The sequence below is a fragment of the Triplophysa dalaica genome, chromosome 13 (assembly GCF_015846415.1).
Source record: "Triplophysa dalaica isolate WHDGS20190420 chromosome 13, ASM1584641v1, whole genome shotgun sequence".
Classification (NCBI taxonomy): Eukaryota; Metazoa; Chordata; class Actinopteri; order Cypriniformes; family Nemacheilidae; genus Triplophysa; species Triplophysa dalaica.
The window spans coordinates 17124796-17196884 of record NC_079554.1 but is presented as its reverse complement, the minus strand read 5'-3'; the positions used below and the strand labels follow the sequence as shown (position 1 = coordinate 17196884).

At 39.0% G+C, this 72089-nt stretch overlaps 2 protein-coding genes and 1 long non-coding RNA gene across 7 annotated transcripts; 2 read left to right on the top strand and 1 right to left on the bottom strand.

Annotated features, from left to right (window-relative positions):
• The first annotated feature begins 8620 nt into the window (after nt 1-8620).
• LOC130434798 (uncharacterized) lies at nt 8621-9967 on the top strand. The gene is made up of 2 exons (XR_008908719.1): nt 8621-8903; nt 9010-9967. It is a non-coding gene; the product is annotated as an uncharacterized LOC130434798 (long non-coding RNA).
• Nucleotides 9968-28408: 18441 nt separating this feature from the next.
• On the bottom strand, nt 28409-62338 carry cnih3 (cornichon family AMPA receptor auxiliary protein 3). 2 transcript variants are annotated; one of them, XM_056765125.1, is made up of 6 exons: nt 62199-62338; nt 56303-56371; nt 50980-51027; nt 36100-36212; nt 33334-33477; nt 28409-29660 (listed from the first exon to the last, which is right to left on the bottom strand). In XM_056765125.1, the coding sequence occupies exons 1-6, from the start codon at nt 62274-62276 to the stop codon at nt 29633-29635; spliced, it is 480 nt and encodes a 159-aa protein (XP_056621103.1). In that variant the 5' UTR covers nt 62277-62338; the 3' UTR covers nt 28409-29632. The 2 variants fall into 2 exon arrangements, with proteins under 2 accessions (XP_056621103.1, XP_056621102.1); XM_056765124.1 differs by having other exon boundaries at nt 33334-33481; nt 36101-36212.
• A 130-nt stretch (nt 62339-62468) lies between these two features.
• On the top strand, nt 62469-67824 carry LOC130434783 (spermatogenesis-associated serine-rich protein 1). Of its 4 annotated transcripts, none has more exons than XM_056765121.1 (8): nt 62482-62599; nt 62682-62713; nt 64036-64154; nt 64428-64552; nt 64672-64839; nt 64942-65062; nt 65322-65378; nt 65800-67824. In XM_056765121.1, exons 3-8 carry the CDS (start codon nt 64045-64047, stop codon nt 65921-65923), a joined length of 705 nt encoding a protein of 234 aa, XP_056621099.1. In that variant the 5' UTR covers nt 62482-62599; nt 62682-62713; nt 64036-64044; the 3' UTR covers nt 65924-67824. The 4 variants fall into 4 exon arrangements, with proteins under 4 accessions (XP_056621100.1, XP_056621099.1, XP_056621098.1 ...); XM_056765120.1 differs by lacking the exons at nt 62482-62599; nt 62682-62713 and adding exons at nt 62995-63219; nt 63358-63421; XM_056765122.1 differs by lacking the exon at nt 62682-62713 and having other exon boundaries at nt 62469-62599.
• The last annotated feature ends 4265 nt before the right edge of the window (nt 67825-72089 follow it).

The following is a 72089-nucleotide window of genomic DNA, read 5'->3' as shown; positions in this document are numbered from 1 at the left end:
GTACAGGTTTTAAATGACATGAAAATGACTAAATGATGTCAAAATAATTTTCATTTTTTGGTGAACTATCCCTTTAAGAATGCAATGCTATACTTGCTTGCCATTTGCTCCATATGGGCTCAGGAGGATGTTATCATGAAGGTGTCCGCGATCTGTAACCTTGAGGCGGTGCGCTTATTATCATTCACTTATGTTGAGTATCCCCACTACCGAAAGCTGCTATCATGTTAAGCTGCTATGATGTTTCACCATTGGTATGGCATTAACCAGCTGTTACACCATATTAGTCATGCTGCTAGGCATTTCATCAGACCAGAGAATCTGAGCTCAAGATCATGGCCCTTACACGCTGTTTTCCAAACTCTAATGGGCTCTTATAATCCTTTTATAAGGGAGTCACTTCAGCTTCGTACTTCAACACAATGACTTTGAAACCCATGGAGAGATCATTTTCTTTCCAGCGGCTTCTCATCGGTCGGTGGAGAGCTGATGCTCTTCTAAAGTGTCCATTGAGTTTTAGGTCACCTCGTCTAAATCTAAAGCTTCTTGTGGAAATCATGCCCTTTGTCATTTCCAAAAAAGTTTTTGGACCTTATATCATCTACACTTGATACCTCGACGAGAGAGAAGTCCTTCCACTAAGAGATATATTTAAGATAGTGTACAAAGAAAAAGGCTAAGACTTATTTCAGAGAAAAGTGGAGCAGAACAGTGTAAAGGCTTGGGCTAGTTTAGTCTCCAAGCATCCTGTCAACAATATCTGCATGTGTCAGCATTTTCACTTGTAAAACTTTCTGTGTTTTGCACACTGGTGAATTTTTTACTAGTAGACAGAGCAAAGTTTTTATCATCCGGTGAGCGATGATAAGCATATTTCTAACCAGTATGCACCGATATCCCCTCTCAAGTGTTTGACCGTGACTGCTGTAATACCCCCCCCAAGACTTAAATATAACATTATTTGATTGACAACTAATACTAAAATTACATTAAAAGGAAAAATAAACCTAATAGTTGTTTCTAGTTCTCGAATCTGATTGGTTGAGAGCCATGCAATATTGCACAAGTGTCTTTAATTATGCAAGCAGCTTCACCGTTTGTATCACTCCGCTTCTAAACTAAGTTGGACTTCTGAAACTAAAGTAAAATACACATTTGGCCGTGTCTCTAGTAAGGAATTATAGGCGTCAATCATTTCTCTCCGGAGAGCCTTCACTCTTAAAAATAAAGGTGCTTTAAAGGTTCTTCACAGCGATGCCATAGAAGAACCGTTTATGGCACAGAGAACTATTCAGCAAAAGGTTATTTGAAGAACCATGTCTTTCTTACTTTTTATAATCTGAAAAAACGTTTTTCTCCACAAAGATCCTTTTGTGAAACAGAAAGGTTCTTCAGATGCTAAAGGTTCTTTATGGAACCAAAAGGTTCTTCTATGGCAATGAAGAACAGATGGACTTTTTTTAAGAGTGTTGTTTGTATTGCATGAAGGCTCTGTAAAGGTTAAGATGCTACTTCAGAATAAGAACGGCACACAACAATTTATAACAATACAGATACATATTAGGAATATGGTTAGGATCATTTGCTATTTTTTTAATGAATGCAATTTCATAAAGAGCAATATTTACCAAACCTGATGGCTGTTATTTCTTTAAGAGAGAGATTCATGGTTGGGACCAACAAAACCAGCTATATTAATTTGTATATATAATATTTTTTAAGATGAGTTGAGTTGCTCTATGACTCATTGACTCAAACCATAGGTTAGTTTACTATCAGGCGAGCAGTGAAAGGCTTGCCTGCATTGTGTCTTCCCGGCTTGGATCAATTTACGTTTGGCACCTTTTATGTGCTGGAGGAAAGAATACCCATCTGTGTTTCTCTGGAGGTTTCTCTGAGGGGGCTTCCTGCTCTGTTTCATGTGACTGCCTATGAGCCTTTATCAGCTGTTACAAAAGAGATTGTCTTGTTTTCTAGTAATCTTAACATCTGAATAAAAGTTAAACTTAATTAAATATGTTAGGTTTGTTTGTTTTTTGGACAGTGAGCAAACTCAGTTTAATAAACAACTGGTTACACAGTGTTTCTGTTACACATTATATTGCTGTTACATTATATGTGGGGTAGCAGGTGTGTTTACATTTCAGCCATAAGAAGATTTGTGTAAACCTTCCAAATCTTCAAACCCTTTCCCTATCAGGTGTTGTCAAAGCCGTCAGTCACAGCCAATGAAAGCGTGCACATCAACAGAAATTTAATTTCACACAGAGGCATAAACTGATTGGAAAATGTCTCCAGGAATTAATTGTTACGCCATCTTTCGTGCATCATTACCTCTCCTTGTCTTGGGCTGTCCGTCCCTCCGCTATGGGAAATGTTCTAAATGGGGTGCGGTGGGATGCAGGTTTATCTCTTTTATAAATGTATATGATGATTATAGAGCACCGTTCTCTGCAATTTCTATCAGATTAGACAACTTTAATAAACTCAATATTGCACGTCAGCCAACGACACTCATATTTAGGACACATGGCTGTATATAAATTAAAAAAATGGTGATTGTCTATGAATGAATAAAACTAAGTTCAGGTAAATTTAAGCATGACTGTATAATGGGTCAAAGTTAAAATTATATATTACATTTCATATTTTAAAATATTGATATATGTTTTAAGTATTATTTAATCCAACTTTAATTATTATTTTTTATTTTAAATGTTATACGCTTACTATTATTTTCTGGCCATAAGTTGCTGACTATAACCAACCCATATGGTTCCAGTTATACGGATACTTGTGCAGACTGTCTCTCACTCGTCAGCATCCTTTTTGACAGCTGTGCTGGTTATTCTGTCGCATTGGGCGCTGTGGGATTTGCAGTCACCACCAGCCTGATGTGATTAATTGAGGAATCATTGTTTTTTTGGACAGAATGTGCTCTGGTACTCTCTCGCCCTGCAGCCTTCCAACATCATTTCTCAATATCCGTCAAAATCATGTGATAACTATTTGTATTTAGCTCGACACCAATCACTTCATCAACAATCACATCAAACAAATTATATTTCTCAGTCACAAATTGGAAAAATGCACAGTGTACTTTTAAAGTAGGTTAACTTTGAAGCTCAATGTGACTCCTAAAAGTTTGACAGCATTAAAGAATCTGATTTACACATTCTCACGGCGCCCGTCGTCTCACACTGCCTACTGCTGTGTGTCCAGATTGTGAGCTTCAGATTTTATTTGCATAGAAATGCAAACCCGAATCCCATAAGTATGTCAGTAAGACAGATTGTCCACACAATCTTTATCAAACTCACATGAGGAAGACTAAAAGCTGCTCACACCATGCTGACGCCACATTTGGTTGGGTGGAGGAAGCGTACAGTCAACTTGGGGGAGGTGTTTTGGATACACACATTTTCAGGGCATTAATAAGTCACTGTGGACAGGGTGAGGTTGCATCAGAGGCACAACTGTATCCTTGTCTAGCTCGGACACATACCATTACTATCCTACCGGGCCGCAGCGTCTTTTTCTCACTATGCGCACAAAGCCTAATTACAAATGAACAAATCCTTCAACAAGTTTTCTCTTACTCACCCTCTCTAGAAGAGTGAAGTCCTAGAAAATTCCCTTATCATTCTGCCCTTGGATTAGTGTGGGAAGTGTCTTTTTAGGCTGTTTCTCTGCAAAATAATTGATGTGAATCATAAAACTGACGATGCTGTATTTAGATGTATATTCCGGGAGCAGAGGATGTCCCGAGGCAGAATATGTATGGTGTGTTGCGATAAAATGTAGATGTAATCTCTATGGATGCTCCCTCCATTTATCACATTTCCAATATACTGATTTAACTAGTTTTTACTAGCTTTGTAAAGGTTTTGGATTGCTTATGGAATCTTTGCTGTAGAACAATGTAATGAGTGTTATTGGCTCTCTCCTCATACGCTGTTAAAGAGCATGTTTTTCTGTATAAGGCTACGTATAGATGGAGCATAAACAGAATATTGAAAGGATCGCACTCTAAAAAAATGCTGTCATTTTCATGAAATGGGACGGACTCAATTGGAAGCGATCTTCATAAAGGCAGAAATAGAAAGAAAATAAAAACTGCATTCGGAACTGTACTGTAATGTCAGGGTACTAAAAAACAAAGATCAAACTGAATGCGTGTACATAAAAAAAGCGGAAATGACATACCTTTGATGATACGATTTCACAACTTTAGAGCCGTGTTCTCTTAATGCAACTTCAGTGCAAAACCACCAGTTAGCATCACAAAGACGCTTCACTCTGTACATTCATTATCAAAAAGATGTTTGACCTTTCAGTCAACCGAGAAAGGTCATTAAATGTTTGAAGTGGATCTCTGTGAAATCCCATGTGATCTAGTGGTTAAATACATCCGCCGTTGGAACGAGATGTGCTGCATCACTGCTTCTCACTGAGAAGTTTCATTACTTTGCTTTATTATGCACTGTATCATAATTCACTGAAAACTCATTAGTGAGAAGGTAGAGCATATTGGGACCATGTTGGGGAAAATGAAATACTTTAGATTTTTTTTCACGCTGAGGTTGATCAGGTTTCTCTAAATAGTCCTTTTGAGCCAACGCCAAATAAGAGACAATGTGTTAAAATAAAATTGGTAACACTTTCCTTGAAGCATGTATGTAAAATGGATAATAAAGAGTTATTAAAAGGGAAAATGCATTATAATTCTTCATATTGTGTGTTGTAATGCATTACATGTCGAAGAATTATAACCAATTTAAAATGTGTAGCGCAACAATCAATTTCCAAGTTATACTGTATTAACTGAAATAACAATTATTTATAAGACATTACAATGCATTAAAAGGTGCATTACAATGCTTTAAAACTACTTTTATAATGCATTATACTTACATGCTTCAAAGAAAGTGTTACCATATATTCTGTTAAATCTGCTTTCAAAATCCGAGCTTTGTCTGATTTTATATAAGCCATAGCAGGCAGTAAACGTTCCCACATCAGCATTTCCCTTCCATTTTGATTCCAGGTGTGTGTGGTAAAATGCAAGCCATGCACTCTGTTTATTTGCTTCGGATTTAATTCTTCCTGAAGGGATTGAGCCTCAAAATTCTTTTATCATCAAAAGGCAGGACATTGGAGGGATTATCTCACTCTGTCAGTGGTTTTGCATCCCCCGTTGATCTTCCCGTAATTTGAGAAACGTCCTCATTATTTTATTCTTACTGAGAGAACATCATGCCCAGTTTAATTTGAAGGGGGTCATTTTGATCCCAGTAGTATGTGACAAAGAGAACATCCAAAATAAGGATTGGCAAATTCTTGTACTTTTAGACTATGTACTGTTCTCGATATAGAGGTACTATTCAAGCTTAAAGTATGTCCGGTAGGTATTAAGGTTAAATTAATGTATCTACATTAAACATGGCGATGCTATCTCCCCAAAAATATATATTTTATGACCGCTGTGTGACAAACCACTGAGGCATGTACTGTTGTGGTTTCCTCAACATAATATACCGTGACAGACGCAAGGGGATTTGTTTTAATGTAGTCAGACTAGCAAAGACATACATGGACAGGACGATGATGATTTTATAGTAAACATGATCTTCCAAACTGAAAAATATTGATCATTTCTGTACACACATGAAATGATCATTAAAATGTGAAATCCTTGCAGTGTGTGTTCGACATCTTTGGTATGTGAACAAATCTGAAAGTTTTTGGAAAAAAATTGCTGTCATATTAAAGCAACTGAAATGATTAAAGTTTGAATTCTTCATTCATGTGGGCTAAAAAGAAAAAGTTCATTATCCATCACCTCATACTGTTACATTAGCTGCGTCTGAATAGGCTCACTTGTTTACTCTTTCACTATTCCCTATATAGGGAATGCTATATAGTCCACTATATGGGGAAGAAGTGAATGAAAATTAGTGAACAATTGCGGACACTGAGCAAATATATCCTGTGTCTGACAGTACTGTCGCAGACATTGGTGATAATGCTTAAATTCCACCTGTGTGGCTTTATGGATTGTTTTGTAAAATGGTACAGTTCAATTTCACATTATTTTGTCACGATTATTGTATTAGTTTTTAATAAAGAGAAAAAAAAAACTGGTTTGCCACGTTTATTTACTATACATTTATTACATTTGATAAAGTTACTTAATATATTTAAAATAAAACACATTGTATGACAGGCAATGTTGTAAAAGACTTAGGTGGCACTTTTTATTAGGACAATTTCTCCGATTTTAAAAGCAAAAGAAGAAGAGAACAACAGCTGCGAGCAAATGTATTACTCTGGAGTAAAATATTCTATACAGTTTCCATGGCAATAACACAATTCATTAGTTCAAAAATAAAAGATTTCACTTTTCACTAGCTAGAGCTGAGATCCATTAGTCTTTATGAAGTGTGACTCATTCGTGTACTTTATTGGGGAGAAGGGGGCTAGTTGTCACGTGTTATGACACATACTATAGCTTTGACACCTCTACGTTTTCAGTCAAATGTCTAAAGCTTTTGTTCTCTAGTTTGTGTCTAATATTAGTCTAACATTCATTGATGCACTAAAACCAGACCGAGATGCTTTAAGGTTAACTATTAAGGGGAATCTTAAAAAAAACATTCAAATGGAGTATGATGACCAGACCTGGTTTTCACTATATCAACATACCAATTTAAAATAAGTGACAGATGTTTGAGATGATGTTAACAAAAAAAAATCAATTTCTAAAATCAGTTGCTCTATAATAGAGGCTTATTTAGGAAAAATTACTTTGACCTATATTTGAATCCTCAAACATCCATCTGTATTTCAAAGCATTACATCATCCATTGAATTAATTCTGGCTGTCGTGAAGCAATTTGTGCAGTTTATTATGGAGCGCTTCCTGGGATTGAGGGAGAGGCTTCAGCTGTTACAGGGCAGAAAAAAGACCTATTGGCAATAAAGCCAGCAAAGGTACAACTGAAACTGCCCACTACCTCTTTCTGACTTGAAAATAAGGTTAACAGATATATACTGTATGTTACATATATGAATATGCATATGTAAATATGCACATGTGAAGTAGGAAGATTGTAAGTGTGTCTAGCCATAAAGAGGACAAGTGTTTCAGTACCTGGCCTGAAGCGAAGATATGTAGCTTGTTTATTAACCTTTACTGTCATGATGGCAGATACTGTCCTGCTGTTGACCAGAAGTCAGGAAAGCCTACAGGACATGTGCATGACTACAGCCTCAAGACTAAAATAACACATAGAGAGCACATACTGAACTACAGCTGTACCAAAACATTACAATCTCACTTTGTTTTAATCTAGGATTTATTAATGAAAGTTGGAAACTAAAACTCTTGAGTACACATAGACAGTAGATTATCTGATTTAAGATACCCGCTATTAGTTTAATATGTTGTTTTATTATGAACTCATTCTTATCGAGATCTAAACAGCAATTGCTAAAAAGTTATATTGAGAGGCAGGTGGAAAAATATAGATTAAAAAAGTTTGCACATATATTAAGTGTCATAGGACGGCAGAAAAATGTGTCTGTTTGTCAATGCGAGGTATGAATTTGTAAAACAATGTTAGAGTTTTAAATAGAGTGCTTTTTAAGATATCTATAATGTATATTGCCGTTTTTTTAACATTTTCATATAAGCATGCGTATCAATGTGACGTTAGACTAGGTGATATGTTTACATTGAACAGAAATGTTGCATTGGTATTTGGAAAGGTACAGTAAGAAAAAATGTATAATATTATCAAAATGATCATATAAAAGGAACATTTAGCTTAGCTTTACTTTAAGGTCCAGAGTTTGAAATGTAGCAACATCTAGCGGTGAGATTAGGAATTGCAACCAATGGCTCACTCAACCCCTCCCTTTAAAGCACTGTGGAGGCGGACACAGAACTAAGATGTTGTCACGTTTTCACTTCTTTGCCGAAGGACATAAAACACGCTCTGTAGAGCCGTTTGTCTGTTTATGGCTACTGTAGAAACAACATAGCTTGTTCCAAGCTAGAGGACTTGCGATGTATGTACAAGGTAATAAAAAGACAACACTTCATTATGAAAGGTTTTTATACACTTCTGAAGACATAGTTATGTTATATTGCATTTATTGCAAAACGAGAACCCATCTGTGTATGTGCTGTAATTCATTCCCCTTTCGTTAATATATAAAGATATAAGGCATTTCGTTAAATCCTGATATTTGTGAAAGATGATTTAAATCCCCATACAAGTTTCATAAAGTCAACAATATAGACGACAAACAGTAGCAAATCTTTTAACTACACAACAATACAACACACTTAAGCCTAAATGCTTCGCGACTCCATTAAAAGCTGATTAGCACCACGGAAATGATGCCTGCAGCATATGTTTGTCCTTTGTATTCGACCAAACTCCTCACTGCTCCTATTCCACACGTAGTTAATCAGTCTACTAATGTGCTATGACTCCACACTGAGATAGAGAGTCACGGGGGGAGATAATGACAGTCTACTCCTGCTCTCCATTACTGCCGCCCTGCCTCTAGGGACTCGTGGAGGAAATCGTATGTGGAGCGCCTCGCTGTTTGACTTTAAAGCCGCTGTAGCTGGCCTCATGCCACTCTCGATCCCACGGATAATGACATGACGGCTGTGATCAAACTTTCGCACCATTGTACTACTGTACATACATTTTATACATCGATTTTAAGCATTTTCCAAGCATTGCTGGCATCTTTATCTACCAGATGAGCTAGGATGGAACTTGTGGAGCCCTGAATTAGAGACTGAGAGGTTTTAGATATCTGATCCATGGAACTAAATGGCAGTGATGGAGTGTTGAGATGTCATGAGCACAGGTCAGATAAAGGTAATGTACATTGCAAATCATAAATCAAGTCTTAAATACATTACCACAAAAAAGATACATCACTGTAAAAGCATGACTCATATTAAATGCTTCATTTGTCCTCCAGTGGCTCAATAGAAATGTTGTTATCGCAATGAGCACAGAGAGAGACGCCAAAGTCACGTAAGCCTCCATTCCCTTGAGATCACCATTAAACAACAGCAGACCTCCTATACAATCGATGTCAGCTGGGTCGAGAAGAAGCTCACTTAAACATTTTGTCGGTGATCAATGTGACCTGAGAACAGAAGGATAGATCAATGATGATGGTTTCTGATTCATCAGGGAATAGCTGCTGTCATTTCAACTATTTCTGCCCAACAACACATTCATCGATGCCATCAGATCGAATCTGAAAACAATGACCTGGCTGTTTAATTTGACATGGTACTGAAATTGCTAAACAGTTTGGAATATCTAGTATATATGAAGAGTTTGGTTCCAAAATGAGATAACTCTGTTATGAATGTTTTTTATTATGTTATCAGGTTTTTATTGTGTGAGTTAGCTCTATTTTCAAGTTATTACAGCTTGAATAAATAAAAAAACTGCAGTTTGATTGCTTATAATTTGAATGCACAAAAAAACTTGATTTTTGAAACTTTTTGGAAACAAACTCTTCTTATACTGACTGATTTGGGGGTGTGGCCAATATTAAAATAATGATCCATATTTGATTTTTTTGTTTTTTGTTAAAGGGCTGTAATGATGGTAAAAACAATAGTAACAAGTAACAAGTAACATGTCAAAACTATTTAATATTGTTCTCGGGATACTTATAAAGAGGAGTGTGGATGAAGTACATCATTACAGATCATTAAAGTTGTTTTCCTTTCAATAGATGTTCCTCAAAGTCCATCCCTGTTCACCTATACATATAGTCTGGGTTATATGAATGTTGTGTTATCAGCCCCAGGGGAACATTGACTTTCTGCTTCACTAGGTCAAGTCATTACAACAACAACAAAAATATCCTTTGGAGTAGGAATTTACTTGAATGCTCACAATAAATTGCTGCCCTTGTGTGTATGTGTCTCTGTGTGTTTTGTTTGTGTGTTCTTTTTGTGTGTCTCTGTGTGTTCCTTGTGTATGTATCTATGTGTGTGTCCCGTGTGTATGTGTCTTTGTATGTCTCCTGTGTGTGTGTTTATTGTGGGTGTGTGTCTCATGTCTTGTGTGTGTGTTCCACATGTGTGTGAATGTGTGTTCCTCGAGTGTGTGTTTCTTGTACATTGTGTGTGTGCGCGCGTGTCTCTGTGTATTTTGTTTGTGTGTTCTTTGTGTGTGTTCCTTGTGTATGTGTCTATATGTGTGTCCTGTGTATGTGTATGTGTCTATGTATGTCTCCTGTGTGTGTGTGTTTATTGTGTTTGTGTTCCATGTTTGTGTGATGTGTGTGTGTGTTCCTGTAGTGTGTGTCTATATGTGTGTTCCGTGTGTATGTGTCCATTATGTCTCCTGTGTGTGTGTCTCTCATGTCTTGTGTGTGACGTGTGTGTGTATGCGTGTTCCTTTAGTGTGTGTTTCTTGTACAGTGCGTGTGTGCGCGTGTCTGTGTGTGTTTTGTTTGTGTGCGTCTCTATGTGTTCCTTGTGTATGTGTCTATGTGTGTGTCCCATGTGTATGTGTCGATGTATGTCTCCTGTGTGTGTTTGTCTCATGTCCTCTGTGTGTGTATGACATGTGTGTGTATGCGTGTTCCTTGAGTGTGTGTTTCTTGTACAGTGTGTGTGTTCCTTGTTTAGCTATACTTGTGAGGGCCCAAGTGTCCTCTATAACACTGTGAACTCTCTAGAGAGGATATGTTATTGGTCCTCACTAAATAAAAGGTTTGTAAATCCGTCAAATCATGCTTTTCTTTTACTCTTATGTCATGCATATGTTTGTGTGATGGTTAAGGGAAAGGATGATCATTAGCCTGTTGTAAAATCAACTCTATGTTATGATCTGACCAGTATATTAGAACAAATGTGTGTAAGTATTTGTGCTTATTTGGCTGCTAGACATGGATGATAAACAAATGAGAAGAAAATAATTTTCGCATACCGGTGGTAATTCCCTAGAGGGAGAATAATTAATGTTGCAATAATAAAAGCTCATGTTTTCAATGCCAAAACTGGATTACAGATTGCTCATTCAAGTCCTGCAATGAGAAGAACGTCTAAGCTATTTATACAGTTCCCTCAATAAGTTGGCTTTGGATATCATATGAAGCAAAACCTGAACACAAACAGTAATTCGTTCCCAAGAGTACAATGGAAAATCTAGAAAAGCCCTGGCATAAAGCAAAACCAACCAGTTACTACTGAAACTAAGTGAAAACTACTTCTATTGTAGAAGATACTTGCTATATCCGCAAGTATTGCAACTACTTTGGAAATAAGTGTGAAATAAACATCTTTAAATGATTCCCCTGTAATGACAGAGCAGACTCTTATACAGTCGCATGGCTCGGAGCAGAAGCAGTACGTGACTCTCAGATGCATCTTCATGCGCAGCCTGAGGAGATCCATATGAGACCGCAGATGTTACATCTAGTACTAATTAAAACATTGTTGCTTTGCTGAAAGCATCTTGGACACAGCGAGGAGTCTGTATGTGGATGTTGCTTTGAGAGCTACTTGACGTCACGTACATTTTATTTTACTTTATTTCATCTTGAATAAATTATCATAAGCGCACCCGTCTATGTTGTGCTCTTGAAATGAAACTCTGGGTGAACGCTCATGACGATTTAACAATAAGTCGAGTTCTTAAAGGGATAGTGCACACAAAAAGAAAATTCTTTCATCATTTAGGCCTTCTCGTTCTTATTTCATTGCAAACGCTGTAAAAATTATCTATTGTTTTAACTTTAAAAATTTGTTACCCGGCTGCCTTGATTTTTTATTTAATTCAACTTAAAAATATTAGTTAACATGACACTTGTGCAACAGATTAATGTAATGTAATAATTAACATGTTTACGTTGAATTAACTCCAAATTTAAGGCAGCCGTGTTACTTAATTGTTTACATTTATGTATTTGGCAGACGCTTTTATCCAATGCGACTGACATTGCATTATCCTATGCATTTGTTTCTTAGTATGTGCAATCCCCTGGGATCAAACACCACAACCTTGGTGTTGTTAGCTCCATGCTCTAACTACTGAGCTATAGGAAAGCTGTTTATAAGGTTAAACAACAAATCAAATTTTACAGTGAACCTGCATAACTTTCTTTCTCCTGCAGATTACAAAATTTACAAAAGAATATTTCTTACACATAACAACAACACAATGCAGCTGAATAGGTCTGAATATAAAGCTCTACATGATGACCAGATTAATTTAAAACCCACAGAAATCTAATTCTCACCTTGACCAGAGGATTGTCAGTGTGTGAGCGCATTCATTATTAGAAACTTGCTTATTAGACATTCAGCTCCAAATGCATCAGTACCATTTTTATTTATGCAGCGCAGACACCAAAGTGAGACTTTGTGTCTCAGTTTTACAGTTTCGTCTATGGCACTTTCAGAACGCCGGCATACATCAATGTGTCATGTTATGAACCGTTGCCCTATTCCCTGGAGAGTACATGAATATTTAGAAGCAGCCCGGGTTAAGGCTTTAAGGCGGTAATAAGGTCATTTCCTCTGCGTGATACCACCCCCTTGTGTGTGTGTGTTTGTGTTTTTATCTCTTAATGAGGTTGAATACCATCTCTGACACAGTGTGTGAGTTTTCAGAAGCTGCCTTATAACCATACAGTAGCAGGGATCCGCGTGTCTTCGTTCAGCACAATGATGCTGTGTGGCGTTAGGAACATCGCAATGGGGATCATCATTAGTGCATCTGAAAAGCTTCAAAACGAGATTGAGCAGCAGATGCTGGTTTGGTGCTTGAATGAAATAGAGCGTGAATGATTAGGTCTTTTGGATTCGTAGTCAAATTAATTAGAGTTTGGCTGAAAGTGAGGCTGAAACACAAGTTTTGGTCTGAAACCATTTTAAAAGGTGATGGATCCTAACAAATGTTATGCAGGTAAACTGGGTGTTATGTGGTTTGGATATAAATGCATCTATAATGCTGTGTCAATGCTTCTTTTCTGGAGATTTTTGGAGATTTTTGCAGCTTAATCTGGCAAAAACACGCCCACCATCAGATTGACACATAACAGTTTACATTTATTTTCCATTCCATTTTCTACCGCTTATCCGAACTACCTCGGGTCACGGGGAGCCTGTGCCTATCTCAGGAGTCATCGGGCATCAAGGCAGGATACACCCTGGATGGAGTGCCAACCCATCGCAGGGCACACACACTCACTCATTCACTCACGCACTACGGACAATTTTTCCAGAGATGCCAATCAACCTACCATGCATGTCTTTGGACCAGGGGAGGAAACTGGAGTACCCGGAGGAAACCCCCGAGGCACGGGGAGAACATGCAAACTCCACACACACAAGTCGGAAGCGGGAATCGAACCCCCAACCCTGGAGGTGTGAGGCGAACGTGCTAACCACTAAGCCACCATGCCCTAACAGTTAACTTATTTGTGTTTATTTTTATTTGTCATTTAGTGGCTGGTGTAGCCTGTTAACTGTCACCCGTCCCGTATACGGGACACCTAAGTTTGTGTCAATATTGTGCATGTAATTTCTAATAGAATCATGACAAACTATATATCATTGGAAAGGCTCTAGAATACAGATTTCTTTGGTGTTCTTTTAAATAAATTATGTAGCGAGAGTAGTTTAGTGTGCTTAGATTTTTTATTATCCTTTTGCTACCCGTATTTTTTTTATCAAAGAAAAACAAACTTTTTAAATTATTTTCTACAAGAAACCTAACAAAATTCCCATTAAAAAATGTTGGAGCGTGTGTGTGTTTTTGTTGCAATTATCAGCTACTTTTCTTTTTTTAAAAACAAGACTAACCGTAAGTCTGTATTCCAAAGAATTACAGCCATTTTAGTTCCAACATACGTTCTCATGTGTAGGCTCAAAAAGGGCTCCGACAGTTAACTTAAATACATATTCCAATTCCATATAATCCATATTTGGATCGAATATGAATAATATGACAATAACTCATTTGATTTTATATGTGACATACAATTAATGATTTAAAAAATTGAGTTAATAGCGCTCAAAAACTACAGAAAACCAAGCGACCAGTTTATATTTTACAATTGTTATTTGTTGTTTAGTGGCAGGGTTATAAACGTTATTCCATATTATATATAATATGACACGGTAATTGTATAGTGAAAATCTGATATTGTAAGAGCCCTAAAACACAATTTTTTTTAACTGCCCATTTGTGTAGTAAAATGCGTAATCTTTATGTTCAATCTTGAATCTTTATGTATTGAGCAGACCTTTTAAAAATACTTGCCGTAATTGCCGTTGTCAAAATGCTTAACAAATGTCTATTAAATTCAGAAGTATTACCGGGCTGTAATTGTATGGCTCAGTGTGCTGTGTGGTTGTCATTAATCACCCGAGGACTCCGCGCCCTGTAGGGGTGATGGGATGTGACATGTCACGTCCCATAGATCAATACCCTGAATCAATACCATCACTACAGAGATATGGATCTCCATTTCACTGGCTGCAAGTGGCAAATTAAGAGAGGCAATTTGACGCCTCCCACCGTGCATTCCTGAATCCCCCTCAAAAAGACTGAAAAACTGCCATCGTAACAATCATCGTTTATTAGAAACAGTCTGTTCCGTGAACCACAATTCAGCCGAGCTGTGTTTCATCGTGTCATTAGCAGTTTGCAGTATGGCAGACTAATTTATTAAAAGCATTTCAAAGGACTTCTTTTTTCTCCCTTTGGAAAGTCGAAAAGCCATGCGACACAAAAGGGAATTGAAAGGCAGCCGTGCCGAGAAGTCATTTTAAAGAAACTCCCCCATGCTATCGTGCACGCTGCCAACCCTTTGAAGCAAGATGAGAACATCACTGAGAGGCGGCTACCCGCATTTCAATTATTCAGGGTTTTTTTCTTGATTTAATCACTCGCTCGCCCTGATTGACAAGTGTCAAGCCCAAAATATCTTTCTGAACTTGTGTCTGTTTCTTTTCTTTGCATTTCCGTTTTGAGGATATAGTGAGAAGTGGGAGACATTTCAGATGAATAAAACAGACTGACTGTAGCACACAGTGGGCTACGATTGTGTGAGAGAGTAGCTGTGGCTTTTATGGAACACAGAATATATAAAAGCTTGCAACAATATGACCACAGTATTGATCTAAAAGACTTTTCTGAATGTTATTGTATCACGTCAAGATGTGTGTTTATTTGCAGGTAGAGACATTGGGCGAAAAGTCATTTAGAGATTTTGAAGCTTAGATGCCAAGAAACTAAAGTCAGTCTATTGTTCGATCTCATATTCTTTATGAAACCACTTAAATTACTAGAAAATGTGAAGCTATTGTTTTAAACTTGGACGCTTTCCAACCAACCGAAATGGCAAAACACAAGTTAAATCATAAAGTGACATAAGGGACGAATTTACAGTACTGAGATTTGATAAAGCCTATAGCTTCACATGAATCTCATGTCTCTATATGAAAAATCTAATCAATAATAAATTAACATTTCTGCATGCAAGTCAACTCTAAATTAGTTTTGTAGTATGCCAATACACATCTCAGTTGCAATAGTGCCAAGAACACATCACTGAAAAAGACCCTTTTTTTCGTCAAAAACTGCCTGGTTGAGCCAGTGAGAAATTCACACTCTTGCTTTTCATCCCTCAGTGTTTCTAAATTAATCGCTCTCCACATTTAACTAATCCGATGCCACCAAATGTATTCTGCATTACTCAAGACACTCATTCAGTCCAATGAAAGCGAAGATTCTCCCTTTGAATGCTGAATTTCCTTCAAAGCGATTGATGAATAATGAGTGAATGTGCAAATGTGATGGTCTGGTGTGGCTTTTAATTCAGATGTATGAGAGACTGAATCCAGTGACTCATCATCCTTAACTATGCAGACAAGCTCTCATCATTATGTGTATTGAAAATGAGTTGAGATGAATTCATGAGGATATGAGAAATCATAGGTATACTGTAAGATATGCAAGTAAATTCTAAGTAAGCCTTAGAAAAAAGAGAAGTTGCAGGTAAACATCTCTTAAATTATGAATCAGATTAAAATAATGTAAGATTTGTTGGTTTACAGAGACTTTTTAGCATTTTCGTAACTAACATGACGACAGTATGTTGATAGAAATATTTCATGTTCAATGTTAGAGAGAGCTCTATTGACGATTGTTTGGGACAGGGCACATCTTTCTATGAAGGCTGAGTTGTTTGTTCAAGTTCATCTGTGGTGGGGTTTGTTATGGACATGAGGGAACTGCAGATCCCTTGTAGCTCATAGCACCTATTTTAGGACCTTTTTCCGGGCAGCAGGCAATTTGTTGTTAAATTTGTTTATGAGGACAGGATCCCTGCGGCAAACACTTCACTAGCAGACTGCCTATGTGGTTATGTGGGCACAGATTTGACTCATGTTAACTGTGAGGGGGAAACGGCGAAATATGGTGGCAAATCAGACGAGAGGAATCAGCACTTAGATTGGCGAGTCATTATGACAATACTTGACTTGCAAACCGGAAGGAGCCAAATGGCAGACAATCATCCAAAATGCACTTAGGTTATACATTTAAGTTTCACTTTTTTAATACAAATGAAAACTGTTTAAGAATGCATGATAAGATTGGGTTCAACAAACAGTATGACATTATAAAGAACAACGCAAATATAAGACAAAGGTGAATGTTCTTGAATAGTAAATAGATGCTGGTAGAGAAGGGAAAGCACAATAAAATGTGCATCAGTCCATGTGGAGGTGATATTTGCTTGCCAGCTTCATGTCTGTTACCCTCTGCTGGCCGCCTTCAGCCCTTGGTTCTGGGAAAGCTGACAGAGATTTACTAGGGCCGGGGGATTTCAATATTTGGGCCTGGATATTTCACCTCATGAATATTGTAAACCAGAGAAGCTGCCATATTCACATCCAAAGTTTGAATTGTGAATTGGATAAGGGTGTAAAAATATATTGAAGTATCGCATATCGCAATAGAAAACCGTTACGATATGTATCGTACAGCTATAAAGATATTAATCGTAACGCTGTGGCAATAGTTTTTTTTTATGAAATATATAATTATATTTTCATGTTAAAATGTATTTTTATTTTTCATTGACAGATCAGTTTTTATTAGTTGACAAAAATGGTTGAATTAAATCTTGAGTGTTTTCAATTCTTCAACAAAATAACAAACGTTACAAAAAATGCTTATGTTTTGGGGGCAGATCTGTCATTTGAATGTCAATTTAATATTTGTACATTTTTTACAAATATCCTGATGCAATCGTATACCCAGTATTGTGTATTGTCTTGAATTCTGAGCTGAGCGTATTGTTACATCCCTTTTTAGTATTTTCTGGTGTTATTTTTCTAATTAAATGCAATTTTGTATTGTTGACAATATGAAAGCAAATGTCAGAATGTCAAAGTATTTTTCATTAATGACAATATGCACCTGAGAAGCACAATGCAAGCGTAGAAATCTGATCAATGTCACAAATTTGTAGTGACATACTAAATAAATAATAAATCAAAAAGATTTTTCATCATTCCTGGTTTTAAGTGTGATCTATCCCCAACTGTATTTGCACTGTGTACTGTAATGTTCTTTCTCAGACATGAATCAAAAACTTCCATAAGGAAGAAGTCCTCATCTTTGAACGATCAGAATGAAAACAATGTGAGTCACACTGCACTACTGTTTATTGTATCTTCATCATGCTATCCTTATCCAAAAGTGTTGAAAGGACAGATAACAAGAACTTTGGAAAATTGCAGTATTTTCAGTGGACAGCTGTAAATACACCAGCATGTTTCTCAGCTATATTTTGATTTCACATGCTTGTTTATAGCATGACAGAAGGCACAGAGAGCATTTATAATCCGTGGACAGGTGTGAGCGGGTGCATTCCAAGAGCCTGACAGCCAAGATATCAGACTGGCAGACGCACAGGCACAAACCAAACACACACTCGCTGAAACAATGAACGGTCTATCAAAACAAAGCTGTGACAGTAAATCAGTCTTCAGTTAAATAAAAACCAGATTTAAATTAAACTACCTAATTTTCAGTTTGTGCTCCACTGAGATTTCGGAGTAAGTCATATTTGTACAGTCTACTTAAAAAAACAGTTCACCTAAACATGAAAATTCTGTCATTTATTCGCCCGTATGTTCCTCCAAACTGGTCATTTGCTCTATTCAAATATATTATTAAAGATGTATAAAAAATAAGGAAGTAACACTATTATCGATATCGTGTAATCGCAACAGCACAATTGTCTCGATATGATTGTGGTCACGTGACTTTATGAAACAATAGGTATTCCGTATAGGTGTGCCAAAAATAGAGATTGTAAGAAAAAAAATAGATGTTACCCAAGACCCATATTCTGAAATTATTATATTTTATAAAAGGGATTTTTAAGTCATTTGACCCATCTCATAACTCATTCCTCTAAGCAACAGTAAAGATTAGAGGATAAAGAAAGGAGGATGCTTATGGCATGTTTCCAAGTCATAATTTGTCATTTGAAACATTGCAATAAATATCGTACCGGGACTAAAGACGTTGAATGCATGTTATATAGTTGTGCTTGGCATGCTCAGCTTTTAGAAGAATGTCAAGAAGTCAACTTGGCAAAAAATAACTCAACAAATGCACAAATTTAATGAGACAAGGCCAAATGTATAGACACAAAGAATAAATAAGCAAAGACCTAAAGCTATTATAAAGCTTAAAAGTCTAGGTTTTTTTTATATATGACAATCTGCACTATGATTCTTCAAAAAGTACAACTTTCTTGACAGCATACGGGTTTGGATAGACATACAGTAAAACATGACCGAGTACAGCGTTTCTTTAATCAGTGTCTTCTCCCTCAATCTCCCACACGCTGTGAGGATAACCGCGCTACATCCGAGGCTCAAAGGACGAGGCTGAAGGTTAAGACAAAGTAAAGCAGCACAAATCGACAATAATTAACAGACTCGTGGAGGCATGAATCTGTGCATGCCGTCCTCTGGAAGATTCACTGAGGCATAACCACACAGAGCCATGAACTGGAGATGAATGCAAACAGCGACTCTCATTAAAGGCCAATACGTCTGTTAACATCGCTAATTGTTATTAATATATGAGGAAAGCGTTGAGCTGGTATCGAAAGGGCATATGAGAACATTTTATCAATTTTGAGTTCTCGGAACTGCTCGGTTAACTGGAATCAAATGCCATTAGTGGAGAATAATTATAATATTTCCAATAAGAAATGAGATATCTTTCTGTATGTAAACAAAATATATTTTACTATATAATAAATGTTAATATAAATAAAATCATTTTATATATAAAAATATATTGTTTTTATATTATAACGTATTGAGTAATACAGAAGGAACTTTTGATGCACTTTTCATATCGAAAATATAAGCAATAAGTTCCAATGTATATAACTGTTTAAAAAATATAAATGTTTATATATTGCATTATATTAACGTATATATTTGATAAAGTCTGATGACTATAAATAAAACTGCTACTGTATAAACTGTAGCTTTTCCTCTACATGAATGTATTGAGAAAACCAAATTACTTTGCTACAAAAAACATTAGCTAAACCTAATTAGCAAAAAGTAGAAATTAATGAATTATGTTAAAAAATGCAGACTGCTCGATTAAGATAATTATGTCAGGTTGGTTGAATGTACTGTTGAAAGTGCCATTATACAGAGTTAAAAAGATTGATTTGTTAAGCTTTCAGGTTTGGCATCTTTTTTTCTGTTGCTGGTGGGAGGACAAAAATGTTCAGTGCAAACAATAGAGAGACTGCCGCTTTCTACCTGATGGTGTTGTTATCGCCTTTATTCGTTCCTGCTGTGGCGTTTTGAAACTGATTTCAGAAGCAGACACCAGAAGCACCAAGAGCAGAGGGAACATCCTATGATGTCTTCTCAGAACGCTCAGCATCCTTTTTTTACTTTACCCAGTGGACCAATTTATGCATCATGTACAAGCATTTGTGTTGTTATCTAACTAGAAAGAATCAGAGTTTGCTCTGTTTTGCTGGGATCAGCTTTTTTTTTGCATTTCTCTCGAAGGTGGCTCAGATGTCTTATATAACCTCAAGCTACTGTATATAGTGCAATAAAGGCTGCAGACGGATGTGGACACTTGATATAAAAACTTAAATTGAAGTTATGAGAAGCCCCTAGTTTAAGTATTTACGTATAAGCACAAGGAATCAGAACGCTTATGGTCTGATGCTGCAACAGTAGAGATTTTTTTTAAAGCATCGATATAAATATGCTTTATTGTATTCTCACACAAATTATACACCAATTGAAAGTCTACTCATAATCTTTTGTTATGATTTTTAAGAAATATGTAGTACCTCCGAAGATGTATTATTCTAAATCAAACACAAAGTCTCTAATCAGTTGCCAGCAAGTTCCTCAACGACTGGGGTTCTCTTAGGGAAGAACTGGCTTTTATGCTTTGCCAGAAAAATTTATTCTTTTAGTTGTTTTGAAAAACAACACAAGCCTAGACCACATCAGTGTGTTTGTTTGTTTGACCAGGAAGTAAGGTGAAATAGCTATTCAAGAGTAGAAAGGCAAGACAGGTAAAATCCATACTCTGCTGGCCTCCTGGGTAATCTATGCTGACAGGTTGGGCATTCGAGAAACCCAGCAGCTGACAGGCAGCACATCCAGCATTATGTGGGGAGACAAGCACACTTGTCAAACCTCATAATGTGTAAAGCTCTTTGCTCGAGGGCACAAATATTTTCAGAGGAACACTTGGAACACTCAAATGAGAATTTTTTTACTTTTATTTTTGTGAACAAAACACATTTTGCACTGTACAACATTGATTTACAGTGAGCACTAAGTTTAATAACTGGGTTCCCTTTCTGTCGGTCTCTCGACGTTGTGTCGAGAACGACAGATGGGGTTCGCCCTTGAGAACCAATCAACTCTGACTACTATAGAAAAGGCCAATGAAATTTGGCGAATGCAATTTGCATGCCGGGCTCCGCCCCCGGAAATCCGGTATAAAAGGAGGCCGGCGTGCAGCATTCACTTACCTTTTGTTCTTCAGAGCCATCGCTCATGAGTACAACTCAGGATTCAATCCTCTACAACTACACGCTGGTGCTACGACGTGTTACAGCGGATCGTCCCTTCCTGCAGCGACCTTCCCCTGGGCGTCTCGGCGGTTCCGGAGGTGTTAGAGATTTTTTCTAAAAGTCCTTTTCAGGACTGACTGAGCATTCTCCAGCGCGGCATGTCCCGCTGTTCTCTTGGGTGCGGCACCCTCATCGAGGAGGGGGATGGACACGATCACTGCATTAGGTGTCTGGGCGTCCAGCACACTGAAGCAGCGTTCGTTGACACATCTGCCTGCACTGCGGGCAGATTGTCATTCAGAAGTTGCGGTCACGGGTGGCTGTCTTCCTACGGGAACCAGCCACCATTTCGTCTGCTACCCGGGCTGTGACATCTGTGGCTACGGCCCCGATGACCACCCACGTTAGCAGCGTTAGTGATACGGGGAACTCTGCGAACGTAAACCCGCCAGCCAAGTGCTCACGGGCCGATCGCACCCCGATTCGCTCTTCTGAACGTTCCCCAACCGGCGGTGGCATACCGTCCGGATCCTCACGCACACACTCGGAAACGATGTGTGACGTAGATGAGATGTCGCTCGCAGCATCGGAGGGAGACTGGCATCCGACTCTGCCGAATCCAAACTCCACCCCCAGCGGTCGAGTTCAGGAGGAAGCAGAAGTGATGTCATCCGTGCTAACCCGGGGATACATGGTTCCCGAGGTCGGTGCGCGGTGCAAACCGCGCCCACCCCGGGTGCCATGTTTTTCCCGGAGGTGCATGAGGAGCTGTGTAAAACTTGGAACGCTCCACTCACGGACCGTTCCAGTGAAACCAGCTCCGGCTCCCTTACTTCCCTCGATGGTGAGGCAGCCAAGGACTGCGTCGAGATCCCCCGGGTGGAACGTCCGCCTGCGGTGCACCTGTGCCGCGGACGGCTACCACCTGGGGGGGGATCGACCACTCCTACCGTCCAAAGCACGTAAGACTTCGGCATCACTGGTGTCGAAAGCTTGCGATGTTGCGGGCCAGGCTGCCTCCTCCCTCTATGCCTTGGCCATCCTGCAGGTCCGCCAGGCCAGGGCGTTGAGAGGGCTCCACGAGGGTAAGGCCGACCCGGGTATAATGCAGGATCTCCGTGCCACCGCTGACAGCGCTCTACGGGCGACTAAGGCGGCGGCACGGGCCCTGGGTCGGACGATGTCCACGGTAGTGGTCCAGGAGAGACACCCCCGGCTATACCTTGTGCAGAAGAGTGACAGCAAGGAAGTCCGCTTTCTTGATGCACTCATCTCGCAGGGTGGGTTGTTGGTAACACTGTCGAGGACTGCGCTCAGCAGTTTTTTGACGGCGAAGCAGACAGTGGCAATTAACCACATTTTTTTCACGCCGCGACTCGGCCGCCTACAGGCCTCCGAGATCTCACGTGACGTCTGCTTCCCTGCAACCCAGGACCCTTTCGACATCGGCTCCGGTTCCTGTGCCCCCACAGGCGGCACCCCGGAAGCAGAGGTCGAGGGGGAAACCTCCACCCCGTCAGCAACCTCCTCGCGAGAAGGGACACTGCCGGGAAGACCCCAGGGAGAACAACATCGGGCCCGAACCTTCACAGCCACGGCTCTGATCGGTCGGTACGGGACGACTCCTGCCTCGTCACCAAAGCCGGGCCCTTGTTAGGGCTTGGCGCCCACTTACTCACTGAGTTTTCTGTTCTCCCCGGGTTTACTTGCAGCCGATCGCACACTCCACTGGACTGTGCTCGGCGAACCGACCTCACACCCTGGCGAGGCGTGAGGTCGTACACATATGACAGCCGTCACCACTCTCAAAGCGACAGTGCGTGCCGTTGTCCCGCCAGGCAGGTAAGCAGGCGGAGCAAAAACCTTCCCTCCGGGGACTCCCCGCGACATGGTTAGCGCCGCCAGCCGACGAACCACCCCCCGTGGGAATGATGAAGCAGACCGTCCCCTTGGTCACCCTGTCACAGTCCCTGGGAGCTCGAGAGCTGCCCACACTGTCTCGCTGGCTAATGAGGGCGGTCCGTCTTGGTTACTCGATCCAGTTCGCCAGAGACTCACCCAAGTTTCGGGGCATCATCTCTCCCTCTGTCAGAGGCAGGGACGCCTCCGTACTTCGGGTAGAGGTCACCACCCTTCTGGCAAAACAGGCATCGAGTTCGTCCCTCAAAACCAAGATGTTCAGTGGGTCACCACCCGCACTTCATCGTTCCCAAGAAAGACGGCGGGTTGCCCCCAAAGGCTGCGTACCCTGAACAGAGCACCTTCACAAGCTGCCATTCAGGGTGCTCACACAGAGGCGCGTCCTGACATCTATGAGGTGTCAGGATTGGTTCGTGGCAATCGACCTGAAGGACGCTTACTTTCATGTCTCGATCCTCCTCGACACCGGCCGTTCCCACGGTTCGCGTGCGAGAGGCGGGCATATCAGTACAGAGTCCTCCCTTTCGGTCTGTCCCTGACCGCCCTTTCTCCCTGAGAGGAGGAAGGCGAGCGGGTACTAAACTATCTCAGCGACTGGCCTATCTTGGCACACTCGCGAGATCTGTTATGTACACAAAGGGACCTGGTGCTCCGGCACCTAGGTCGATTGGGACTCCAGGTCAACCAAGAGAGGGGCAAGCTCTCCCCAGTGCAGAGCATCCTCTTTCTCGGTATGGAACTCAGCTCTGTCACCATGTCGGCACACCTGTCCGCAGTTGTGCCCAACCAGTGTTGAACTGTCTGAAATGAACATTTTAGGCAGACAGCGGTCCCCCTGAAACAATTCAGAGGCTCCTGGGACACATGGCGTCCTCGCGGGTTAATACCCCTCGAGTTGATGCACATGACACCGCTCCAACACTGGTTTCAGAGTCGAGTTCCGAGGAGAGCGTGGCACACCGGCAGCAGGCGCATGGTGATGCCGCCCTGCTGCCGACGCACCATAACCCCTAGTCTTTATGACTTTTTCGACGGACTCAGGTCCCTTTGAGCAGGTTATGAGGCAGGTCGTGGTGACGACTGAAGTCTCCCTGCAGGGGTGCGGTGTAGTGTGCAACGGGCACGCAGGTGGGGTGTTGGACGAACCCCCGCCTGCGCTGGCATATCAATTGCCAAGAGTTGTGGGCTATGCTACTTGCACTGAGCAGGCTACGGCCTCTCGTGCGAGACATGCACGTGCTGTTCCGAGGACAGCACTATAGCTGTAGCGAATACAGATCGTCAGGGTGGCGTTCGCACACAGCAGCTAAACACAACTTGCTCGACGCCTCCTCCGGTGGAGTCAACAGGTGACTCGTTCCCTGCAGGCCACACACCCCGGGCAAACTGAACTAGACAGCCGACGTGCTTTCTCGCCAGTTTATGCCTCGTGGAGAGTGGCGACTCCACCCCCGTGCAGTCCAGCTCATTTGGAGGCTGTTCGGGTAGGCCCAGGTAAAACCTGTTCACCTCCCGTAACACCACCATTTGCCCGCTTGATAGTCCCTGCCCTCAGCACGGATATCCTTGCGCACAGCTGGCCGCGGGATGGGCGGAAGCACACCTTCCCCCCCCCAGGAGCCTTCTTGTACAGACTCTGTGCAAGGTCAGGGAGCAGGAGCACCAAGTGTTATTGGTTACACCACACCGGTCTTACCGCACTTGGCCTCAGAGCTGATGCTCTGGACAGCGACTCCCCCTGAACCATTCCCCTGACAGAGGACCTGCTCTCTCAGGGGAAGGACACGTTCTGGCATCCCAGATCAGACCTCTGGAACACCCATGTCTGGTCTCTAGACGGGACGAGAAGATCCTAAGATGGCTACTCCCCCTATACGGCTGAGACCATCACCCAGGCTAGGGCCCCATCTACTAGGCGGTTACACGCCTCTAGACGGTGCCTCTTCTCGTCCTGGTGTCTTTCTCAACGAGAAAGACCCACTGAGGTGCTTGATCAGGATTGTGTTCCCCTCCTCACGAGACTGGAGACTAACATCTCCCTTCCACACTGAAAGTGTATGTAGTCGCTATTGCCACTCATCACGACTCAGTCGGTGGAAAGTTTCTAGGGCAACACGACCTGGTCACCAGGTTCCTAAGCAGCGAGAGGGCGGAATCCGCCTCATCTCCGCTCCATACCCTCTTGGGACCCTAAGTGGTCCTGGGGAGCCTCAGGGCCCCCCAAAGAGCCCCTCGGAGGTTCCGATCTTCCTCATAGAGTAAGACGGCCCTCCTGACGGCGCTCACTTCCTTCAAGAGGGTAGGGGACCACCGAGCATCCTCCGTGTCCCTGGATTGCCTTAAACTCGGCCCTGGAAACTCTCACGTTATCTTGAGACCCAGGCCCGGATGCGTGCCCAAGAAGTTCCCATTACTCCCTCCGGGGCCAAGTGGTGAACTTGCAGGCGCTCCCCATGGGGGAGGAAGACCCAACCCGATTAGTGTTGTGTCCAGTACGTACTGGACCGCACGCAGAGCTCTGAAGCTCTGACCAGCTCCGTGTCTGTTGGAGGACAGCAGAAGGGGAAGGCTGTCTCCAAACAGAGGCTGGCGCACTGGGTCGTGGACGCCGTTACGACGGCATCCCGATCTCAGAATCTCCCATGCCCATTGGCAGTGAGGGCTCACTCCACACGGAGTTTAGCCACCTCCTGGACACTGGCAGAAGCGCCTCTCTAGCAGACATCTGTAGAGCTGCGGGTTGGGCTATGCCCAAACACCTTCGCAAGGGTTAACAACCTTCGCGTAAACCCGGTGTCAGCCCACGTCCTGCGTGGCGACATGTAGGACTGGCATCCGGGGGGGCGTATGCCTGCGAAAGCACCTTTCCACCCTCTAACAGGTTGGGTCAATGTGCTATTTACCTTTTCTTCTTACCCGAACACATCGCTAAGAAACTGGTACCTCACCAGCCTCCCTTCTTACCCAGACACTGGTTAAGAATAGGCATTCCATCCATCACCAAACAAGCACCCCCTGGGGGCTGGCTGGGCAGAGCAGCCTTCCCCCTTAGGCCGGGATACCATGTGAGCTATCACAGATAGCTCTAACCGGACCTAGTGCTACCGGACGTCTGTAACACCCCCTCCGTGGGCTGTTCCGTCTGATGTATCCTCATGAGAATGGTTCCCACTCCTGGTAACCCATGAGCTTCCCCAGGTGGGCCTCCACTTCGCGGTTAACTACTCAGTCCGCACGTTCCATGCGTTCTCCTCCAAGGACGAGACCATACCTATATCCACCATATTCCTCCCCACGGGTAGGAGGTGGCCTCTGTAGCGCTTCTCTGATTAAGAGTCGCGCTTACCCGGTGTAAACTGATCTGGACGGCCTCTCGCCTATAGAGAGCTAAGGCCCCGTCCGTGAAAGTTACCGGTCAGGGCTGTACCCATCTTTCTCCAAGAAAGCTCTGGAACCCCCCGACCACCACACTGGAAGGTTACAGTCTCACGAAAGCTTCGAGATGACACGCCAAGGCTTGTTACCGTCGCTTCGCTAGAGATTGTGACGCGATACAGCGTTGTGGCGTTTTCCATAGGCAACCCCATCTGTCGTTCTCGACACAACGTCGAGAGACCGACAGAAAGGGAACGTCTTGGTTACGTATGTAACCTCAGTTCCCTGATGGAGGGAACGAGACGTTGTGTCCCTTATGCCACGAACACGTATCGTATTCTGCTGCAGTTTGAGAGGTCTCAGGCTCTTCAGAACAAAGGTAAGTGAATGCTGCACGCCGGCCTCCTTTTATACCGGATTTCCGGGGGCGGAGCCCGGCATGCAAATTGCATTCGCCAAATTTCATTGGCCTTTTCTATAGTAGTCAGAGTTGATTGGTTCTCAAGGGCGAACCCCATCTGTCGTTCTCGACACAACGTCTCGTTCCCTCCATCAGGGAACTGAGGTTACATACGTAACCAAGACGTTTTCTTGACAAACTCTGAACTCAAATACTTATTTTTTTGCGCAAATACTCAATTTTGCGCCATCTTGGGAGGATGGCTGCTAGTGCGTTTCGTTTTTCTTGTTTGATTTGGAAATATAACTATGGTAGGTTGATCTTGCAATGTTAAAAACTGCAATAGCGTTACGCACAGTTGTTCAGGAAAAGACCCTGGTTCTTTCACTTTCAATTTCTCCAAATAACAAACAAAACGGCTAACGGTACATATCCAAACAATAATAACAGTGGAGTATGATCCTCCCAAGATGGCGGTGCCACTGCAACATAGGGTGTGACGTCAGCTTCACATTCTCTATGGAATGAATTTACAATAGGCTACTTCACAAACGCGATTTTCCATTTCTTTCATGACGTGTTTGACCTCTGCGCTCTTGTCTTTGGTAGCATCTCGCGCATGACCGCTGCTTGTAAAGTAAAAAATTATAACGTTCACACGAGCGTGCTGCATCAACGTCAGTTACAAAACAATCAAATGGACCTGGTTGCAAGGCAAGCTTTACGAACTTACTTTACAGTAGCATTGCAATTTCTGTTTATTCCGTTATTGCATCACATCGCGTATTGCATCACATCCTGTTATTGCATCACGACGCAAAAGCGCATTTTGAGAACCTCGCGTACTGCATCGCGTTTTTTAGACGCAAATATGCGTTTTGTGGGAATCAAACAAAATTTCATTAGTTTCATTTGTATTTCATGCAAATCAAGATAATTTTAATGTGTATGAGCATTTCACGTTTTCACATGTCCCATAATTACTGTCCATATAAGATCAACCTTTTAGGCAGACGGCAGAATGAACTCACTTATCTGCGGGCTGACCTCGGTCAGAGGCGGGCGCTGAAAGGGTGACAGAAAGCTTTCTGAGTGCCAGGACCCGCAGACATCTGACGTTCATTTCACGACTATAAGTGGCAAAGTGTTAAGGTCGTTGGCACACAAATGCATCCTTTACAAACTGTAATTACAGAGCATGTGGCAGTGATTTGGAGGGTTAGCAGGTGGAGGAGAAGGACAGCCTGTCACCGATCTGTCAGCCAGTCACTGCCACACAGGGCTTGGCAACAGAAATCGCAGCCAATAACCGTCTTTAAACCGGAGCCAATTAGAATACACGAGAAATACAAGGCATGCATTGATCGACGTCCTAGGTGGATGTTTAGAGGCTTCCAGGAGATGTGAGAAATGCTTTGTGGGTAATTGAGTCAAATAACCAAATGATGACTGACGCAGGTTACTATGATTCCTTTTACGTTTAATAAGAAAGCGCAGAAAACATGTTTTAAAATAGTTGTTTTATTTCATATACAAATTTCTTAACTGACAATTGGATGGGTGAACACGTACACAATAGGGATATAAAATGTTTGGTCATCGTTTAACTACATAAGGCATACAAAAGACAGCAGGCTACAGGCTACATTTCTGCTGGGGAGTGGTATTATGATCCCCTAGAATTGTGAAGAAATTGATGTAGTATGTCTACTGATGTCTTAAGTATTATACATTATAAATGGTGCTTAACAGAAGCATTGCAGACAGTAATTGTGAAGTTTGTTTAGATGCATGACAACTGGCTTGTTTGATCCAACATCATTATTAGCATTAAAAAGATAGTGTAGTTAGAATACATGGAAAACAGAGAAATGCATCATTATGTATTTTTAATTAAGTACATTTCTCTTGATTTCTTAAATATCTTGTCTTTTTACTAGTTAGTATTGCTGTCTTTTTTATAAACATTTGTGAATCAAATACTGTGATTTCAAAAATTCTCATCTATAATGAAAATCTGTGATCAGTTTGATACATTATATTATATTGGAAGACTCATACTGGGAGTATAAATGTTTTTTTTTCACCACAACCAAACACTATCTATTGTGCAAACTCATAACAACGTTTGTGCAAAATTGTGGAAAAGTGGCTCTTGTTTTCTACAATAAATCCTCCTTATCGGCATTTGTAATTATAAACTTCAAAAACATCTCGACCAACTGACACCAGCACAGAAAGCATTACACAAATTTCTCTATGTACACAAGTAATGCAACATATACGTATTTCATATTAAAATGCTTACATTTGAAGTGCACAAATACACGTAAAATATATATCACAAAAGCTTTTTACAAACATGTATTCAAACTCATTGTCCTAGCGTGTGACTGGTATAAATGTAACATTCGCTGTTCAAGTTAGCCGACATTTTTTAATCGTGTTACCCAATGTGAGTTTTAAGCTACGTTTAGTGAGTGTAAAGGTTGGCAGGTTTGTGGTAAAGGACGTGTTGTGCTGTGCCTGAGACAATCTGTGCAAATGTTACTGTGAGGTTGTGAAAACCGTATCACACAAGGTCCATGAGATATCTAGGGCATTGAGTCAGAACTGTAAACAACACGGGGCTCTTTTACTTTTGAAAGATGGGGTTCAAGTCTGATCTGTAGGTCCAGACACTGTCGTATGCTTTCCAGATTGAACTTGTGTCTCCTCTTCTTTCAACCATACAGCGTCTTATGATAAGGGGACTTTTGAGCGTCTCTGTTATGAGGTCACCAATGTGTAGATCATACTAGAAGACAAGACAAAGAATTATTGACATTGTGTGCAGATAAACAAAGAACCCTTTAAGGTCCAGTGTATGAAATTTCGGGGCATCTAGTGCTAAGGCAATGAATCACAACCAATGACTCGCTCCACCCCACCTCCTCCATTTTGAAGCACTACAGTGTCTGCAACAGGACAAAGATGATGTCACGTTTTCGGCTTCATTGTAGAAGGAGATTTTTATTTATGTTTATGTTTATTTTACGTATTTATGAAACACGCTCTGTAGTGCAGTTTGTCCGTTTAGGGCTACTGCAGAAACAACATGGCGATTTCAATAGTCCAACGGTGTATTTAGATTGAAATAGCTCATTCTAAGATAATAAAAACACAACGCTTCAGAATGTACACCTATGAAGACATTCAGTCAATAGATCCTCAAAAAAATGACACAAAGCACCTTAAAATAAAAAACTACAGAGTGAAAGGCGAGAACATTTAAATCTGCATTATATGTCGGCGATTTTGTTGCCTGATGATGATTGATAGCAGGCGTCACTACCAACTTACACAAGATCTTGGGAGTCGGCCATATGCAAAGTTAAATTGATTTCTTCATTCGAAGGTGTTAAAAGAGCTATTTAAAAATATCCAATAAACAAACATCAGAGGGATTTTAGTTTCTAAAGCCTCCAGCAAGCTATGACTAAATGATCAAATCAATTGAATAAACTGGTTCATCTAGATTCAATAAGACTCACACTTTTTTAATTAAATTTGATTTGCAAACAGTACAATTATGAATAAAATGAAGACTATAAAAATGTATTTTACAAAAATGCTAGTTCTTGTTTTCTTATATGCATTTGGTAGGGTGTTTCGATTTCGGTATTAAAGGGATAGTTTGTCCAAAATACTAGAATTCTACATCATTTACTCACCCTTGTGTCATTGCAAACATGAATGATTTTCTTCTGCAGAACACAAAGGCAGATATTTTGAAGAATGTTGGTAACCAAACAATGATCGTATTGACTTCCACTGAGAGACTTCTCAAAATATCTTCTTTTGTGTACCACAAAAGAAAGTCTTACACCGTGTCTACATCGTACATGGCGTGGCGCGACACTACGCGACAAAAGGATTAGAACGGATTAGAACCCATTATAATTTAAAAATTTGTCCACACCAGACACGATGTTACAAAGTTTGAATAACACAAGGGTGATTAAATAATGATAGAATTTTTATTTTTGGATAAACTATCACTTGTATACTACTTTCATCAACTGACCCAGATCTTTATCGACTAGACCACATCACCCGATTTTACACAGTTTGCATAAGTAACGCCCCAGGTAAATATCTCTATGTGGTACCATAACTCCCTTCTAGATATACCTTATATACTAATCTAATTAACTTCATTACAAACATACTTCCAATTTACATCTGGTGAGTTTTGTTCAGATGATCTTTTTTGCCTCATGCACATATCAATGAGTCTATTCTGTAAAATGAGCTCATCCCATGGGTTCAATCATACTGTCAGGGAACGGCTTAATTAGTTCATTTCTTCCAAGCTAACAACCAACACAACAGCCGTCTTGTCACCAAATTATCCGGCTGAAACCACAGCATACACTCTCAGCTGGTGGAGGCATGGAGATGTAAGCTGCTGGCAGTATGGAAAATGACAGCTTCACCATCTTGATAATCACTCCGGGCAGGTCATGCATGATATGGACAATTTATTTATAATGCAAAGCCATATGTTACTGATGTATGTTGATTTCACACTTGGGGCTATGAACGTTAGACCAGAATGTTGTCCACAGGCATTAATAGATAACAAGGGGTTGCCCTGATAAAACTTGTATGTGCAGTTCTTGCCGTGACTTCTATCTTCAGCCTGTGGGGGTGAGAACAGAAGCAGCGTGGATGCCTTTATATTCCTACTCTTTTCAAAACGTCATCTCAGGAAAGTAGATTTATATATGCTCTTTGAAATTATATCAGCGCATCAATACTGCATATAAAGCATGTATATTTAACATCCCTGAGAATATTATTTAGATGAAATCGCAAATGTGAAATATCAAGTGTTAAGGCAGGTATAGAAATAAGTATGTTTTAAATTGAAATGGTGTTGTTTTATTAAGCGTTAGGGCTTATTTTAAAACATGCTTAAGCGAGGAAGATCAATGAATAATGTATTTTATTTTTTATTATAGACATGATACGGATAGTTCGGCAAAGATCTGAAGAGCATAAGCCCGGCTGTGCTCAGAAAATGTGCCTTTGCCATTCGTATGAAGTTTAAATATATGAGAAGAACTAGTGTGAAATTTCCCCAAATCTCTCCGTTTCACTTTTATCAAAGCGGCACGCTTCTTTCTTGACTCATTAGGTTTTAATGGTGTTTTGAAAAAAGGAAACTGCAGAGCAGCTATTGTAATTGGATGGGGATGGCCCGGCGCGTTGATATTGAATTTTCAATTGATCTGTAAAAGGGTTAGAAAGTACATTCGAAAATTTTAAGATCTAAAGTTGAAGTGTGCAGGAAGACAATTGGACAACATGGAGTAAATACAAAGGAATTTTCCAAAGGTTTATACAAACTGTATGACATTGTGTCCACAAAATAAAAAATCTATCAAATCCATTGTAGCTCATTGTGTATCATCATAATGGCCGGTGTAAACAAAATTCTGAATCAGAGGTTCCCAAAGCAGCGGTCTGGACCCCCGGAGGGGTCGTAAGGCCCCGAGGGTGGGTAAGATGGTTTCCAGAAATCTTTTTTTTATTAGGAATAGCGTATTTAGTCGATAAGTGTAAATAAATATAAAAATATAAGTTAAAAATAAAACCATGCAAATAAAAAGCCATCAGTCTTTGGAATCTCCTCCCCCTCGATCGTGACCCATGAGGTGATTACGTCACATTAGCAACCGCATTACCAGCCAGTCATTTTACAGCACCATGTTAAACATTATGATATGTGCACGCAAATGATTTTTCATGCTTTATGTTTAGTATATTTTTATATAGAAATGAAACATTAGTTAGTTCTGCAGCGTTACAGTCAGAAAGGCCATCATCCTCAGGTGTGAAAAGAGGCAGGCGTTTGCATAAAGAGGACATCCATCAGCACATGACTCAGTTTGATAAAATTTGACCTGAAGTAATAGTTCATGATTTACGCATAACAACTAGTTAAATAATAAGTAAGTAACTATAGAGTTATATTATGTTAGACTGTGCTATTTTGTGTCGTCAAAACACTCGTGCAGAGTGAGATTGACAGGTAATGGTGTCCAGAAAAACGAGTTTCACATCTTTAAAGTGATGGATTCCAATGGATGGGAACTTTATTAAAAAATCCCATTCCAGGAGCAAATAGTGTTAAATAATGTAGAATATAAAATTGTCCCGACACACATCAATTGCCCTTAATCGTGCAAAAGGTCTTAGACTTGTTTGCACGAGGGTGAACCTAGAATATTGGCATTTTTTTATATCTGTGCATTAACATTTAATGTGACATGATATAATGTGAAGAAAAAAGATTTCTGGAATTCGACCCAAAGGCATGTTCCCATCGCCTTCGCCAAGTCCTTGCCAGTTCAAATATATGTTTAAATATACATCTCTACTGTGCTAGGCTCAAGATAGCTGACAGACTATAAGGCACTCACCAGTAGAGATAGTAGAAGAATGAGAGGACGAAGAAGGACATCTTGCACCAGGCTTCTTTTTGGCAGAATTTCAGCGTGTCTCCATTCATGACAGATGCCGGATCGTAGAGAAGCTCCTTGGTGTCGGTGGGGCTGTGAAAGTACCTGCCGAAGACGGGAAAACAAGAGGCGGGTAGTGCGTCTTGTAACAAAATCTGTTCTGCTCGATTTCTTTGGGCTTCTGGAAATATAGCATGAGACTGTGTTTTAAACATGATCATTGGCGAAATCTGAGCTATTTATACTTCATTTTTCCTAAACATTTTACTTATTGACAGTTTAGTAGATTTTTTAAAATAATTTAAGAATATCTTTAGTGTTTAATTCTTCACTTTTAGTCTACAGAAGACAGTGAGGGAAGATCTCATCTTATGAGTGTGATGGCAGTTATTCAGCGCAGCTCTGAATGTTTTGTAATAAACCCTAAAGGAAGATTTGACGTTCTACTGCAAAATGACTGAAGCTCATTTGATCCAGTTGTGATTTCTCTAGTTGTTTCACTGTGCCACGAAACATTGAGTCTGCTATTATTCATCTGGAAGAAATGAGAAAGACTAATATACAGAGACAAAATTAACTGGAAAATTCACTAAACGGTTGTGCTGCTTCGGCACACAACATTTCTATTTAAAATGCAATAGTATTTCAGCGCAAAACAGTGCATGTTATTAAGTAAGCACACCTTAAAGAAACAGTTCACCCAAAAATGAAAATTCTGTCATTATTTACTCACCCTCGAGTTTTCCCAAATCTGTATAAATGTATTTGTTCTGATGAACACAGAGAAGGATATTTGGAAGAATGCTTGTGACCAAACAGTCCTCCTCAACCCTTTACTAACAAAGTAGGAAAAATTACAATGATAATCAAATGTAGAGATGCACCATAATGGAAATTCTTTCCCGAAGCCGAAGAAAAAATAAACACTTGGCCGAATGCCGAATACCGAACATTTAGTTTTTTGCATTTCTTCTATTATTAAGCCATTGTTTTCACTATTGCATAAACTGAATGGTCAAAATGTGCTTTTATTATTTGTCTTGCTTTTCAATAGAATACAATATAACTTAAAATAAAATTGAGATAAACAAAGTCAGTTAAAACAATAGCCTATTACGCCGACTGGTAAAAGAATGTAATATAAATTACTCTGTACCACTACAACAAAACACTTCATTAAAAGGTGACATTCAACAATAGGTTTATATACTAAAAATACGAAAACTGATGGATTATTATAGGCTACATTTCAAAATGTTTAAAGAGAAAAAAACATCTAATGCAAGGTATTCTGACTTATGCTGACTGACAAGCATTTCAGTTCACATCTCTCCTCCAGACTCCGCCCACAAAAGGGATGCACAGAACATACTTTGACAATTTGTTTAGTACAGGGAACTGAGTGCACAAGACAGGGCTAATGTACTGTCAGACAGCCTTCTTTCCTTCTGAAGTAAAGTTACCAACCAGTAAAAGACGCTTTCATTCGGAAAATTACTCCTGTGCGGCAAGTCCAGTGCTGTGTCTATCTCTGACACTTTAAAATGCTCCACACACACACACACACACACACTGCCAAAATGTTTGCAGCATTAATAAAGCGCACACACATTTCTCTCTCTCTCTCAAGATTCAAGACTTGATCCCTAGTCAAAAAGTGTCCTATATAGAACTGTTTTCCTTTCCTACATTCTTCTTAATATCTTCTTTTGTATTCGACAGTACATAGAAATTTATAAAGCAATTTTACCTACTATGCTAGTCAATGGTGGCCAAGAACTGTTTTGTTACAAGCATTCTTCCAAATATCTTTCTCTGTGTTGATCAGAACCAAAAAAATGTATACAGATTTGGAACAACTTGAGGGTGAGTAAATGAGGACAGAATTTTCATTTTTGGGTGAACTGATCCTTTAAACGTGCTTTCATCTTACAGAAAAGAGCCTTATAATCAGACTTATCATGACACATCGTGCACACCTTTAGCATTTTTAAAGGTTGACGACTGCAGTCGTGCCTGGATTGGCGATGTGAAGCGATGCTATACAGTCCTGCCAGAGTATGCTTCATCCTCCACAACCTACTGTATAGGACTCAGAAGCGGCTTACAAGATGAGAAATTGTGCTGTGCAACACAACTTTGGAGGGCGTGTTGCTGCTGTAACCTCATTTGCATTATTCCTTTAGTGAATTAGGAGCTATAACAGAGAGTGCATGCAAATACTTTTGGTGGACACAATTCATTCCAAGTGAATTCTTCCTCTGTCTGCCAGCTAAGCCAAATGAACCAATTAATTCTCAAACAATTCTCAGTTGTACTGGCTAGTTTTTTTCTGAAAGACTTAAAGGTACAGAACCCCCAAAAATGAAAATTCTGTTATCATTTACTTACCCTCTTGACATTTCAAATCTGTGTGGCTTTCTTTTTCTGAACAATACAAAGGAAGATATTTCGAAGAATGTTGGTAACAGAAAACCGTAAATGGGGACAAATGGTTTTTGGTTTCCAACATTCTTCTAAATATCTTCTTTTGTGTTTTGCAGAAGAATGCAAGTCGAACAGGTTTCAAATGACTAGAAGGTGAGTAAATGATGTCAGAATTTTCATTTTTGGGTGAACTATCCCTTTAAAGAACAGGATGGCCGAGACAATTGAGATTACTCAGGATATCTATTTCTGTTGTATCTGACACTTTAATACGAGTTAAAGACTGGTTCAGGTGCTCACCTCCATGTGTTGTAGAAGAGCAGAGGGATGTTCAGGCCTACAGTAAGCCACTCCTGAGCGCACAGGAACATGATACAGAAGAGTACATGGATGGAGTATTCTGGAAGCACCAACTGTACAAAGAATAGAGAAGTAAATCACATACTTCCTTCACATTGGGAATAATAGGATTAACCATGTGACTCAAACTTAAGTTTGATTCATTGGAGTATATCTTTGTTATCTTAACTGCAGTTGGTTCATTCTCAAGAAAGAACATTAATGTATTATATCGCTGCTGTCCTTCGAAACCTCTTATTTCCATATTTCGTGATATTTATTTTTGTCATGTTATTAGTCAACCTTTTTGTTTGTCACTTATATTGGCAAATATCTAACCAATATAAAGTATTAAAAATATAAAGTAAACTTTGACAGCACATTATGTAATTATGTAAATTACGTTTTCATGTTTCATGAAAAACAGGGAATATGGACATACAAGGTTTCAGAAGGACAGTGACAATATGTAATTATCAGATTTCAGAGATCAGTAAAATATTACATTGCATTGCTTCTATGTCATTCACATGTGTGCTGATTTTTAAAAGGAACGTCCTACGTTTATTGGTAACCAATTATTGGTCAAAATATTAATAAAGAACTTGAGGTGCACAGATATATTGGACAATAATCTGTAAAAAAGCAATTTTCCACAATTTTGATCAATAGTTTAAAAACAGACAATGATCAGGCTGATATATCCTGTCAATCGAAAGAGGACAGAAAAAAGGTAAGAATTACTGCTCTGTATACAGAAAATGTAAGGAAACATCACCAGTTTGATATTCAATATTATTAGTTATTATATGAATTAATAACATTAAGAAAAATTTAAAATATATCATTTAAATCTTCAGAAATGGCAACGGCAGATATGCCTCTGTATAATTGGCTATTGGTCGAGAAATTTAGTATCGGTGCATCTATATAAGAACATGTAAGAGTTAAAGGGACCTCTTGAAAAGTTAAATAAGATGGCCGTTTTAATATTGTGGAATTCTGCATGATCATTATCCATGCATAAAATCAAGAGTTTCAATGAAATGTTTTTCCTGAAACAGAGTACTTTATTAAAAGCAGTAAATGTTTGGAGGACAAGTCTTCTGTAATGACTGCAGTTAACATTCAGGACACAAGTTTTTAGGTCGTATTAGTTCACCTTCAGCTGAGGAAGAACAGGACAATTTCTGGCATCACTGCAGTACCAGTTTGCTTCAAATGGACAAGAAAGGGGATAGGGAAGATACTCAAGTTGCTGTACTTGATTTTACTGCCATGTGTCTGACAGTTTTTTTCTAATGCCTGTTCCCTGTGGTATTTTCTTGGCAAGACAGTCCAAAAAAGTTACAATGTATCTTGAAGCATTTTTGAAGCGGTGGAAGATACAATCACAAGCATTGATAAATTAACTTTTAGTTATTTAATAAAGCTATGTAGACACTGTTGTGTAAAGGCTTTGATTTGTCAAGATAAGGTAAAATGGGTTTTCGAAGGCACTATCTAATATATAACCATTAAATCCAGTTTATTCCTGATACAAAGGGCTTACTTCTGTGAAAAGGCAAATAGAAGACATTTATCATTGAAGTCAGTTTATCCTGAGGCACAAACCGTTCCTGTGGAGGCCTTTTTACAGACAAAACCAAATGTGGCTCAGGTCAGCCTTGTAAAAGAGCTCATTAATGTGTGACCTGTCCTGACTATTTTCACCCTTTTTGATTCCAAAAAAGTCTAAAAATACGCCATCCCCTTTACAAAAATACCTTATATATTAAAATGTTCTGGACTAATTCCTCTTTTTGTGTCACATCCTCCTCTTCATAACAAGGGAGATATTAAACAATTCAAAAATGTGCAGGAATGAAAGACTTCAACATATTTTAGCCTGAAGTTATAGAAGCTATATAAAAAGTTATAAAGAAGTTTATCTCTTGGCTTATGGCAATTGAAGATGTTTTTTTTCCAAATTTGAGTTGAATTGTGAACTGCTATTGGCATACTTAAAGTTTCTCTTCTAAAACTTGAAGTAACTAAAACTTAATTCTTCTTTTAAGAACACGTTATCTTCTTGCCATGGAAAATTTAAGCCACTGGCTCTGTTCTGCTTCGCCGCCCTAGCCGTAAGACCCTGAAAATGAATGAATAGACTCTGCAAGGCATGCAAATACTCCCGCTTAACTCTAAAATACTTAAACAATAGCAAACATAAACATTGAGTAAAATACTCAGTACATTTTTATTAGACAACGTTAATTGATTAATAAGTAATGTGTTCATTTAAAAAAAAACTCACTTTGATCAATGTTCTATTGAGCTCACCGCAATGCATTCTGGGATTGCACTCTTTATGAAGGATACATGCTCTGTCAGAATTTCGAAGTTCAGGTGTTTGTTTGTTCACTGCATTTGGGTGATGAATGTTGAATAAACGATGGATATAACGCTGGATTTGCAGATTGTTTGAAACTGACATCGAGCTGTCCCAGCGCTAAAAGATGCCGGACATGAACCGCACGCTGTGAGTGAAACTGATGTCTGTGTTTTGTTGGCAATGGGTGCGCAAGTGCTTTAGTTCAGCCTACCCCTCCCCCCTCCACACACGCCGTATATTTTCAGAAATAATCGTACAGCTGTATCTTTCTTTTAGAATTGTGATCAAACTAAATACTCTTCGAAGATACGGAGTATGCAATACTACTCTATAGGCATTAAAGATTAATTTGAGATTGGCAGAAACCGCATGTGTTACGGCTGCTTAAAGTATTTTTGCTCATAACTTTTACTGCTCAGAAAGTAGGAATTAAATACTAGATTTAATATACTTAAATATTAAAGGCAAAAAACATGTAAAATGTATTTAAAGGAAAAGTTGAAGAGAAAAATGATATTTTAAAGAATAAAGGAAGGCATGCAGTTCCGGGGCACTTTTGACTACTATTGCAATTCTCCAGTTCAATGGTGGCCAAGAACTGTTTGGTTAAAAGCATTCTTCCAAATATCTTTCTCTGTTTTCATCAAAACAAAGAAACTTATACAGATTTGGAAAAACTAGAGTAGGGCTGACAAATTACTTTCCATATTCATTTTGTGTCAGGATATGTCTCAGAGAGAACCCAATTGCAGGCAGACACAGACGGTGGTGAAGGGGTTAACAGGTTTATTATAACAATAAACAAGACTAAACAAACGGCAAAACAAAGGCCCACAATGGGGTAAAACAGGATACAATAACTACAAAAGGTACACAGGAACTGGACTAACTACACTTAAACCAAAATACAATAATTATCAGGACTTACAATGAACTAACACTCAACTACACTTACTTGACACGGAGTAACAAGAACAAGAGCAACATCAACAGCGACAGGAACATCAAACAGCATAAACACATACAATGCACGAGCAACGAGACAAAGAAACATGAGGACTCTTTATAGGGGAAACAACAGAGGAACGAAACGAGCAACAGGTGCTGGGATTAGCACTCAGGGAAAGCTGACGAGGGACGAGATGTAGGGAACAATGACAAGACACGAGAAAGATCACTCAATCTCACACAAAACCATAGGTTATGCCATGACTCCACTCAAACAACAAGAATAAACATGACATGATAGTGGAATCATGACATAAGCCCCCCCTTTAATGAGCACCTCCAGGTGTTCATCAAGGGGTAACTAACGAGACAAGACTGACTGGGAAACAGACAAAAACCAGACAGACAAGGTGAACATGACAAGGGGCATACAAGATATGATAACAAAAGGGTTGGGGTGAGATAACAAAAATAACAGACATGGGAGGGGGGGCGGGGGCAAACAAGAAAACACAGGAAGTCCAGAAGGGGCAGGGCCGGGCGGGGAAGTCCCAGCCCTGGGGGACGCGCCAGGGCGCGGAGCCCCAGGAGGCTTGACAGGGGTAGTCCTGGGGGGAACTGTCCTAGTCCCCTGCAGGACTGCAGGGCTAGTCCTCGGCTGGAATGCCGGGCTGGACCAGGGCTGGAAGGCCGACTGGATCGTCGGCTGGACCAGGGCTGGAAGGCCGACTGGATCGTCGGCTGGACAGGGCTTGGTGCTGACGGCGGCTTCTGGCCCGGGCTCGGTGCCGGACGGACCGTCACCTTCCCACAGCGCCCCCCCAAAAAATATTTGGGGTTAGGCACCACTGGACTCGGGACCACCGGACTCGGGACCACCGGACTCGGGACCACCGGACTCGGGACCACCGGACTCGGGACCACCGGACTCGGGACCACCGGACTCGGGACCACCGGACTCGGGACCACCGGACTCGGGACCACCGGACTCGGGACCACCGGACTCGGGACCACCGGACTCGGGACCACCGGACTCGGGACCACCGGACTCGGGACCACCGGACTCGGGACCACCGGACTCGGGACCACCGGACTCGGGACCACCGGACTCGGGACCACCGGACTCGGGACCACCGGACTCGGGACCACCGGACTCGGGACCACCGGACTCGGGACCACCGGACTCGGGACCACCGGACTCGGGACCACCGGACTCGGGACCACCGGACTCGGGACCACCGGACTCGGGACCACCGGACTCGGGACCACCGGACTCGGGACCACCGGACTCGGGACCACAGGACTCGGGACCACAGGACTCCCAGCTGCCCTCCGCTGCCTCTTCTTTTTTTGCCGACCCACCCGTCTGGTGGTCGGCTGAAGGAAGGAGGTGAAGGGCTCTGCTGGTTCGGGGTTGGAGGCCTCAGAGGAAGACCCCGAAGAATTTCTTCTCCCCCGTTTGCCACGGAGACCAGATGGTGGTGGTGAAGAGACTGCAGAGGATGGGGAGAGGCCCATGACCCCGATTTCTAGGGAATGACCCTCGGGGATGGCGGCCAGCGGAGAAGGAGAGCAGGACTCGACTGAGACCCTGGGCTCCGGCCGATTCATGGCGTACCTGATCAGTTCGGTGAAGCCCAGCGGTCTCAGCATCTGCATCTCCTCCCGCGTCAGAGGATGGTTGAGGCCACCATTGAACAGGACCATCTGTTCCTGCTCATCATGGACCATCTCCCCTGCAGTCTCAAAGAAGCGATCCGCGAAGCCAAGCACGTCGCCGTATCCCTGACGAACAGTACACAGGCGACATGCCTGACTTGCGCGTCTCGCCTCCATGCCTGCTGGGTTCAATCTTGGCGCGTTCATTCTGTCATGAAACTCGAACGGGAACCCAATTGCAAGGCAGAGAGATAGGCAGGACGAGATGATACGGGGTTGACAGGTTTATTTAACAGAAAACAAGAACACTACAAAAGGGTCAAAACAAAAACCCACGAGGGGGAAAACAGGACAAGAATAATATATAAACTATAACAACGTACAAGGACACTGACTCACTAAACTAATAAAACAAGCACTTGAAACAAAACACTAACACTGACTGAACTACACTTACTTTGACGGAGAACAGGAACAAGAACAACTCAGACGAGGACCAGGTATCACACACAGTATACAGGTACAGCTTACAAGGGAAATCATACAATGAACGCGCACAGGACAATGAAACATGAGGACTCTTTATAGGGGAAACAACAGAGGATCGAAACGAGCAACAGGTGCTGGGGATTAGCACTCAGGGAAAGCTGACGAGGGACGAGATGTAGGGAACAATGACAAGACACGAGAAAGATCACTCAATCTCACACAAAACCATAGGTTATGCCATGACTCCACTCAAACAACAAGAATAAACATGACATGATAGTGGAATCATGACAATTTTGTATTTATAAACACAAACATATACTTACATGTATAAATAGTGGAAATATTTGTATTTATTTATTTACATTTAAAAATAGTTTGAATTATATTTAATTATATATACATGTTTAACAATGTATATATTTTATATTTGTCTTAAATATATGCATTTATGTGTTTATAAACTCAAAATTAATATGCACAGTTCACAGACATATATTATGTAAACAAAATATACTTCCTTAAAATACTAACTCCATAAGCAGATCACTGTGTTTGGGAAATGCTGAATAATCTTTAAGTGCACACTGGCAGCTGGAACGAGGGACCCATCTGAAGTCAGTCAATCTGTTAGACTTCGGGGCTTATAAACATCTAAATAGCTTCGGGCATAACAATATGTCCTTCCTTTCGCAATAATTTCACTTATTAACAAACAAACGAGAAATTGCAGAAGACTTTATATATCACATTTTAGAAACATTTCAATATAGTATATAATTTCATGATATAGGACCCTGTCTGTAAAATTCAGGATGAAGTCTAACTATCAAATAATGAGCATCAAAGTTCAATTTCAATCACTAATTTCACTATGCTTTCAATTGTTGACATTGCTTTAGTCAGTATTAAAGATATCAAAGTTATATTTAAAGAATGTTCTTTACATGATGTACTGTAGGAAGATTTTATGTATAAAACAGTTAATCAGAAAAGAAGACTTTAGCTGGGTTTTCATAGCCAGTGTCACATATAAAACCATACTGTACAGCAACACTCTTGCTCATTTGACTTTGCTTTAATGTATATCAATGCCATTAAAGACGATCTTCAGTATTTCTCTAAGCTGGAACAACAGCTTTCCTTTAAAATGTGATCAAAATATTTCCTTCAAATCTGACATCTTTATGTATGAGTTTAAAACCCTTTTTATGTCATTCATACACTTGAAGCCACTTTGTCCCATGCCATTGTTATATCTATACATTAATTACGGGGGTTGTGGCCAAGGACCGCTCAGAGCTTTGAGAGATTTTAAAATGTGACTGTTAAAGAAGAAGAGCTAGAAACAGCCACTTCAGAGTTATGTCCCCTAATGAGAGGTCTACTGCGACTGAGTGGTTTGGTGGAGTGTCCTTAACATCCACATTTTATCTCTCTCTCTCACCCTCTGTTCCTATCACATTCTCGCCAGTCTGCCACTGCATGTTTCTTCAATTAACACTACTTAGGACTAATGACAGGACGGGGACCATTATGTTAAAGAGCGGACCAGAGAAAGAATCAAGCCTGTAATGAGGGAAAGTGTCCTCACTATGTATATAATAAGAACAGAAATGTAAAGGGAATAGCATAACGCACAGTGGGCTGGAGGTGTGAATACCCTTAAATGTATCAACATTTACTGTGTTAGAAAAGTGACCACTGAGTTAAATATTCAAATAATTTAGAAAGTGCCATAATATTAAATTGTAAATAATTTGAGTACATTATTATTGGTATGTTATGTACTTTGTAGTGTAATGCGTCACTGGTGAACATGACATAAGGTAATTGTCAAAAGGAGGCGTGTCTTTGGAGAGATGGTGGGACAATAAGAATTCTGTACTTTTTGTTTACTGTATTTTTAAGCAACCATCTGTCCAGGGGCTATCTACGATGGTTAAGCACGGGGTCGTGTATATTCAAATGAGTCATTCGTATTCTTTTTTGCACAAAAACGGCTCTTCAATTATTCACAAAAGTCATTAAAATCGTTAATGGTTTCCATAATTCATTTTGTAAATCAGGTGCTCAATTTATTCAAATTATGTGATTAAGAAAGAAAACGTCATGGAGACACTCAAAATAAGTAGTCTAAAACCCACTAAACTTTGAAACACAAATAGGAACCATAAATTAATGAAAACCCTCGAAAATCTTTTTATTCGTGTTACAATGACAAATCTGTCTGCAGCCCTTAGATTAGCAGCAGCAAAAATGTTCTCGGCCTCGGCAGATCAAAAGTACCGCTGCTCTCCAATTACTGTCCTTCTCTTTCAATAGCAGCTAATAATTAACTGCAGCAAAGAATTATACATATTTTCTCTTTAAAGAACACCTATCCTCACGAGACAGCACAGCATATGCACTGGCTTCCCATTTAGATACTCAAGCTCTATGCTGCACATGTGGATGCCGTGGCTGAAGTGAACATTAGAAACCCATTTACTTTGAAAAACTGAAAAGGTCAAGATATTTAGCATATTCAAAATGAAGCAGGGTCCCATGCTGGCATCACAACAATTCCTATCAGAAATACTACAATATATGATATGCTGAGAAAAAGGTAATTTATTTCTGCATGAGTTCCCAGAATTGATTAAAAATATATACAGTTCAGTTTGGAATTACTTACTTTTATATTTTTATTTATATTTTTCCACCTTTTAGAATATAAGAAAAATATATCAAAACTATATGTGTTAAATTTCAGCATCTTCAACGTGTCAACAATTTTACTAAAATTTGCAAAATCGTTCTCTTGGCATTTTATCATTCATCTTATTGATGTCTCACCTTTTGAGTTCCCATCTATTCGGAGTTGTTATTTCCTCCTTTTTCATCATTATTTGGTCCAAGTCACCCATTAAAAATATTTTATTATGTTCTTAAGCAAGAAATTGATATGTTGGCACATGCTTTTGCCTACAAATGTAATCACAAACATTCCAGTGTGAACCTTGAGATAAAAAGATTATTAAGATTATTAGAAACATTTCAGTCAAGCATTTCTAATCGTTTAACCGCTACTGTCATTGTGAAGAAAACAAAAAGGTTTTGTTTGTGGTAGTACAGTTACAATGCATTCATGGCCTTTTCACATAAAGAATGATAACTGTAAAGATAACCATAGTTGTACAAATTATTTTACATTTAAAACTACAGCACAAGAATAATGTTAAGAAGACAGGGGAACAATATCATTTGGATCAATTTCAGAATGTTATTTTTTTTCGAGCTGATGATGAAACAAGAATAACAATTGCATTTAAAGTGCTTGCACATTTAAAATGTGAAGCCGGGGCATTATTAAATAAAAAATAAATAATATCATCTGTTGGTGTGGTTGGTAATTTTGTTATTGTTGTATTTATCTTAATGCAGTAGTTATCGTTTTGGTGTGAAAGGGCCTTTGAACTTTCTTGAAACCATTTATATAGAATATACAATACAAGCGTATAATACAATTATATGGAATTGTACTGTACAATTGATGAATAATAACTATCTTTAAAATTAAAGTCAAACACTGACTAAAAGTAAAACTTTTATGACAAACATTCAAATAAAAGCAGACGTTGGTTAAGAGACAATGGCATCAGGCTTGGAAGGGTTACACTAATAGAAAGTTACAGTAGAACACAGATTTCTTTCATGGCCAGAGTTAATTATACCATAGAACGGCAGTACTGCCACACCTCTGATGAGTGCACATTGTCCCACAGTGTCGTGACAGGCTAATAGCCTGCTGCCCTCTACACACCCATGTCTCAGACCTAACAAGACGCACACAGAGACAAGATACTGTCTAATCACCACTCAGATATTACTATTTTTAAAAGTCACAAAGGAGAATGCTCTTTTTATTCCCTGAAGAGAGAAAGCTGACTAAAGAGCCTTTGAACACAAGGCTTTTCTTTCAGAAAAATGCACTGTGAAAAATTCACAGCTCTGTTAATGGAACCAATGTCGTGACTTTGTGGGTGGGACTATCTGTTTGGCAGTCTAATATCAGATGGAGTGTTCAGTGAACTTGATTAAAAACGTTTCTCAATATTCTAGAAATTCTCTTTGTTGGACACTACTGCCACAGAATGATGATTTCTTTATAGTAGTGGTGGGCATAGATTAATTTTTTTAATCTAGATTAATCTAGATTAATTCCAAAATTAATCTAGATTAATCTAGATTAAAATGGCTCATTTGAATTCTGCCGAAGGCATTCAGAATATGTGTTCTACCCAAATAATGACTAAAAGTAAGTCTTTGAGAACGGGTTTCTCAAGCCAGGTGGCGCATCATCTCATCTCCTGTTTCCAAAATGCATCACAAACTGCTTGAGAAAGCTTTTCTACTATGATAATTGGTGATGAAAATTAAATTATGTTCAATAAGATGAACTTGTGTTTACTTCCGCATTAGCTAAGGGATGATTTCCGTTTAGGTGGTACTTGAGACTGGAAGAGCTCCTACAGTACATTTACATTTAGTCATTTAGCAGACGCTTTTATCCAAAGCGACTTACAAAGAGTGAGGGAGCAACAAGCGATATGTCATACAGGAGCCATAATACATTAGATCTCAATACAAAGTTACTGGTTTCAACTAAAACTAGACCACTACCTGTTGAGAGAAAGTGTTTTTTTAAACCAATTCCGCATTGCACAAGGTGCAAACAACCTTAGTCTTGTCGATGTTTCTATTGGGAAGCTTCTTAAAAATTAATATTCCCTGAAGCAAACCCGGCGGCTTCATAGCTGCATCCATGTTAGCACGTCACGTTTGATGCGGTAATTTCACAGTAACGTTATGTTGTGTTCAGACCAAACGCGAATGGCGCGTCAAGCGCGAGTGATTTATATGTTAATGCAAAGAGCCAACAGACCTACTTGCTGCGCGAATCGCGCGAATGAAGCCCTGATTATGAGATGATGAGGCGGCTTCTGCTTCCGCGAATGACGCGAATCACGCGAGTTGAAAAATCTCGTTCTCGCCCCGTACAGTGCAGTTAAGCTGGTATACATCCGCGCTAAAATATCAAGGTGAAAGTCATCATAGCTTGCGTAGTATAGACCCAGCTCCCAACCCAACTTTGAGAATAGATTAACGGCGACATTTTTTTTATCGCGCGATAAGAGTCTCACTGCGTTAACGCCGTTAACGGCCCACCACTACTTTATAGTAAAATAAAGTGTAATTAAACTTTTTTTGGTTGATTGATTACCATTTGTATGACCATAAAATCATACAAAAACCATAGGTAAAAACAATGGCTACTATAGTGAGCCCATGATAACTTTGTGGATTCTATGATTTAATAACAAACGAAGTAAAAAAATGTTGGTTACTATAGTTAAACCATGGTTAAAGGGATACTTCAGGCTAGAATCAAAATTTCCCCATGTTTTACTTAGTAAATGTGACTTTCTTCTTGAAGAATAATGCAGTCGGAGTTATAATACCACGTATACTTTTAATTCCAAGCGGTAGAATGCGAGGACATTTTTTGAGGTCATTAACAGTGTTGTCAATCTGGATATTTCTCTTAAAACCTGTTAACTGTCTGAGCCCTTTTTGAGCCAACACATGAAAACGCATGTTGGAACTAAAATGGCGGTTACTCATGAATTCTTTGGAATACAGACTTACGGTTGGTCTCGTATGAAAAAAGAGAGGTAGCTGATTATTGCAAAAAATAAAATCACATACGCACACAAAAAAAAGAAAGGTATGTTGTTAGGTTTATTGTAAAAAATAAATTAAAAAGATGATGTTTTTCTTTTATTAAAAAATACATAAAAAAATACAGGTTGGAAAATGATAATAAAAAATGTAAGCACAAAATAATCAATTAGTCTCCCTATTTAAATTATATTAAAAAACACCAAATAAATCTGTATTCTAGAGTCTTAGACCTTTCCAATGATATATAGTTTGTCATGATTCGATTAGAAATTACATGCACAATATTGATGCAAACTTAGGTGTCCCGTAAACGGAACGGGTAACAGTTAACAGTCACAAACGCATCGATCTGCTTCAGAAGACCTTTGTAAAGACTACAGAGCTGTGTCGAGTAGTTCTTTAAACGAAAGTATACGTGGTATTATAACTCCGACTGCATTATTCTTCAAGAAGAAAGTCCCATTCACTTAGGATGCCTTGAGGGTAAGTAAAACATGTGGAAATTTTGATTCAAGCCTGAAGCATCCCTTTAATTTTCATAAGGGTCGACTATCATTATCATCATCATTATGGGATTCAAATGAAAAGAGAGAGGAGGCTGCACTGCATACAGGTCTTTTATTACCAACTCCCTGCCTTTCAGCTGAAATATGTCATTCTCAGTTATTGCATGTTCTGCGCAAATGCCTTTGGTGATGAATGCGAGTGTGAAGTGCGGGACAGAAACGTTTGTACTGCAACATCAAAAAGCAGCTTCTCGTTTGAAGAACAAACACACATCGTTGGCAACCATGGGGGATTATGCCACACTCGCCAATAGAGGCCTCTGATTGGCTGCTCGGTTATTGACCTTGTCCTTCAAATTTAGGGGAAAAAAGCTTAGACTAAGAGAAAGAGAGGGTAACAACAATGAAACTTTTGGGGCGGAATATTTATTTTATTGTGATTCATAGATTGTTGAAATTGTGTTCAGGAGACAGTATTTGACAGAAAAGTAACAGACACATAATGATCCTTTCACATGTAGTTTGTTCCAATTAAGAACATTAATACCAGCAACCTACACCCTAGTATATAAACACTGGTTTGCATTTCCGTTAAATTCCCTGACAGCTTTAGCCAATGATGTGCTGATAAATTAAATAAATATAGTTATTAGCAACTATTGAATGAATACAATGTATGAATGCACCATAACAAATGCCACTGTACAATATAACAAGATACAAACAAACTGGCACGAGGACCTAAGCTACAGATCCTGGAAGAAACAGTAGTGTAAGTGTTAGCAGGTGTCTAAAAATATGCCGGTGGTTGGAAAAGAAGCTCTAGGTGACTCAGCATAAGTATATTATATTTTTTGACTGCCAGTCACCCCAGCGAAGCTACATTTCCTCCTCTATTGTCTAGAAGATTCATGCTCAATGTGTTTTGGTGAAGGCCTCATCCTGACACAACACAAAATGACACTACTGCCACAGACTGACATTTATACTAGCTGAACAATGTAAGAAAAAACGTGTTGTGGGTTGTGAAAAATACTAAACCTACAACATAAAAAAAGAAGAAAAAATAAACAATCACCCTTATCCTGAATACTTTATTTAAAGGAACAGTTTACCCAGAAATAAAAATTCTGTCATCATTTACTCACCCTCGAGATGTTCCAAATCTGTATTAATTTCTTTGTTCTGATGAATAGAGAGAAAGATATTTGAAAGAATGCTTGTAACCAATCAGTTGTTGGCCACCATTGACGACCATAGTAGAACAATTACAAAGGTAGCTTTCCTGTAGCTCAGTGGTTAGAGCATGGCGCTAGCAACGCCAATGTCATTGGTTCGATCCATGGGATTACACATATTCAGAAATAAAAGCGTCTGTCAAAATGCATAAATGTAAATGTCAAAAGTGTCCCAGGACTGTTTGCTTTCCTACATTCTTCAAAATATCTTCTTTTGTGTTTAACAGAACAAAGACATTTATAAAGTAATTTTTCCTACTATGGTAGTCAATGTTGGCGAAGAACTGTTCTGTTACAAGCATTCCACCAAATATCTTTCTCTGTGTTCATCAGAACAAAGTAATACAACTTTGAAACAACTTGAGGGTGAGTAAATGAAGACAGCATTTCCATTTTTTGGTGAACTGTTCCTTTAAGAGTGATTTTCTCATCAAAAGAAATGTAATCAATAATCTTGTTTGGCGGAAAGTATTTTATAAAAGCATTATCAGCATAGCTCTTGCTTGAGTGATATTTGTTAAATATTCTCTGTCTGGATTTACAAAGGTCCTTGCCGAATTATCAGTAAGCTCATGCCAGTCAGGCAAAGGCTCACCCCAGTGGGATGTGATACAAGCCTTAAGCCAAGTGTTTACAAAAAGATAATTCCTAATGATAATAAATGACAAAACCGCAGGCCACCGGCACAAGAGAAACTAAAAACTGCTTAGATGTCACTCACTCACCAGCTTTAAAGCAAAGAGTCAAACATACAGAATATGCTTTATGTTCTTATGAAGAAAGATTTATTGTGAATAAATGCTATCGTTCCTGTAGCTCCTGAACAGAATATGCCAAGGTCATGTGTTTGACACCAAGGTAACACGCAGTAATGTATATCTTAAATGAGCTGTAGCCACTTTGGCTAAAAGAATCTCTAAATTGCATGTATTTGGACTACAGTTTTGGGGTTAAAGGTGTGCATGCAGAATATTGGCTAGAAAATAACTGCGACTTTCCCATTTATATATAATAAATATACAAAAATCATCAGGTTTTTCCTCTGCTAGTGTAAAATATTTTAGAAGGGTTTAAAATACAACAAGCAAATTAGAAAACGATTCAGTCCAAGAACACTAATACATAATACAAGCCCTCATTTGGCCAACATTACATTTCACCATGCTACAGTGTAAGGATTTTTTTACACCTCTTTCTTTCTACATGCAGTCAGGTGAAACTGTGACAGCAGAATCCTTTTCTGCTGTGTGCACATGCACATGAACAGCTGGGACTCAAGCCTTATGCGATGAGACATATTGCTCATGAAGGTGTTCTGATGATGTTGGCACAATCCATTGAACATAACAGGTTCTTGCCCCCGATAACAGCACTTGAGATGTGCTTAGAGCTGGATTTCAAACCATATTAAAAAGTGTGGGAAATTTGATAATACACCTTTCATTAAAATGTCCTCAATGGGAAACAATATACAATGCTTTATTCATCATTTTCGCAAAGGACATGATGTATGTCTTAAGACGTCCAATTTACAACACACAGTTCCCAAACATTGAAATCAATTCCTGCCCTACGTTTTCCCCTCATTCCATTTACATTTCTCACTCGGATACACATCACATACAAATTTAAACACTATTGAACTTCAATTTTATGCTCACATCAACAGACCTCTATGTCTTGTGTGTTCATATAAATATAAAGATATATCAATATTTTTTGTTTACAGATATTTCTAACCAGTGAGGAGATAAAGTCAAATATCATTTATAAACTATTTGACGGGTGAACTACTCCTTTAAGGATATGATAATATGGTTCAGTCAGACATCATTTAAATCATTTTAAGAGGTGCAGCTAAAAACGCTTTTAAAATGTAATGTTGGTAACATTACAGTACCTTTCGCAGAAGGCAGCAGATCCTCTCAATGTTCCGAAGTCTTTCACGCTGTAGAAAGAAAAAAATATGCATTTTATCTCCCATAACATCTATATTTCCTCTAAAAGCATTGTAAAACAAGCATCTTCAAATGGTTTGAACGATTTTGTTATGAGTATACGTGTTTATTCATATGTCTGAGTGGCACAGTGGTTATGGTTTTGACGTGCTCCTGTTTTCTCCAGCTCTTGGCACGTTCTCGCACTATATAATATTTTGGCAAGGACATGCATTTAGAAGAGCAAATGCCAAACAGCAGGCAGGTTTCTGAATGGCATGAAAATTTACCTATGGGGCTTACATCACAACAGTCTATATATGTTTTATGGTGGCGTTTCCAACATGAATGACATTTGTGCAATGGAATAGACCTAATCTACTAGAGCTGTGAAGTAACATCTGGTCATGTCTTTCATAAATAGGTGTGTCTCATCCTTTTTTTGCATCCCGAATCTGAAGGTGCAATGTCTTCCTCTTATATGAATTATGATGCTGTGTCATATGTGATGAAAACAGGAAGCAGAACGCTGAACACAGTAAGGGGCAGGTATGGATGAACATTAAAGCACAAATAAATCTTCCACGAGTGACACAGAAGAAAACAGCTGCGGGCTCTCTGAAAGAGCGCTATGCTTGAGCCCTCTGGCAGGAAGTGTGTCGAGGTGCTATTTGTGTGTTAATGAAATCTTAACATACATATTTGATTGCTAGTTTTGAACATTTTCACAGAAGACAAAGGTTCATTCAAATGCATTATTTATAACATTTGCCTGTACTTCTAAATAATGTACCGTAACACACAAGTTCACAAAACACGGTAACCACTGCTCACACATGTAGTCAAAAAATAGTCCCAGTCACACATTTATACAAAAACAAACTAAAGCTGATGTTGTACTTTTACTAAAATGCATTTAAAGGTACAAATTGACAGATTTTGTAGGACAAATTTGTGCTGTTCTCACAAAAAGGGCTTAAAAATACTGCTTTGAAGTTTTATTTTGACATATGCATTCCTCAGAATTTACCCTCGTGCATCTTTTTTAAGCGCTTCGATTGACAACCGTCCTATTTCAGCACACAGCTGTGTTTCAGAGATTACACCAAACATCTATGAACCCTACACACGATTTTTGGGCTGCAATTTTAGTTCAACGGATTTTAGTTGGTGGAGACGTCTTTTTCATGCCGCCCCACTCCTTCTCAACAGCAGCATGCAAATGTGTTCCACTGGCAGCCACAGAGAGTGGAGATAACAGCAAACATATCAGCACTTTTAATTAGCCTCGGCTCCCTTTGAAATATTCCTCAGCACAAATTTGTCTTGACAAGTGTTGGCATACAGTGTAAACAATATTGGTAAATATAGGACAGTGAGAATGTTATGTTTTCGGATCATTGAATGTTACAGAGGAACCTGCAAGCAACAATGGTTCATAGTCTTTGAAGTAGACACAAATGCTAGCGCAGCAGAAATCTGAAGCAATAATTATATTACCAACAACGACATGAAAACAACATCAGGTCTCCTGTGGACAGCTGGAAAAACAATGCTAAATACAGATAATAAACTTTAACTAAATGTGCATGGGACAGCAAAATAAATATACTTTATTCATGTACATATTTGTAAGACGTAGGAATCAAACCTATCTGACTGGGTTTAGCGTCCTGCTATACAACAAGATAAAGGAACAACTGTTTACATTGACGCCACTGTTTTGAGCTCTGTTCAGTCTTACAAACAAGCCCTTGCCTGGGTATTTTAAAAACCCTCTACTGCCAAAATAAAACGGCATTAGTAATGGTTCTGTCTGTTGAAGTGCCCTTCATTTCCCTCAGCTAAGTGATTCAGTCGGGGTTCATGTTTAAATGCCAGAGCAAAATGATTTTCGTTGGCACTCGGAGTTAATTGAGAAAGACTGGAGAGTAACCGATACCAATTGAACCTAAAGGGACCATCCATGTCCAATTCAAAGTGAGCCCTGAGGAGGGTCATGTGACCTCTACTGAGCCGGGGTGCATAATATAGTTTCCATAGTCTTAATAATAGTGCTTCACCAAAAGCACACAGCTGTATAAAATCGTATCTCTGCTCGGATCCCACAGGGAACACACACATGGTATGTATATTAAAATGTATACCTGGCTTGAATAGACAATAAGTTGTCAAATTAAACACATGTTAGTGTGCCAACGGGTTTGCTTAAATGGTCATATTGTATGCATGCTGCCAAAGATATTGTGCGGATCTGGAGAACATGAAACCCCCGCTTTCACACGAGCAACATGCCCATAATGAGAACTCTGATTTAATTAAGTTTTACACTGAAATCAATCACATGCCTGCAATTGTGTGTCTGAAACAATGTTAAAAGGTTATGCACATCAGACATCAAAATTCCATCTAATGAACTCTTGACATGAAACATGCTTCATTTCAGCACAATTTATCAGGGACTATTATGTTATTTTATGAAGAATAAAATCACAAGAGGTTCATTGCAGGAGAATTATGTGCCTTCACAGAATGATCTGGACAATAGGAAAACTAAAAAGCTTGTAAAATGCTTGTAACCAAACAGTTCTTGCTCACCAAAGTAGGAAAAATGACAATGGTAGTCAAAAGTGCATCAGAACCGTTAGATTTCCTACAGTTGTGGGAACTGTTTGTATACAGTTTTGGAACTTTAGGGTGAGTAAATAAATACGGAATAATTTTTGGGTAAACTGTTCCTTTATGATGTAAACCTATTTGTCATCCTGAAAAACAGCTAAAAAACTAATAGTTCTACTTGAAATGTCAGATTTTAGAATCATAACTTTAAAATGTACTGTATGTTGCTGAAGATTTTTCGCCCCAAATTGAAAAGTCATGTCATCATTATTTACGCACATGTTGTTCAAACCCGTATACGACAAAAAAGAAGATATTTTGAGAAATTTCTCAGTGGTTCTGTGTTCATACATTTCCTTGTGGACAACAAAACCAGTCTTATGGGTCAGTTGTTTCAAAATTGAGATTTATACATCACCTGAAAGTGAGTAAACAATGCCTCGTTTCCACTGAGTGGTACGGTTCTGTACGGTACGCAATTTTTTCCGTTTCCACTGTGAATGGTACCCAAATGTACCCAATATGTAAGGGTACCTAGCACAGTAGTACCAATAGTACCGGAACCTAATGGGTGGAGCTAGTCTTACTGCAGAACGCTATATAGACGCTAGTATAGATGCCAAGAGGCGAAACTCAATATATCGTTCCATTGCAACACCTGCGCCCTTCGTTTCCGCCATTTGGGGTGAAAGCGACTCTGCTTTCTGCTCTGGCAATGGCAATATCAGCTGGTTTGTTTATAAAATAAAACATTAAAGCTGAAATTCAACCTGAATGATGATAATACATGACGACAAAAGCCTTGGCTCGCTAGAAACCTTGTCAGATATCAAGCACTTTCACCCCAAAATGGCAGCCGCGCTGTTTTCTTAAAAAAGCACCAGAGTTGCGCCTCTTGGTATCTATACTCTTTGGGGGAACGACAACACAGGAAGCGTAATTGCCATTTACAGATTGCTTTGTTGCGTGAGAATGCATCGATCGCTACTTTCAAGGTTACCAGTCGTCAGTGGAAACGCAAGCCAGATAATGGCTACCAGTAACGAAGCGTACCATACTGTTCTGTTCCGAACTGTACTGCTCAGTGGAAACAAGGCATAAGGTTTCTATTGATGTATGGTTTCTTAGTACAATATTTGACCAAGATGCAAAGACTGTATTTAAAACTCTGAATCTAAGCCTCCTTAATAAAACTAAATATTGAGAAATTACTGCTGTAATGATGTTGTGAAGAAATTCTAAGCTTCATATAGATACCAAACTTCAGTGGGTAATTCCCAAAGAGCGGGCAGCACCGAGCGATCTTTGCAAGCGTGTTTCTGGTCATTTTTGTGAGCGATTTTGCGGCATCCACTCACAAAAATAACGTAATTACATATTTACGGTAGGAAATTTACAAAATATCTTTATGGAACATGATCTGTACTTCATATCCTAATGACTTTTGGCATAGAAGAAAAATCGATAATTTTGCCCCACACAATGTTTCGTTGGCTTTTGCCACAAATATTCCTGTGCTTCATAAGGTTTTGTGGTCAAGGGTCACATTTAATATTTGCTATCCGTTCCTTCTGGTCACGGCAGAGGCAGAAATCATAGCGACTTCAGTAATAAGTCATCATGGGATACTCCACTGAGTTTCACAGGATGCGGTCCTGACTTCCTCTGAGTCGTTGACTGACAGAAGCCACCAATTAACCAGGCAGGGTGTTAGATTGACTCGACTGGGTGGCGAGATCAGCTCTGAGAACATCAATCTTTCAACACCCCCTGCCATTCCAACCCTCTATAGTTCTGCACAGTCTGACAAAGGGATGGGTGACATATAGCCCCTGAAACTTTCACTTTGACGCTGTCGGAAACACAGCAATAAATCACGACTACAGAACTTTTGTGCTTGTGAGGGGATCTGTGACTCACACACTTTGTCTCCATGTCACCATGCCACCTTCTGAGTGAGATTTTCTATATGAAGCCACAGATCCAGTCAAAAACATGTTCCGAACCAAAAATATCTGTGTCGCTAGCTCAGCTTCTGTCAAAACATAATTTGGCGGGGTATCAAGCGCATACAATGTGTAAATTATTCTGCATTGCTGATGGCTAGAATGACAATAATTCTAGTTTGGGAAAACAGTTGGTGTTTGGAAAAGGTTGGAAAAGTTTCCTCTGTATTAAAGAATTAGCCAGAGTAAAGCTGCCAGGGCCTCCAGCAGAGGAAACACAACACATAGACAGATGCTCTATGGATTATTCATGCAATGCTGCGGATGACAGGAAATATTTTGGAGTTTGGTGTGAACAGCACACCTGGTCCCCCCAACAGATCAAAGGGGTTTGCCTAGCCTGCTCAGTCCCAAGACGAAAAAATTGGCGAACAAACTACAGTTATTAAAATAATTATAATCCAAACGTCCAGTACACAAGCATACTATTCCCATATATCTGTCTTTTTTCATAAGACAAATGTCAAAAAAAAATTTGACCAGGTAAAACTGACAATGCATTTACTTTAACAATAAGGATCAAAGATTTGAAAATCTATATCACATTTCAGAATCTATACATTTGAAACAAGGATTATAAATATGACATGAACACATGAAACAGCGGTGAAGGATGATAAATGTCAAAAGATCACATTTATCTTATTATTACATGACTTACAGCGTGAAGTGGATTGCCCTGATCGATTGGAACCTTGAAGTCTGTCTGAAGCTCATCAAAGGCTGTTATCTGAAAAATCAAAGAAAAAAGGAGAACATTATCTTTATTATAAGGCTGGACACATACATTGGATCTGTAGTCAGTGTTCAGTCTTTAAGTATACCAGGCTTTATTTATTTGTTTATTTGTTTTTCGTTTGATTTCACCTTTATGTTATTCCAGCATCGGTGGAGAAAAGAGAAAGCAGAGCTGAACGATAAAGATGAAAAATATATATGTTTGTATATTTTCATGACATTTGATATAAAACTTAAAACATGAATAAAGGTATTTTTTCCCACTAAACCAATACTAGAATGGTGGTTAGTTTAGTTGTTTTATTTTTTATGCACCAGCCAAATTAAATTGATATGAGGTTCAAATCAGAGACACTGTTAAAACATCTGCCCTCTACTCCACGTCCTTAGAAAACCTTATGGCCAAATAAAACGTTTATTGGAATCATCACACAGTTTACAATGTTGGCTCATTTTATTTCCCCCATAAAAAACATATTATGAATATTCAAAAAAATCACCCAGGCCTAAACAGAAGTAGTGCTTTGTGTAAAAAAATCCATAATCACACGGGATATAAAAATATTTCTTTTAGCAACTGCATTCTGGCAAAAAGGATTCTGTTGTACCTGCACAAGACAAGTGAAGCCTATAAATTAAAGTTGGATCAAATTAGACAAGCTTATTTCCCCCGCTACAGACCAAACTGACCTCACTTTCTGCACTGCCTCGCTCTGGTAGTATATCAATGTTCTTTCAATTCTGTAGGCGACAAGAAAACATATCTGGCAACTGAAGTAGGGCAATGTGGTCTGGATCCCATTTCCAGTTGATCTAAAATGTATTTATTTGGGTTTGGGCTTTGTGTAGAGCAGTTGGCTTCCTTGACACCAGACTAATTCAATGATTTTTTTTAAAGGAAGTTTGTGCACAGTAGTAATTTAAAGATAAGGAAACGTCTTTTAAGACACTTCCCAATGCATCTATCAAAATTCTCTGCAGCTTTTAAATCCTGTGTCCGTGCAGCTAGACCATCAGATACATTGATGTGTAAAAGATCAATAGAAAAAAAATCCATAAAATGCATTAATTCTGGCTCTAATTGAATTTTAATATCGAGAACGACAAGATGCCATAAAGCAATCAGATACTACGGAAGTTACAAATTTTTTTTTTTTTTCCAAATGTCGAAGAAGCATAAAAAAAGCTTTCACTGCCAATCATAGGACAAATATCTTCCCATACTGTAGGTTGTGTGTTTTCTACATTGTGTGCATGCACTTAATCACAAAGCATACGCAAGCATTACGCCACAAAAACGTTAAACGTAAATCAGCAAAGTAGCATGTGCACAAAGCAGCCACGTGGAAACATTGCTGTTATATTCCCTCAGTGGCATTAGCAAACCCATTTGGGGATTACATTTTAAAAGTGTGAAGAAGAACTGTATACTCTATAAATATACTTTCCTACACTATGTAGGCTACTCTAGAATGCATTCAACAGTGTAATTGGTTTTCAGTAAGTAGCTTCCATGTTCAAGGAAGATCTTTGAAAATATAAGCAATTAGTTCATATTTCGGCATCTCTGCACAAACAACAATGAACAGGAATTCATTTTAGAGACTTCTGTAATAAAAAAGCATGAATATTAGAAATCAGGTGTTGATGATAAGGTCAAGCATAATAACTTGGATTTGAAGGAACAGTATAGTACAGAAGTGTCTTATTCTTCTACATCGTCACATTATTTCCAGTAGTATTAACCTATCATCACCTCTTTCAAATCACCTGGGATGCTCAGTTTGATATGGTATATGGTATAATAATAATGCATTTTATTCACCTACGTATACTGTAAAAACACCAAAACTTCTCTCTTAATCTCACATAATTTACTACATGTATATGACACAAACAAATAATTTCATATTAAAATGTTGTTTTCTTCTTGTACAGGATCCAAAATGTTCAAACTCCTGAAAGCATATGCATCGTATATATTTAAATCTCTCCATTGAGTTAATATGTCTTCAGAAGTGAAAGAATATATGTTGATCTCATTTTACAGAATTAGTAAAGCAAGCACATCTATGTGCTAAATTCAATTTTCCTTTTTCAGAAATACCAAGCTGATCTTACAGGAATTTGTAACAATTCGTTGTGAATCGTACAAAAACACACGATTACTAGGAAAAAAAGTAATACTGAAGCCCACCCCTATCTTCGCCCCTACAAAGTTGTACTGAAAGGTATGAATGAGATTATACAAATTCGAATCAGCCAAAATTAGCCATATCATAGAAAGTTACTTTTTTGCCATGAGATTGTGTTGGAAATAACAAACTCTCATTTTGGAGTTTAACTGTTCCTTTAAGGAAACACTGTTTTCCAGTTCTGAGTTTATCATAGGTATACAGTGAACAGGGTTCTCTATTGTCTGAACACGGCCATTTCAATCAAAAATTAAAATAATATTAATAAATAAAAATAATTATGGAAATCAAATCAGAATTGTTCATAAATCATATACGCAGTGACAGTGTGTGCAAATGACACAAAACATGGTAAAGAATGTCCTTGATATAGCCTACTTCCATTATTCAAGACATGTTAAAATTCAAACACTAATACTCCGAGCACTCAGTCCACCTTGTAGCATAATCAAGATGCCCTTCAATATTAAACAAGGGCTCTTTGGAGTGCTTTAGAGGGAAAACTGGAATTAATGTAGAACATTTAGAACAACCTCTGTACATCTCGATGACATAGTCAACATTTAACAGATGAATGCACCACTGCATTCACAGATCATCTAAATCCTGTTCTAAACTTTGCAGTCTGGCGGGAGCCTTGCAGGCACTAATGTGTTTGGTTTCTGTGAAAGTGTGCCTGAACATCTGCCAAGGGAGTTTTTGAATGTTAGTTAAACTAATGTGACGATCATTCCCCCTCAGATGTCGAATAATACACATGGGTAAATATACAAATTATGCATCCCTGTAAAATGTTATAAGGTATCAAGACACGAAATTTAGATTTTACTCTGGCATAATCTGCAGACATTAAAGAGAAGAAAACTTGTTTGCTAATCTTGTCTGGTGGTTAATGGAGGTTAGGTAGCATAGAAGCAAAGTTCCTACTGTATAAGCGACTTAAAACACATTTAAACCAATAAAAAAACAAACTGTGTCCATGAACACCTGAGAAAAGTTTGCAAACTTCATTCAGCCTGTCAAGCAACTGCTATTGAAATGATCAGGAATGCTAATATAGATTTCTTCAACTGTTTCTGACCTTCTTGGAAAAAAACATCTACTCGATTTACTTTTTACCATTTACAGAGTTTAAGAATCTCAGAGACCAGTGTAACTTCTCATATATTTCGGTAATGTCAGGAAAGTTCAAACGGATAACAAAACTTTCCCTTAAAGGTGCAGTTTGTGAGAATTTTGCAGTAAAATCACTACTAGGCTAGTGTTATATATTTTGTTCAACTGAGTATTAACAATATCTCAAATGTTTCCAACTACTTGTAAAACGGCATTCTAAACGGTGACACAGGGCTGTGCAGTCGCCTGTCAATGGCGTCATATGACGTAACACCTTTCAAGACGTAGCTGTGTCCCAATTCAGGGGCTGCAACCTTTAAGGTCGCGGACTTAAAAACGAGGACCTGGTTTTCAAAGCACGGAGCCTCAAAAGTCCAAGAAGCGAACTGAAATGAGACGGTCTAGCCTCGAGGAATTTCCATATTGTGTCATTTGCGTCACCTGGTGCTCCTGTTGCGTGGTGACAGCAGGACATAGCAGAGACGTTTCTGACTTTTTAAACAAATACGGAGCCAGAAAAAAATATATTTTATTTTTCGAGAATATGACACGTTTATGTAGACTAAAAAAGACCCAACAGTATATTAAATAGCCAACCTTACAAATTAAAAAAACACAATAATGCACCAGTAATGTTAATTAACAACATCTCATATAATAATAAAACACTGAAATTGACTGTTTTTGTGAATGACATACTTTTAGTTAAATAAAGTTTTGACAAATTATTTAAAAATGTCACCCCGTTACAGGCGCACAATGGATCTCGGGATAGCCAAAGCTGAAATAAGGTCGCATTTTGGGACTGCTTTGAAGCAACTTTTGAATCGGGACAGCCTTACCAGCCTTCAGTCGCGCTGCTGTGACGCAATCGGTCTTAAAATGCGGCCTTCAAAGCACGCAGCCCCCAAATCGAGACACAGCGGTAGAAACCGCATGACAAGAGTGTCGTGGACATATGCGGAAGTAGAGTCCAGCGTCTAGCAAGCCACTAGCATTTTTCGAGTAGTCCCTTAATTATGGACCACAACTATTCGCAAAATTAATAAAACTTTACCTCATCCGCTAACATGATTTCTTGTTCCCGTCTGATTGATGGGCATCAGCGGTGGAGTTAAAGACAACAGATCCCATCATTCCTCGCTCCTTCACAGCGTCATCAAGCTATTCATTGTTGTTGTTTTGATCGTGCGCCCCCTACCGGCGGATTCTACAAACTGTACCTTTAAGATACTGAGTAAAAAAAGTATGAACTAAAGTTCTGATATTCATTATCCCTTAGGCCTAGAGAATACAGATTACTTACTTCCAACGCAGAAATAATCACAATTGAATTTATAGGTGCAAGTTCTACTTCTCTTTGATATGTATTAGTAAGATCTAAACTCCCATCATGGCTTTGAAGGGCATTGAGAAAGTTATAGGTAAGATCACTGACTCTTGTACATGCACTGTAGGTTATATATTACACAAATTAAAACACAAGCCATGCAACTGAATCTTAGATCAAAACCTCAGAAGTGAAGCCAATCAAGCATTTAACTGATGTGAAAGGGGATCATCACGTCAGGAGGTTCCCATTGCGAGCGTATCAAATTAAGTCTATTAAATATTCAAAAGCTAAATCCGCTGAGGTGAGCATTCCTGCCTTCCCCACACAATAACGGACAAATGAATGTAACTTTTTATAGAATACCTGCAGGACACATTTACATTTCTGGATCTAGGAAACAGGGTGAGTAAATCGTGGCACTCATAACTGAGGGTCAAATGTGATTTGCTGATAATTACCCCTTACATAGCACTTGGGGCTATAATGTCTGTTGCTATGCAAAAAGCAAGCTCGGGGCGAAACACTGTGCTGACCCAAATCTGTAGCAGTCTTGTGTTGTGAATGTGAGCAAGTGGTATGCTTTCATGCAGTTATCCTCAAGGGAAAAACAGTGGTACACCTTCCATAAAGTACACGTACCAAAAGGACAGAGCATCAAAACAGGTCAGTCCCAGCCAGTGGTCTCACTGTAAGAGAATACAGACTGTTCACGCAGCAGGATCCATAACACACAGGGGTTTAACACAGGTATGCGTCTTCTGAATTGTAATTCAATGTGTTTAAACAACCCTCAAGCTGTTTCATCTCAAAAGCATTGGGAATACCCACAGAGAAAATATGCAAAATACTTTTTCTTATCTGACAGAGGAAGACAGACACAAGCTGGTCTCACAGGCAAAATATGCGCAGATGCTGCCCAACCAAGTCTTGCAGACAACCTCGCAGTTTTTTTTTTACACCAAACGATTTGCAGTGACATATTGTTTCAAATTGGGATACAAAATCAGCCAGACACATTTATAACACCAGGGAGCGTTTGATCAGGTGAGTGACGGATTGACGGTCTGATGCGGCAAAAACCGTGACCCTGTGACTCAAAAGATGTCAAACGCATGCATGCAAAACGCTGTGTTTTCACAAATTTACGAGAGCACGTCAAATATGCACGGACTTACATGCCAGATGGCGAAGAAGATCAGAGAAGCACAGAGGACAAGGGAAAGCATGTAGCAAAAAGCGGCGAAAGTGAACATAATTGAGCAAAGGGGAATGAATATCTCCAGACGGGAACGCGGTGCTCAGCGCCAAAGTGGATTCAATGAATGGAGGCAGTTACGGGGCTCGCCGCGCAGACAGCATCATCTTCTTCGTCAAAATATTTGCAACAATGTGTTGCAAACCTCTGCTCCGGTTTACCGCGATCGGTTTGTCATATTCTCAAATGAGTAAAAGTGCAGCGGCGTGTCGTTGTGTTGCTCGACTTGCAGCGGCGTTGCAAAGTCCTTCTGAGATCAAGGCATATTAAACGCGCATTAATGTCCCGTTTAGTCTCGTTGGCAGCGATGGTCCATTGAAGGTAAGGACTGTGAGGTTCTGAACTCTGGGTTAATACATGATGCGGCGTACTGGCAACCAGCTTTATCTTCTCTTATCTACAGTATGGAGGCGCAGAAAATATGCTGGCTAACAGGTGGATTTAAAGAGCGCTCTCTCTCTCTCTCTCTCTCTCTCTCATTCTTACTCTCTCTCTTTCGCTCTCTCATTCTTACTCTCTCTCTCTCTCTCTCTCTCTCTCTCTGAATTTAAGTGAATCACATTTAAAACAGAACAAAGCGAGTCTTTAGTCATATCATTATGTACAATCTTTATGTTAAACAGGTGATGGTTCCTATTCGCCTTTTTAATAGAAACCATTAGAATATGTATTTGTATTTGTTTTTAAACAGGATTCGGTTTAAAGGTAAAATCATTAAAAAATAAAAAATTTCCCATCCTAGTAAAACAATAAATAAATAGGTAGGATACAACGTAGCTTTAAGATCGAAAAATAAAAGCCCTTATTGGAATCCTTGTGTCGTGCGCCACCTTGCGTTTAGACTAGTTTCGACAGAGTTGGCCAATTTTGGATGGTTTTATTTTTGGTAGGCCTGATATAGGCCTATGATAAACAAATCGAGTAAAACAAGTTTTATATAGGTAAATAATGCATTGTTTTACTAAACAAATGCCCTAAGGATTTATAATGCATTTGTTGACACCGGTAGACGGCTACTGCCTGTTGTTTATTGTTTCCCTGGGTGACGGATTGTTACACAAATGTTGAATCTACTACAGGACACTTCAAGTCTGCAGACTATCACGACATATAAAGTCATCCTTTATACAAAATGGACAGGAGGTAAGATTTACCGATAAGAAATTTGTGCGAATAAATATTAGGCCAACCTTTGTTTTCAAACATATTACTTTTTATAAATAGCCACATGTTTGGGTTAAAATAGACGGAAATGCCCAAACATGTTTAAAATGAAGTTTAAATGGTTTTAACATAGAGATTTCTTTGAAGCTAAATGAAATAATACTTAACTGTCAACAAAAACTCATTGTCTTCTTTGCTTTTTACAATAGCGTTTGCGTACTCTAAATCACTATAAATTTAAATAAACAAGCATACCCTTGAATCATCCTATTAAACAAAAATACCACTCTGTTTACAATATTATCAATATTATCTAAAATGAACTTATAAATTATGTGTTTCTTTTTTTGATGTAAGCGTACTGCTTGCCAGTGTGTAGGCTAAATAAGGAAATCACAATAAACATGCCTAAATTCTTACATATAGAACATTACATTACATATACCTAAATTCTTACATAAACAACAGATACATTTTTGAATCACAGCACACATACAATGTCTGTACATGTATTAGATTGTAGAGTTTAATACGTGCTAAACAAACGCTATAACCCATTGTGATTTCTTATCCTTTAATATTTAATTTTATAGTGAAATGTCATGAGCATGAATATGTGGAAACACACTGCCTCTCAACACTCACTCTGGAGTTCTGGAAAAGAGCAAGAGTTCAAGCCTCACATTAGACACGTCGAGCCTGTTCTGACTGAGTAAGCACATTACAAATTATTTTCTGTCCTGTAACGTGATTGATGAAATACTAAATGGAAGAAACTGCAGTTGCGTGTGACTTCTTTCCCACTGCCTGTCATTGCAAATGTCATTTTTTCAAATGCGTCTCACAAAGATATAAAACACTAAATATATATTTTTTCTGATGGATATACATGTTTTGCATATTTATACTTGGGTATATTATAACTACTATATCTACTATAGTTTAACCCGATAAACCATTGTGATGTCCATATTTATGGTTTAAGATGTGACCTGGACTGGAAATCCCGTCTGCGCTGGATAGCTGAACCTCGATACGGTGATGCCCCACTTCCGCACATCAAAGACATAAAGTTTCCCATCGAAAGAAAACTGATGAGGTCATTTCCACGTAAGTTAGACTTTAATCAACAAAACCTTAATGTCAAATTATTAAATGCTCCTTCTTTGGAGTTTATCTTTAGATTTTATTTGTCTCCATCCTTTATATTTATTGACATGTCTGTTAAGAGTCTAATATGACGTCCTGGACTGAGTGGAGCTTTTATCCAAATTTTGGACAGCCCAAGATCTATCACACTGGAAAGAGATGTTTTATAGACAATATGAATCATCCAAGAAGCACAAGATGTATTTCAGAGAATTCGCTGGAGTCATCCATAGGGAGGAAAAAGAAGAGTAAGAACTACTTTTTTACATCAGTTTACCTACTGTTGAGTAACATGTATTTTGATGTTTACAGTATGTAGGAGATAAGGTCATTTATATTTTTATTTAAAGGCTTTTTTTTGTTAGCCAAAGATAAATTCAACTCGTCAACAAGAGCCAGACCTTTTCTAGTTCCTGAGTATAGCCCTGGCTTCCACAAGTTTAAATCAACTCCAAACACAATTACTTTTGGGTAAGCTGAACAACTTGATTTGTTTTTAGTAAAAAATCTCAAATGATTAAATGCAATAATACAGGCACCATACAGATGCAGCTGCTGCATATAAAGTAAAACAACAGATACAATTTGCTGTTTGTAACACAAGACTCGAGCATGAGGGCAAGTTCCCCATGTGTGTTTATTAATAATAAAGCAATATGGCAGCATACAGATGTCCATGTTAAACTGTCAATAATAGTGCAAATTTTCTTATGTACCATTATTTCTCCAGGTCTATAACTACTTGTGGGTCATATATTCACATACAGGCCCCTCCAAAAGAGTTCAGGTACATCTGCCGTTATTCTTTAGTTGCTTTATATTTTTTTATACTGTAATTTGATACGTTTTAATTGCATATTGAAGGCATTCCATTCAAACCTATAATCATATCAGACAATATATGAATGTCTGTATTTGACAAATAAATCGTACATGTGTCCTTAGGTGTGACATAGCAATATTTATAAATCAAGCTGTTCATATTAGGCCTGCATTGTTTTATATTATTAATATTTCTATTTATCATAAAAAATAGCATAAGAGATTTTTTTCCCTAGATTTTTTGCCATCACACCTGACAACTACCAATTTACCATTTTACAAACACTGAAGAGCAAACTTTTTCAAATCAACAAACAACAATTGTAAAAATTGTCATTGTGTCACGGTTATATGTCATACTATATAAGCATATTATATGTTTGCAGAAAATCTTATGCAGAGAAAAACAAAATTCGAGAGAAAGAAAATGACATTCTTGAAGTCGAGAGGCTAAACAACTGGAAACCAGCGCCAGATGTCTATTCCAGGGCAGTTTTGCAGGAGATCTAATTTGCAACCGGTTGAACTCTACATTCTACTAAGAATACTATATTTCTTACATAAATCAGTTATGGCTTAGCTGTATAACTATACACTAAGAAGGATTCAAAGCAGGCCAACGTTTTCTCAAATGCTATAGACTTGGGAAAGTGGATGCCCTGACCTTTCTTTGCCGTATTTTTTTTAGTGGGGTACATTCTCTAGGTGTTTTCTAATTCCTTGACAATTCTCTGCTTTCATTATAGTCATGTAATGAACTTCTGGTGTTAAATCTACTTGACAAATATAAAGTCAGCTTGCATTGCAGCAGTCTAAATATGCATCTTTTACAGCAGTTTTTACTTGTGTAACATTCTGTTGTGGACCATCTGGTTTGTTGATATCTAGCCATCGTAGGTTAGACTTTGCCGCAAAATTAATGTCCATACGGTTCATCCGAAGGGCAGAAGAATAATGCCCAAGAGTTTATCGACACGCTACAGTTTAATTGTCATCCACCTACACTTTCTTTAACCTCACACAGCACACCCATACATGTGTTTCTGTGAGCATGATTAGCATTGCTAATGTAATTACTGTCCATAACTTGTACTGCAAGCATGCTGTAGAGAGCAATAATATTCTTTCACTCTGTAACGTTTCTAAGTTTTTCAGTGCTCTATGTTTACCAGAATTACTTTTTTTTAAAGGTCTTTTATTTTTCTTGACAAGTTCTTGTGATATGTAAAGAATGGATTTCCAGAGTAACACTCTAACAATCTTTAAAGCCTCTGACATACTCCCTTGAGGTCGTCTAAGCGGTACAGATCACCTTTTGAGTGCATTTATGTCAAAAAGAAATGACATATCCCTGGCATAAAAGATATGTGTCACACAGCATACTAATTTGACACCCTCTTTGGCATGAATGCATTGGAATAAGGTAAACATGTCTTCCTCTAAAGTCTCTTTTTTGAAATGCAATAAGAGCCATCTCGTTTCTAATTGGTGTATTTGACATCATTACGTTCTATTATATACCATTCATGCTTTTAAGTATCTCAGCTACAGATTATATCTGTTTCATGTTAATCCTTTTTAGAAGCTTTTCAAACCACAGGCACTTTCTTTGGACTACTGCTGGGCATATTGATTTACCCATAATCACTCATTGATCATTTGCCATAAAAAAACACAAGACACAGCACTCTTTAAAAATGTGTTTCTTGACAGGTTAGTAAAATCTCTCCAGATAAGATACTGGTTAAAGTGATAGCTCACCCAGAAATGGAAATTCTGTGATCATTTACTCACCCGCTTATCATTTCAAATATTTATGGCTTTCTTCTGCAGAACACAAAAGAGGATATTTTAAAGAATGTTGGTAACTGAATAATGATGATAAAAGACCTGAATTTCCTCAATCACATCTATTGTATGGACATAAAACCAATGTAAGTCAATGGGTACCGCTGTGATCCGGTAACCAACATCCTTCAAATGATCTTTTTGTGTTCTGCAGTAGAAAATCAAAGGTACATTTTAATGAAAGATCACGTTTATATGAAATATGTCCTTATTTAAGCAACCACTAGAGGACACTGTTTGTCTTCCATTTGAAATCTTGCTTCAATGAACAAACTTGTTCTTCTGAAATCCAAAACTATATATATATTTTTTAGTAGTTCTAGTTTACAAAATCCAACATTTATTATTATTTAGGTTCATGGTTTAGGGCTATACCCTAACATTATTGATGCTGCATCAAGCACTTTTGTCTAATCAATGGACTTGCAAGTAATCTTCCACTTTCTTCTCGATGTGGCTCAGTCATTTCCCGTAACATTGTTTAGCATATACACGCGGAGATCATTGCAGATCATTTATATTTTAAGGGTCACGTCATTAAAAACAATAAATCCTGTTTGTGAAGTTAACATGCTTAGTGTGGGTTTTTTATGACAGATCTTAAACTAGCAGAAGTTCACCTCCTGATGTATTTTATAAACGTATACTTATCTTGTGAATAATAAAGCCGTTGTATGCACCCTGCAGCAGTAATAATCGCATTAATAAATTATATCTCATACATTTTAACGACAATAAAATGACACCATACAATGATTGTTAAAGGTTCTTTGTGGATTTTAAATTAATTAGACGTTCATTCACATTGAAAAGTATTTTAAAATAGCAATGCACAGATAGAGCAGATTTATTGACAAATAAAAACATTAAAGGGACAATCCGAAATTTTCGAATGCGATTTTTCGTATTTGGTGCTAGTGTACGGTGTCTCTGAATTGTCAAGACGCTTCTCAAAATGCTTGCTACGGATGCGAAAAACGCAGGAAATCGAACCCAGTACGATTTTTTTTATTACGGACGAAAATATTGCAGGAAGTGTGTAAATGAGATTGACGCAACGTGAGGTCGTAGCCTATTTAATTTTTAACGTTCGGAAATGCATTGAACACTGCAGTATTTGTAGTCTGTTGTTGTTTAATTCAAACATTGCTGCTATGATTCCTTTAGTCTCCTTCAGCCATCTATGATTTGCGTTCGGTGGTCAAATGGCTTCATTGTGTGAGGAGAAAAAGTGAAACGCTTTCGTTCACCAGCCATTGCTTTTTCAGATCTTTTGAAGATTATGTACCCAGTGATGTTTAGAATAAATCTTCAATGTCGCTGATAATGTATGTGCTTAAAACTATTTTTTTTAAATACATATAATCGGAATCTAGTGTGCAGACGATTTCAACTGCTACTTGCAAGTAGTCCATCGATTAGTACACCTTAGAAAATATGTTAAAAATAATGTCTGCTCACATGAGACCAGGCTGTAGTCTATATTAAAAGTTTTATTATTTAACAGAATTGGGCTTCCTCATGAGGGCTGTAACGCAGAGTTCACATGATCAGCAGAATTCTGTTAGCTTTACCAACACCCTCTTATCGCACACGCTCACTCACAGAAATGAATCATGGCTGTCTGCTAATAGTGCATTTCTACAATGCCATTAGTAACTGAAAACGTTTGCACGATGATTTAAATACAATATGTCTTGCATATCAACTAGCGGATGTGCTACTGTAAGCAATAAAATCACAGAGCACCGTCAAATTCAGAATCGAGAAGTGCATACTTCAAGACATTACTTTTTTAAAACCTAACATTGTATCATCTTAAATTCTTTCGTTTTAAAAGAGACATTTGTACATCTGAACACTCTTTATTTCACTTTAAATCGAAATGCACCACAGGTCGAATCCATCTGGAGCTGCACCGTGTGCCTGGGCACCTCTTGGATTTGTCTATTGTATGGGCCAATCTGTGTAGGACGCTGTCTGCCGGATCAGCACTTTTTCTTCAGCCCACAATTTTCCGAGCTCAGCCTCCTCTTCCCTTTTGCTTGACTGCTGGTGTCTTACTGCCTTGTATTCACTCTGGTGAATTCAACTGGTGATTTTTAATTTAACTTTAGTGGTTGGTTTTATAGTCACTGCTCATATAAATCAGCTCATTGAATATACAGCCCTTCTCTACCATTTGTTAGTTAAAGTAGTGTCCTTGTAGAGCATGCTGCAAGTTCACCCTAATGGAAATGCACTGATAATCAATACTATACAAGAGCAATACAATCAAGGGATTGCTTTAGAAACAGGACTTTGAATTGAGTATATTAAACATGGGGAGAGTATTTAGACCCCCTCCCCCAAACAGGGTCCGGGCTTTGCAAGTCATTTAATGAAGACAAATCTTAAAGGTCCAATGTGTAGTCTTATGGGGACTGTTGATAGAAATCCATTATAATGTACATAACTATGTGTTCAGAAGTGCATAACGAAATTCATGATGAAGTTTTATTAATTTAGAATGAGCTTTTTCTAACTGTGTGTACCGCGGGTCCCCTTACATGGATATCACCATTTTGTTTCTACAGTAGTCCAAAACGGACAAACTGCTACAGAGCGCATTTCAAAAATATGTTATCTCCTTCCGCAAAGACGTGAAATCGTGATAACATCTTAGTTCTGCGTCAGCCTCCGTAGTGCTTTGAAAAGGGAAGGGTGGAGTGAGCTGTTGGTTGGCAATTCGCAACCTCACTGCTAGATGGCGCTAAAATCACCACATTGCTCATTTAATAGACAAAACGTGAAGGTATCATCAACCTAGCTTATTTTGCTATCTTTCTAGTCTATGGGAAAAAATAGACTTTTGGTCGTGGCAACCATTGCGGTGCTAACTTCCGGGTTGGCCTACAAAAATACGTTATCCCTGTGGCGGTGTATAATGTATGTGCATGTGTAACCATCTTCTAGTGTGATGGTTGGTTTAAGATCGAACTTCTCTTCAGGTCTCTGTCTAGCTATTACAGCACATTTAAAACCACCACTCTGCATCACTGCTGCTATCTTGGGAGGCACACTTCCACCAGTGTACACTGGCTGATTACACCTGGTCATTTCTGCTTTTGCCTTCATTTTACTCACAGCACTCCGAAACTCCCCAAAGGGATCCCATTAACTGCTGTCACAAACCCAACTGGATGTGTGAGGTGAGTGACGGTACAGAAAATACAGCGCTGTCCCCTTTAAGCTAAGAGAAACTCACTTGTATCTGGGCTAGCTTTTGGAAGGATGCTTAATGATAATGCCCTGAAGCTCCTTCTTAAACCTCAGTTTATCTCTGTGGACTAAACCATGCAGTATATGATTTAAAATTTAATTATAAATATCCTAAACCACAATAAAAACATTTTCAAATATTTTAAACTATAATATTCATATTGAAGTCAGATTAACCTGGTAAAAAATAGCCCATGGTTGCTTTGTTTTAGGTTTGTTAAAGGGATAGGTCCCCCTAAAATGAAAATTCTGAAATGAATTACTCACTCTCTAGTTGTTCCAAACCTGTATTCATTTCTTTGTTTGGTTGGACTCAGAGAAAGATGTTTGGACAAATGCTTTTAACCAAACCGTTCTTGGCCACCATTCACTACCATAGTAGGAAAAATTACAATAGTAGTCAAAAGTACCCCAGAACTGTTTGCTGTCCTACATTCTCAAAATATCTTCTTTTGTGTTCAATAGAACAAAAAAATACTATTTTCCTACTGTGGTAGTCAATGAGGTCAAAGAACTGTTTGGTTTTAAGCATTTTCCCAAATATCTTCCTCTGTCTTCATCAGAACAAAGACATTTATTCAGATTTGTATAGCTGGAAGGTGAGTAAATTATGATAGAATTTTTATTTTTGGTGAACTATACCTTTAAAGTGTATGAAAGCAAACTCACACCATATGAGGTGCCAGTCAAGGGAGGTAAATATCTAGAGTATATAAATAAAAAGGTAGTCACTCACTTGTGCAAACTTTAATTAGACCAACGTTTTAATAGACATAGACGTTTGTCCAAATAAAGGTTTGAACTATCCTTTTAACACAAGCTGAGTTGTTTATATTTATATTTGCTTCTTAACTGCAAATGTTTCACCGTCAAGAGTTGTCAAATGTGGTTTCTACTTTTAGATGCAGTTCAAAGTGAAGTCTTCAATTTCATCTAGAATTTACATCAAATGTGCCTGTTTTACCCCATAACAACAGCCAGTAAATAACAAGCGCTCCGTGCTTCTATTATTCAAAGCCCACCATTTTCCAAGTCAAAACAGATAAGACATTTTGCACATGGCTCCTCGACAAAAGAGTCTCGAAAAACTTGTATCTCTATTGACTAGCATTGCTCCACACACCCTAACCTTCACCTCATTATCAGACAAACAGCGCCTTCAGGATAAGTGTCTTAAATCAAAACAGCCCTGTAATGCAATGAAATTGGGGCTAATCTCAGAGAGGCCTGTTTGCTGCCTAGGAATAAAGAATAGCCCGTGGATGTGTGGCAGCGGTGATAAAAGCAAATGAGAAAATCAAAGAAAGATAGTGGCAGTCTTGCTTTGGGTCCAGGGTCCATCGCCCTGCCCTTTTGTTTTCTAAATGCAGTTTTGCAAATGGCCCCCTCGCAGAAACAATATCGCATTTATCATAATCGCGTGAGTTCATGGAGATGGAAAGTGAATTTCACATTCTCCGTCTTGCTGAGGGGGTCTCCTCGCTTATTTGCTCACACACCTGCGCTCTTCTCTGGTAATGGCTTTTGAGAGAGGACAGCTGAGATGCAGAATGGGGTTTGCGTGCCG

Bases quoted from the DNA above. Each gene is read 5' to 3' on its own strand.
- LOC130434783 (XM_056765122.1), top strand. From the start codon at position 64,045: ATGAGCATGAATATGTGGAAACACACTGCCTCTCAACACTCACTCTGG. The intron at 64,155-64,427 runs GTAAGCACATTA...TTATGGTTTAAG, and splicing joins GTCGAGCCTGTTCTGACTGA to ATGTGACCTGGACTGGAAAT. The intron at 65,063-65,321 runs GTAAGCTGAACA...TTATTTCTCCAG, and splicing joins CCAAACACAATTACTTTTGG to GTCTATAACTACTTGTGGGT.
- cnih3 (XM_056765124.1), bottom strand. From the start codon at position 62,276: ATGTTCACTTTCGCCGCTTTTTGCTACATGCTTTCCCTTGTCCTCTGT. The intron at 56,372-62,198 runs GTAAGTCCGTGC...TTGATTTTTCAG, and splicing joins TCTTCTTCGCCATCTGGCAT to ATAACAGCCTTTGATGAGCT. The intron at 33,482-36,100 runs GGTGAGCACCTG...TTCCCGTCTTCG, and splicing joins GCTCTTCTACAACACATGGA to GCAGGTACTTTCACAGCCCC.